Below are 72089 nucleotides of genomic sequence, written 5' to 3' on the forward strand. Positions count from 1 at the left end.
CACCTCCAGAAATCAGTAGCTACTAAGGGTATTCAAACTTCTAATGTGTTTAAGTACCTAAACTCCAGCCATATAACAATTTTAGTCAACATTCCCCCCAGCAAGATCCTGTAAAGCACCTACCTTCAGCCAGACCTTCTCCAAAGGGCACCTTCTTCCCTCAGAGTCTCATAGGAAAATGGAGTCATTCCTTCACAACCAAAACTTAGCTTCTTCCTTCAGATTTTATCTTCTTCTGTATACTGGCTTATTAAGCCAGGAACTCAGCTTCACCTGGAGTGGGTGGGGGAAGTCTCATTTTGCAGGTGAGAGCAATGAGGTAATCTGTGAGACCAAGCCACACGAACAATGGGAAGTACATAATGTAACATTGATAAAATATGAGTCTTTTTACAGAACTAAGGACAAAAGTGCATTGGAAGGTGACCTTAGGAGAAAAGGACTGGGTCAGTCAGTGTTAATACTTGTAGCACTTAAGGTGTATGAGTTAGATATAAATATGCCCTTCCCAAGAGATATAGGATTAACTGAAGGATGGGATTGGACTAAAGGGAAAGAAGTTCTCAGACCAGCTGATCTCTCAAAAACAGACACAAGAAAGCTTTGTATTTTCTTTCCCTGCAGTAAAGATGTTCCTTGGACGAAGTTAGCAGCTAGATCAGAGCAATGTGACAATATTGGCTGATCAGCTGGAATTTATGGGCTCAATAAGGATAGCTGGATGACAGAGGTCAGGTTCGGTGATCTGATGATACTTTTGTCCTTAAGGCCCAGGCATGAGAGAGAGAGGAGACAAGCAGTGGGTGGACTGTGATTCACCTGTGTAAATTCTTATTCTCCAGGTTTACTTCCAAGAGTTAGCTATTCATAGTCAGCTGCATGCTTTCTTTTTAGGTGCCATGAACACATTTTGTAGAAGAAATATTTTGGGTGTCCTACTGAGTCCACTACAGATGACACAAGTATTTCCACAGACCTTCCTGGGCCTTAGTCCTAAATAAACCATGAGGATTTCTGAGCTGTCTTTTACTTTACCTCTCCTGGGAACCCAAACCCCTTTGAAGATGATTCAGCTTTTCTAGGACTCTGTGACCTCCTGAACTCATGCCCCATCTGCTGCCAGTGGGATCTCAGATTAAGGCTCAAGTTCTCCACCTGTGAGAGCAACAGCAGGTCTTTTTCTTAGTATCCACCAAGATGTTTTCTTTCTTACTTATGAGTTTGTCTATAAGGTAAAGAACAGCTCAAGCATTTTCATATCAGACTGAACTTGGTTTTGGTTAGGACTGATCTCCATGTATTACGCACAGAGGATCTCACCACAGCAATAGAACCCTAAAGCTCCCCCAAAATATCATTACCAATCTTTTCTCCTCTATGCTCAATCCCCCCAACTCTCTTTTTCATTTAACTTCCCCTTTAAATTTTCCCTGTGCTTACAGAGAAGCTTTCCCCTATCTCTTTCTCTCAGCTTCATGTGCCTTTTCGTTGTGATTATCTAACAGAGTAGTTAAATGTTTCATCTTTGTCTCTTAGCCAGAATGAATTGTTTTATGTTCCACACAGAGTATTTTCTTTGATTAATTAAAACACACACACAGGAAGCTATAAAGTAATTTTATTGCTGTTTTCTACTAAATAGCATTTTCTGTTCTGGATATTATCTGGCAAATGTGCAGTTCACTTAAGAACTACAAAACAGAATTGAAAATTCATATAAACTAGTTAATGTTGTAGCAAAACCAACACGAGGGATATCAGTTATAAGGAAAGTCATGACACACCGTGTATTACTCAAGGAATTTGGCTTTTTTTGTCTGTTATTACTGCTGCAGAATTTAAATACAGTGCATTGTTTTGATGACATAACAGAAATGCACCAAGTTGCCTGAGTTGATGTAGATGATTTAACATTCAATGGCTAAATTTACATCCTGTGTGCATCGTTATTCCAGGTGCAGCGGGTCAAACCATAAATAACAGACCTCAGCGTACCTGAGCCTTGCAGCATTTGAAATACAGCTGAAGACTCAAATCTTTCAGGCTGAGTCTGCTTCTAGGAAAGACTTATCATAGAGCATAGGACATCATATTTCACACATTGGGGATTATGATCACTTTGCCCCATGCGGGCAAATGAATCTCTTTTTCCTGTTGGACATAGATAGGCCCCACACTCATCACCTTTAAACTTGACTTCTGCAATGCCATCAGCTGTAAATGCTGCAGCTTGCAGCAGGTGTTTTAGGCATGCCAGTGCAATGAAAACAAACCTCTGTGCTCCAATAGCAGCTTGTGCTTCCTTTCCCGTGCTTCCGTGCCTTGGGAAGGGACTAGTTTCAACAAGTGTATTATTCATCCTCTGCCTAGTCTTGATAACCCAAGGTCTGCATGGAGTCACCATGGCTTCACAGACCAGCTTTCCGGAACCCACCTTCCTCCAGAGCTCTTTGTTCTGATCACTGCCAGCCTTCTATGCCTTGAAACGCACCTCTGGATAAGGAAAACTGAAGAATTTATACAACAAAACCAGTCACAAGAGCCTGATTTTGTCTGTAAGGTCCATGCATCTTTCAAACTCCAAGTCTGGCCCCCACCAAGGAAGCAAAAGCAACTCTTCAGGCAAGATCAGCGTGAGCCAGAGGCCCAGATACCAAAGGATGGCTGTGCAAACTCAGACTGCATGCACAGATACAGAGCTAATTTATTCTGAAAGTACTAAGTAGGCATATGTTAAATTCATTGCACTTGGAGTTTCAGATCTAAATCATGAAAGTTAAGGTCTTTTTTGCTTGTTTAATCTTTCAGTGGCACTCGCCACTGCTGCTGTTAAAACAACACTAGGATTGATTTGACGCTTTAAATATCATGGACAATTCTTCAGTCACCACTCCTGTCCACACTATTTTCTAAATGGTATATAAAACAATTTCCTTTTTATTTTCCCGGTAAAGTGTGAAATTGTTTTCAAAAGTAATTAGCACATTGTGCGGCAAGTAGGAATTAGTATAGCAATTGACATCACAAAAACCCTAGCAGTCCACAAGAGAATGGATTTTGAAACAAATTGTCTAAATCTTCATAAGGTCTTGAGCCCAAAGAGGCAGAGAAAATTACCACAGAGATTTAGTGTGAGCTCCTATTAACGTATTAAGTCATATGCAGGAATCTACTGTAATTAAATTAAAAGTAAAAATTATCTTCCTTGGCTATGAAATGATAATAAATAGCCTGTGGTGACAAAAATACACAGTCTAACTCTCCTGCACCTGTGATTTTCCCCTTCTTGGAAAATAGGAGAAAGCTCAGAGACGCTTCCAACAGCTACAGGCAGACAACAAGCAAACTTGTGTTTCTCCACCCTGCTATCACAGGGGCCATCAGCTGGGTTTGGGTTGCAGAGAAGCTCTCCAACATTTCAGGAAAGCCGTGTAAGCGACTGCCTGGTGCTGGGCAAGCAGATGTTGTCAGATGTGTTTCAGTATTAATTATACCATGGAAGAAAAAGCTGCATTTTTGATGTGCGGTATTTCACTACCAATTAAATGAAGTTTTAGTATGAAAAAAAAAAAACCAAATACATTTCCCTTCCTCTCCCTCTTCTTAAAGTTATTTCATTTTGTCCCAGCTTCTAGAAACATTGCCTTTTTTTTGTGGAAGTGTCACTTTCTAATTAACTTGCTGCTCTTCTGAAGTTCCTGAGTAAAATGCTTATTTGGCTATTTCCTTCTCTTTCCTTTAAACTTAAGATATTTTTAAAACTTCCTATTCTTTCCAGATACTACAGATGTCTTCAATAAGGAAGCATATGCTTGGCCTTCCAGTCACTGTAACTGAGGAGAGCTCTACTGACACAAATTAGCTCCCCAGAGCCCAGCTGAAAATTCAAATACTACCAAACATTTGCAGAAGTGGCTTCATCAAAGCACCCACCGTTCATCTCGAAGGGAGAACGTGAACGACCTGGTCTGGGCAGTTTCTTGCTGCAGGGTGTCAGGATCCTCCCCGAGGGGTGCCAGAGGTGGCCAGGTGGGCAGAAGCTCCTCTCCACCCAACCCCTGTGCAGCTGCGGCTGCAGCTGTGCCTCACACACCCCTGCTTCACGGGTCTTTTCCATCACCTGAGCCTCTGCTGCGAACTGGCTAGAACTGTTCAGCAACAGATTTATTTCCCCAGAGCTCGGAAACTTTGAGAATATCTCTTTCTAGCCCCTGCTTAAACCTGGTCCGCACCTGAGCCACTGTTTCCCACCCCAAGTAATCTCACTGTCTGTCCATAACGAACCCACACTGAGCTCCGAGTGTTGGCCGTGGCCTTTCCTTCCACAGCACTTAGGAGCATCTGCTCCACAGCATTTTAGCCCAAAAAGACAAAACCAGACAGAAGCAAGCAACCATCTGAGAAAGCACTGGAAGTACAGTTTAATGGACGACTTCTACATCTAGGATACAGCAGCAGTGGCCATTTCAGAAAGACAGGACTGGAGACAAGGCTACGAGATGTTCCCAAGGGGTCCTGCAGCGCAGGGCCAGGTCCATCCAGGAGGCAGGGTTACAGGCAGGCACATCTACACACCGGGACTGTCGGCCCCCGGCTGAGCTGAAATGGGTCCCTGGGGCCATGGGCAGGGGTGGGGGAGGCCCCAGGGGAGGCTGGGCAGGGACACTGACGGGCCATTAGTGGCCTCAGGGGCCTGACAGTGTGACCCATCCCTTCATTTGAAAGATGACATTTGTAAATGTCATTGTCAATGTAAAAGTCAACAACAAACTACCTTCAATTTTATGATCTCAGCAGCTGAGATCCCCCTCAACTTGCTGGGATTAAATTTTCATAAATGTTCATGAAAATGAACACTTGCTGGGATGAAATTTTTTTCGCATATATTGTTTTTTCATATATATTGGTAGACAATTATCTTCAGTACCAGACTAGATGATCCCGCTAATAGCTTACAAATGTAGGGAGTCTTCCTCACTCATCATTAGCACTCAGTTAGTTCACCAGCTGACTGAATTATTGCTTGTAAGTACTTTTGGATTGATTAGCTCTTGCAGGGTATTTTAAGCTGTTTGAATCAATGTACATTAATTTCTGGATCTTAAATTGTAAGACATGAGACTATTGGGCTCACAGAAATGCTTTATTCTATCATATTTTATACTCTTTGCATAATTTACATGGCTACTTCTGATCCCTAGCTGGAGTGAAACACATATTCCAAAGTATCCGTGTCCCATTATACAGGTAATTAAGGCACAATTAGATCACTGACACCTCCAAAGTTTTCTCTCAGAACTGGAAGGTCAATCCAAACTATGCCAATTTTCTTTTTCCCTGTTCTACATCAGTTTTTTTTACCAAAAATTTATTTCTTTAAGATTTACAAAGCTGGGAGAAGTTCCATTTGATTTGTGTGAGACAACATATGCTTGAGAATGCAGTCTCTTTAGTGAATTAACATGCAAAACATCGAATCTGCATTTTCCAGACTTTGTGAACAGGGTAACATCCACTATGGTTTCTGTCCAGTATCAGGTATATACAAAGATTTCCTCAGAGCTGGCAGACTGTATGGGACAGGGGTTAGAGGCTACAGTAGCTGGTTTCCATCCTCTGCCGCTGACTTTCCAGGCATCCTCAGGCCTCTCTCGTGCTTCTGAATTCATTGACTTCATTTACCATTGCCCATCACATGGAAATAAAAACATTTAACAACATATTGCAAGGACATGACAATCTCATAGAACATTTTGCAAACCTAGCATAAAAGATATAAAAGAAATAACAAATATTATTATTCAATTCTAATTCTCCTATTCTTCTGCAGAATGCAAAGTTATCAGCTATTGGGCTGATTTTTTACACCTCATCACAGTGTGCTTGCTCCTTTCAAATTGTTCATGAGTGTTTTGATGGAGAAAAATCATGTCTAACATTGTGGGATTAACACTGTAAGATTTCCCAACAGAGAGCTGCACTAAGGAATGTTCTCTCTGGTATGAGGACAGATTTGCATGGATCAAACAATTCACTGTTTTAAAAAGTCTTATTTAGAGCCTGCCATTGGTAGCATGATCCATTCTAGGGCTGCTGTATTTTAATGCTCCTGGGTTTTCTGGAAGTAGCAAATTTGGATTTTCTAAAAGTAGCAAAAAGAAACAATCCTACTTTTAAAACCTCAAATGACAGAAGATCAATATGAAATCTGCAGGAATACAATCTTTCATAGTCGTAACACAAGCCTTTTTTAAGAATGAGTTCAAAATACACCTCTACATCTTCCTTCTTGCCAGCTGCTGGTATTCTCAACTCCCGGGAGGTCCTGCCAGTCCCCACTCTGGGGAGTTTGCGATCAACTTCAGCAGTTTAAATATTAGTCAAGGGGGATGTTCAAAGCCACATAAGGGATTTGCAAGCCCAAATTCCATTAATTTTAGAAGGAACTGAATGCTCCAAAACCTTAGGGACCATCAAGCATTTTACCCTCATTTCCATGCCTAAGATTTCCGTTCAAGGAGAGCTTTTGGTAAGAAATGCCATGGGGGAAAGCACTGATTTGCAGCTATTGCTGGAGAGAACTGATTACTACAAGCAATGAGTTTTCTTTGTGCTTTCTTGTTAGTCCTGTGTCCTGTTTGTAGAGTGATTTTTGTATCACCTCTGGGCCCTGTGTTGCATTTGACAGCTGTAAGGTGGGGTGAAGAAGGATGAGATGTAAAAAATGTGCTGGCAGAAGCTAAGGGATAAAAGTTTTAAATCACTTGCATATAACAAGCAGAAGGACTCTATTGCTAAGTTTTACTGACTCTCCAACACAGCAATTTATCACTTTTGGCCATTCTCTCTGCTTGCTTCCACCAGGTAAAGTGCTACTAGAAATGAAGCAAATGACAGCACAAGCTCACACACATATTTTATTACTGATGGACCCAAGGCACCACCACAACCTTCAGATGTTTATCCTAATGATTCAAGGAGCATGGGTGTTCAAACCTCAGATTTTACTTCAGTGTGTGCTAAAGATGGGGATTAGCCAGGTCAGCAACGCTTGCCATTGAGCTGCCAGGTCAGCCATAAGAGATTTTACAGGAATTTACTCGGACCGTGGTACTTTTGTCAGTCCTATTGCAGATGCAGAGAGATGACTCCTACATAGTGCGGGTCTTTCTGAAGTGCTGTAAAGTCTGGCCCACTAAAGAGACTCGCCGGGGGCTCCTGCATTCCAGCTCTGCACAAATAAGTCTGAAACCCATCGCTCTGCCCAGCAGTGCCGTGCCTCCCCTCCAGCCCTGTGGTCCCTCTCCGGGGTAATCTTACCCCTGCACTCAGGGATGGAGCACCTTCTTGGTGCCAGCAATCACAAGAGCCTCGCTAGAGGACACAGCTTTCACATGATTCAATTAGGTGGTTTTTAATATTCTACAGAAGAGCAAACTTGAGATGTGGTTTGAAGCATTCATTAATCTTAGCAGGCAGGTATTGTAAAGTCCCGGTGGCGGTAACCTCACCTCCTGCCCTCTTCCTTGTCCAGGTGACAAGAAATCTGCTCCAACGTCTTTCCTCTCTCAGGATCATTTCAGTCGGTGCTTTCAGATGATTCCCTACATGAGCAATACTAAAAGAAAAAAATATAATCCCCCTTTCCTCATAAAACACATAAACAGGGATTTATTATGGAACAGATAGTGATAGTTTTCTTGCATTTCTTTCTGCCACACAAGCTCTTTCGCAGGAAAAAGAGTTCGAGGTGCCTCCAATGTCCTGGATGGTTTGCAGAGTTCTCTGCATGGACAATTACAGTCATGGAGCATGTCAGTTCAGTGGCCAAGCCAGGAAGGTAACCCAAGTGCTTAACTCCCGAACAGGTGGGGAGAAAAAACCTTTTAGGCATTTAGGACAGTATTAGGGTCAGTAGGAGGGATGCTCTCACAGCGTGCCGTCTGACAGCGCTGCAGCCTGACACGGGGCAGAGATCTGACCCTGCGGTTCTTGCTCGTGGTCTGCTGTTGGGAAGCAGTGCAGGGACCTCTGCAGCCTGTTAGACCGATGAAACACTCATCGGGTGTTTCTGAAGAACAGAGGGGAATAAAATGATGAGAGAACAACATATTTCTGAATTCAAACTTTGATTTTTGAAAGAAGGCCTAACTCCTTCCTAAATCTGGCAGCAGATAATAATGTTGCTTTATGAAGGCAGAAGTTTAACATCATCCAGGTTTACGGGGTCACGGCACAGCCTGCCGAAGGGGGGTTAGGAGGGACTCTGCTCCTGCACACACAAAGCTATCACACACACGCTGCCCAAATCTCATCACTGAGTGGGAGTTGATTCCTATTATGCTTCCTTTGGCTGGCTGAGTCTTACTTCCAACATTACTTAAATCCTTTCTGTTGCAGAAGTAAAGGATAATATTGGCATTTGCTTAAAAATATTCCTGCAGCAATCTGGGACAGTGTGTGATCCTGGCCCCCCTGCCGCTCAGGGGCAGCCTGTGAGAAGATTTGACTATCAGAAACAATAAACTTCACCTGATCTATACAGACTACCAAAAAGCCTATTCCATGCTAAATATCTCTTTCATGTACACTGACGGGCACCCCGGCAAAGCATCAGCTGCAGAGCAGGAATAGCAGTTAAAAGAGAAGAGGGGGAGATACAGTAGTACAATAGGTAAAATACCAAGTGGCACACGGAAAGGGAAATAGAGCTCTCCTGCATACACCCTTATGGAAGGAAGGAGGTAATCTAGTTAATGTGAATTGAGAACCCATTGCAAGCTGGTCGGAGGAAATGCATGTCAGTTTGTCCGGGGGAGAAGCGATTCATGCAAACGCTAATGAGCCTTTGAAACTCATTGCATGGTTTGATGCCAGAGCGCTGAGGGATACAGAAGATCACACAATAAAAGCCATCCTGTGTTTCAGCCTGTGTTCTCAGCCATGAACTTGGAGATCTGGGAATAAACTTCCCCTTTGGGCAAGTTATTTAACCGTGGGGTTTCTTGGACTTGTGTCTTAGCCCATGCCCCTGGCAGCTGTCAGAGGCAGGATGACACAGACCAGGTTTTCTTCCAGCAGGACTAATCCCGCATTTCTATACTCCACAAAAACTAAACAGTCGTGTTAAGAGTTGTGTTTATTAACTCTACAACACCTCGGATAATTTGCTTTGTTTCAGCTCATCTGAGCAAATGAAAATGCTGGGTTCTTGCCCTTCTTCTGGAAACCTGATTCCCTCAACCACTTCGGAGACGCACTCTGCAGAATTAAAATCCTCCCCGGGGAGACTTTGTAGGTACAGTAGCACTGTTTAAAGATCCCTGCTAGCTACCTCATGTCATTCAAAATCCTCCCGGAAATATTTAAAACAAGCAGGCTGGAGCGGTTGAAGTAAGGGAAATGTGAGAGTTGTGCAAGTGTACAAGTATGCAAAACCTTTCTGAGAATCCTAAGAAGGTATTGATTATCCGAGTCAAGAATCAATTTCTAAAGCAGCAGAAACAGCAAGCTGTCCTTTTAATTTGTGATAAGCAGAAATAAAGCTATAAAGAAACTCTGATAAATTTATAATATGCTCTATAAGAAATTCACTAATAAAAGTGTGTTAAAAGCATATTTAGTAAAGTTTTGCAGTGAAGATTCAATGGACTGAATCCAAGAACTGGAGCAGAGCCTAACATAGTTTTATGAATTCATAAAACGTTTTACAGGATCTCATGAGCAAGAGCCCAGAAACAAAATTTGAAGCCTGAAGCAAATTTTTTTACAGTTCATATATAAAAACAAAACCAGAGGTTTTTAATGACAATGATGACACATTGTTAACTACAAGGGGAGCTGGTAATGCTAAAAACAAAAAGGGGAAAAAAATGAAGAGAAAAAATTTGCTGGGTACTGTGAGTACGTGTATGTTTTCTGTTATTTTACCTGGAAGCAAAACCAGTAATTGAAACAAAGACAAATGGTGAAATCACTGCTGAAATCCTCTTTCATGTCACTAGAAACTAATAGTCCTCCTCAAAAACTGCTTTGGATGAGGACAAAGGTATAACCTAACTGAGCCGCTCCCAGCACTGTGTTTTACCGCATTTGTTTCTTTGCAATGTACTGCCGATCCCCTTTTTTTTCCTGGCTGGAAAGGCAAGAGATTGGTGTTTATTTGATGCTAATTATGTAGTATTGCTATACACACGGAAAAGCAACAAAAAACCTTCCCAAGATATACAGATCCTACAGAGGATGAACACAGAGAAATCTACCTAATAATTAAATTCATTTACACTTAGCCAAGTACTGTTAGTTTTCCTGTACAAATATTGTGTGTAGGAAAACAACTGCTGTAAAACGAAATGCATTAAAACAGTGTCAATCCTCTTATTTCACAGAGCCAATCATTGATTGGGTTATCGTGCCAAGAATGCAGAGAATTCATTGAACTGAGACCATTTAAATAAAAATAAATTCACTTTCACCTCCTTCCTCCTCCATCAATCTTCATGTAGTGTGCCTTGCATGAGCTAATGACTGATTCATTGCAGCCATGCTGTAACTGATTGCTATAACTTTGCATATTTTACTGATGTATATTGAGAGGTAGTACTGAGACTCTCAGGATTAGCAGATCTATGCTTTGAATTACCTTTTATTTCCATTCAAAGTCCATGCAATTCTTTACCATGGCTCTTCAAAAGAAGTTCTGCAGGAAACAAAGCCAGAAAATTCACAGTAGATTAAAACTCAGCAGGGGTGAATTCGTATGTGGTGAAGAAAGGAATTAAAATAAGAAAACAAGTTCCACTTTTACATTTTCAAAAAAGCAGAACAATCATGACCTTACAATGATCATAATTCTTACGGCAACACAAACCTTAGTGTCTCAAAGAGAGACGCTGCTCCAGAAAATAATGGAATAATTTAGGTTGGGAGGGGCCTCTGGACGTCAGGTGGTCCACCACCACCCCACCCTGCCTCGAAGCAGGGCCAGCTTAGGGCGGGTTGCTCAGCACCATTTCCAGTCTGGTGTTTGACACCTTCAAGGACAGAGGTTCAACAGCCTCTCTGAGCTCTTGCTCCAGGGTTTCACTGCCCTCACTGTGGATTTTTTTCCTGGTATCTGGTAGGAATTTCCCTTGTTGTAGCTTGTGTCTGTTGCCTCTTGAGAGCAGGATAGAGCAAGACTTTGTTTTGGGGATGGGGGGGTGAAATTTGGCACATTATTCCAGATGTGGCCTCTTAAGTGCTCAGTAGAGGGGAAGAGTCACCTAGGCTCTAGCTAACACAACTTAAGGGTGTAGTTGGCCTTTATGGCCTGGGCAAGCATTGCTGGTGCATGAGCAGCTCGATGCCCACCAGGCCATGCAGGTCCTTTTCCGCAAGTAATTTCTATATGAAAAGTCAGTTAGTGGAACTAAGAAATAAACAACATCTCTAGCATGTCTTCTGTACTCACTGAAATTTTAGAATATTCCAAGGTTGCCTTGGCATATCTGGTATACCATAAAAAAAAATCCCTGAATTTTCCAACACAGAAAATTTTTTGCACTGTACTTTAATTTTATCCTGGTCTGCAGTTGTCTTATTAGAAACCATTGACCCAGAGTGGCTTTAGAAGACACATCTGGGGAAGTCCAGCTGGAGAAAGAATGCCTTCCTCTGGCATGTGAAAGACAAAAGGAGAATAATTTCGGTAGGAGATGAGAAATTTGAGTAAATAACTGATGCCTCTCTGCATTTATTAAGTGCCAGTCTCTACTTTGAGTTAAACTTTTTAATGAACTGGAGTCCAAACCCAAATTCTTCAGCTGGGTGGGGTATTTAATTTATCTAGCACCTGATATGCAATTGGCAGGCAGTTTGCTCTTATGTCACCTCTTTGGGTGAGCCTCTGTGATCCTAATGACTGGAAATAATCTTGAAATTCCTTCCCAAACAAGCAGCATCCCCTGTGCACTGATGCTACTTTGACAGCCCTTTGAATCACTCTGTTCTGCTGTCTAATGAGGTTTCCGCATCGTGCCTGGCTCCACCGACCCGCTCCCCGCCCCACGCTGCTCCATGGAGCTCCCTTAACCGCTGCCCTGCCCCGGCACCTCCAGCCTTCTGGTCCAGCCCTCTCTTCCAGCAGGTCCTGGTGTCAGCATCTGCCAGCCATCAATAACGTCTTAGGACCGGGAGAGAGGGTGAGGATTTTATAAGCATTTTCCCTTTAGGTTGCTTCCTTCCTGAAACCCTAATCTTGGATAAAGTTTACCCAGGGAGACAAGATTTTCCCACAAAGCAAAAGGAGAGACAGAAGGAGGGTATAGCAAAAGAGGTCCTCGTGTAGCCCTTCATGATCCAACGCTACTTTTTTGCAAGCATGGAAAGATATAGTCCAGTCGCTCAAATTTTTCTCCTGCCCAGAAGTTTCAAGTGGGTGTTATGTTCTTATTCGCTGAGCTGATGTCATTTTATGCTGTCTCAAATTGTTAAGCAGCTTCTGGATCCTCTCTTCTGATGGATAAGGCAATGCTGTCTTTACGTAATTCAGAGGAGCCACATGAGACTTAATTAATATTTATAAAGCATTCAGGATGCTCAGTTGAAAAGGGTGATGATATAAAAGCTCTACAAAAACACTCACAATTTTTCAAATTCTCTGATGTTGCAGGTCAAGTTAAAGACTCATTTTTCCCCTTCATTTTGCTACAGCAATTCTGTCCCCTATGGGCTGTGTGGAACCAGTCAATGCCCAGAAGCCAGTAACACAGCGAATTTAAAAAGAGAGGATAACCTATTTATACTTGTAAAGGATGGCATCCCATCAACAGCAAAACCAATGAATCATTATTTCCTGTGAATTTGTGTCCTGTCTCCTCTAACCACCACCTCGTTGTACATCTTCCCGCAGCTCCTACATCTCCCGTGGGGCACACGACGGTACAAGCAGTAGCTGATACGAAACTGCCGAGGGGCCGGTCAGCTGGTGCACGCTGTTCAGCCATACCACTGCTGCTTCTTGGACAGCGAACGAGTTGAACAGCGAACGAGTTGAACTGCATAGTGATGATATTATAGCTTGTTATTACATCTGCAATTACTCTGACTTGTGCAAGTTGATTGAAATTGTCTGGAAAACACGACAGTCATCCCAGCTGTCTGAAGAACCTCATTTCTTAAAATTGCCGAGCAGAGCAGATCGGACTGAGGCTCTCGAGGCCTCTCGATGATATCTAGTTTCTACCTATGCCTCACTCTTGCAAACAGCTATTGGTGCCAGCAAAGAAATAAAAAACTGCTTAGCTGAGGCTAGAGCAGAGTGGAAACCGTCCCACCCTGCTGCAGGGCAGTACCAAAGAGATGCAATAGGGATCACAGTGACAACAGCAAAGGCACCGGACTGAAAGGGATGTGTTACAGCTGGCAAACAAAAGCACCAGTTAGAGGAACATCATAGCCCATAGGGAAACATGCGTGTTTATTTTTTCAGGTCTCATCTACCACGCAGAGGAAAATTATAAAGAAAGAGAGCGTTTGTGTCTGTTTGTATCTCCACTCAACCGTGCCGGAAAAGGGAAATCATCCAGAGCAGAGATTTGTCTAATGTGGAATGATTTAATGGCATATGGCATAATTCAGCGAGTACCCCGAGGCAATCTCCCCCGCAGCAGCGCTGTCCCCCCCCCCGGCAGGGCTCCTCCGGGCTGCGTCCGCCTCTCCCCAGCGGCCCCCTCCTGTTGCTTGATCCAAACGCGGCTCCCACCACTCCTGGGGGCTGGGGGGCAGGGAAGCAGCTGCTCCTAAGACAGAAGGTTAGAAGTTGTTTTATTTCTTAACGTGCGATGCCTACAACTGCTTCCCAGAGACATTCAAATGATTGCGTCTCTGCTCTGAATCAAGTCAAGGGATCGCCGGGACCGAGCTCCCGAACTGCGGTGCCTCGGCACCACGCTCCGATCGAAGCGCTGGTGCTCGTGGGCCCATCTTGCCTTCCCTTTCCTCCCCTGGTGCCAGCTCCAATGTGTTTCTGGTCCAGTGCTGGGCTATTTCAGCACTTGGAGCTGGCAGAGAAGTCTCTGAGTTTTCTTTTGCTGGGTTTGTTTTTACACACCATCAAGTCCATCCTCTTGTCCTCTTCTGTGTGCCTCCCCACAACTCCTTTCCTGCCGTGCCTACAAGAGCAGGCTGACTGTCGTGTGAGAGCCCTGCCTGCCCCACCACCAGTATCGCCCTGCTGTGGGTAACCGGTCTCACCAGCCAGCCCTCTCTGCTGCTGGTGGCTCTGCCACTGTTCAGCATCTCCTGCCAGGCTGCAAGGAGCTGCAGCTGATCTTCTCCATGGCACGCATGATATCTGTGTTCCCCTTTTCACTCTTGGGATGCATTCAGCCCCCTGAGAAGAAGCTTCAGAGCTGTAAAAAGCTGGATACCCAAATTGCCTGCCGTGCTCCATGCCCTGTCGGGTTACAGAGCAAGCACCTCTAGCAGGAGCCGCAGGGACTCGGTGCACAGACCGAGCGGGCAGATGCCTGCAGACGGGGGAAGAGCGGTCGTTTCTCCGAGCCGGTGTCAGCGGTGGCGTGGGCCGCACCGTGGGCAGGCAGGTGGGCAGGGGGAGCTGCCGTCCCGGATGCGCAAAAAGCTGCTGGATCTGAGAGTAATTGAGCGAGAGGAAAAGGAATGTAGGAAAGCGAAAGGGGAATGTTTGCTGCAACAAGATAAGCCTGAAGTGAATCATTCGGGGACAGATGGGCTGCTAGGAGGGCAGTTGGGAGTTTCACAGCTGCCCTCCAGTGGCTGTGTTAGTACCTGTAAATCTTCCCCGGGCTGGATTCGCTAATATTTCAGATGTGGAAGAAATCCTCTCAGAGTTTTACTTGTGCCAGAGTGACCACTTCTCTCACAAGCAGTTTAAGACAGAGGAATTGATACTTTGGCGTTTTGACTAAAGGAATCAAATTCTGATCCCAAACAGTTCAGTGGCAGAATAATAAAAATAGTATTGCTACTAGAACCGTCCGCAGGCCAGGCTGCGGAGGACAGGCACGGGGAGTTAAATGCAGTCTCTTCCAGTTCAGAGCATGCCTTTGGCTTTGTGATTTCTGGGTTTCACCACCACGCTCCTCCTCACTTTTAAACCGTCTCTAAGGCAATTGCTCTTTTCTCAGAAGAAAAGGGGATGGAGGGGGGAAAGCTGCAGAATTTCATTCAGCTGCGCTCCCAGCAAAGCCTCAAACCAGCTGCCCAGGAAGAGGGGACACGGGCATCGGGGAGGAACTGAGCAGGGACAGGGAAGGGGAAAGGGCAGGATTTGTCCGCATCAATGCTGTTGTCAAGAAATGCACATGAACCACATCTCCTGGGCTCCACAAAGCCATCCGGACACCGGGACAGGGGTGCTCAGCAGGGCACTGGCCATCTCCCTGTCCAGACCCCACACCTACGTAAGAGTGAACTGCACTGACTCCCCTACCCTGAAGGATTTCTTAAACTCAGGGGACTCCTCAGTTTTTATTTAAGGCAGGTTCAAATCTGCTTTGCACTGGTGCATCAGGAGGTTTTTGAGTAAAAAACACCGTGGACTGATGAATTAGGCTGTTCCCCGGTGTTTTAATGACTCTTCTTCCTGGGACACTTGAGTTCAGAAGGTTATCTTCACAAGGAAAAGCCTGCAGAATATTTTAAAATTAAATTAATGCTTGTAATGCTTTGCAGAATATTTAGGAGATGTAGTGATGCTGTGAGAACACCTTGTACCCACATTCAGCCAAAGTCTTCGAGTTGCCCTCCAGCATCAGCGGAAGGTTTACATCTAAAGAGGGATAAGCTGAGCTGGCAGCCCTGCCAGGCTCTCTGAAACACCCCAAGGACACAGCCTCTCCTTTCCACCTACCTTCCCAAAGACGCAGCTCTCTGCCTTCCACAGCTGTAGAGGGGCATCGGTTTGCATAGAGTGGGGGGGTGGGGGGATCTGATGTGGGTCTGCATCCCAGAAGTCTGGTCTTGCGTCTGGGACACTTCCAAACTTGAGGCATGCTCAGGTCTGGACTTGGAGTGATGGTCTCATTTCTTTAAAATGCCTGTCTAGACCAGAGGTTGCAGGAGGAAGGTGAGATGAAGAGCTTCTCTCCCAATGCAAATTTTCTCTTGAAGCAGTGTAAACACCACTCCGTGCCCACAGGCATTAAAGATGGTCTTTCAAGGTAGTGGTGTTTGTGTCAGGTGCCAAACACAGCCGGACTCCTGCAACTATAAAAATCAATCACAGCAACAGATAAAATCAGCTCCAAACCAAGTGCTTTCCATGTTAAGCAAATATTGCATCTGGCTGCCAAGGAAATGATGTTTTGTTTCTAATGGATAGCCTGGGGGCTGAGGTGTGGGAATGGTGGTGTCCAGGCCCTCCCCGGGAATCGCAGCTATAGATGAAACTCCACCACCATCTGCTGGACACGCTGGAGATGGAGCTGGGCTCATCCGAGCTCGTTTGCTAGTGAAATGGCAAAATCCCTCTAAAGAAAAAGGTTAACAATGTCAGGGCCAAAGTCCTTACCCCTCTGTTTTCCAGCCACCGGGAATTTTTCTACAGATGGACATAAGTGGCAACTAGACATCTCCTTTGGAAAGTCTGTTTTTATTTCATTTTACTGTAGCCCTGAGAGATCTGAGAGGCAATTCTTATGTCACAAGGTACAGTCTGAATGCAAAAGCAGGCAAACAGTGGGGAAAGAGTTTTCTTAGACAATTTAAACAAAAACCCTTATGTGGTTTACACAGTAGGGAGCAGTCAGGCTCAAGGTTAACGTCCTATCTGAGAATGAGTTGGGAGAAAGAAATCACTGTACCAGAGCCCATGCGGATGGTGGGAATTGCTATAGTCACATAGCAATAACAGGGAGAACTAAATTTTTTGTATTAAAGAAGAAAATCACCCTGAGGTAGTTGGACCGGGAGTCTCGCTGTGCCTCCCCTCCCCTCATTTATTCCTACCTGCCGTGATGCTGCTGGGTGGCCAGGACCTGCCCAGGTTGGCAGCCCTCCGTGCGTGCCACACGCTCCATCGCTGCCGTGGAGCGGCTGAGCCGGTGCCACTCGTCCCGCCCAGGGGCAGGATGGGGCAGAGGTGCCCAGCGCAAGGACGCACCTCGGGATTGCCAGCACAGTCCGGCATAGCACCCTGCACATCGATACCTGTGGCACTACGGAGGCATCGGTCCATCCTCCAGCCCTGCTCCCAGGACCTCAGGGCACCACGCTGTCACCTCCCGGGCACTGAAAGACTTTGTAACAAACATAGAGCATTAAGTGGTCTTCCCAGGGTCACATCTGGAGACCATTTCAGAGCCAGGAGCTGAGTTTCTTTTCTCCATGTATCACAGCGACGTCCCTCCAATCCTCCAGTGCACAGCCCTCCCGATGCTCCCTACCCTCCAGCTCCTCTCCTCTTCACGTGACCTACAATAACAATCCCCGAGGAAGTGACCAGGCTGTCTCCAGGAGGTCCCACAACCCTAAAATGTCCTGCACTGAACCCACCTTCCAGCTCATGGCGAGTCTGCAGCAGGGCACGACACAGCAGGCTATTGCAACAGCAATGTCCAAGGCTGCTGCATCATTTAGATCTGATTCTATAATAAATGAAGAAGTGAGGCTTCAATAAGAGATAAGGGAGCCTCAGACTGCCTTGCTCAGACTAATCTTTTAATGGTTGAAAATGATAGACAAGCTGCTCCAATTTCTTATCTAGCATTTTGCTTTGAATTATTAATAACCAATTTGTACTTAATTTACTTAGTTCAGAAAATTAACTACATGTGTCGCTGGTTCCAACATTTTTCATTTTTACTGCCTTCTACATCAGCAAAAGGATAACTTCATATAAACCAATTAAAAGACAAAACCACACACACAACCTCCTGCCCTGGTTCGCTCTCCTAACTCTCCGGAGTATATCCAGGAATACCAGCTTCTAATATTTCTACGCTTCTTTGCTTCAGACTTCCTTAAACTACAACTTGGGTTAATGATTACAGCTAGTAAAGGGATAAGATTCTCCTAATATCTAAAACAGTTTTCCCAGACTCTTGGACAAAAAGAAACATTTTGGGGTAAGAGGGACAGAATCTGCAGTTTTGAGGGAAGAATGGAGGAGCTCTAAAATTTAGCACTAGAATTAATTCACATTATATCTAAGTATTACTGAAATGTTTACACAGACATGTGTTCCCCATCTCCTAGAGACAGGGAACATTCACTTTATTGCATGTAAGGATTTCTTTTGGGGGTTTAAAAAATATTTTTCACGGAATGTGCCCTGTGGTATGGCTTCCTCGAAACAATTTCTTTGCATAGAACATATTATTCTGCAGCACAGCGTTAAAGTTCATCTCATTGAATCAGGCTGATCATTTTCAAAAATAAAAATTAACGTTTATTCAGGAAAACAAATATTACTGGATTAATCAAGCTAGTCTCCAAAAAGAAGAGGAGATGAATGACATTTCAGTGACAGCTGAATGAAGCATCACAAATATTTCAAATCCAATTGTTTTGTTGAAAGTTTTTATGGAAAACTTTTCTAAGCAGCTTGTTCTACCATCACTTTCAAAAGCCCAAACTGAATGAAGCCACTACTTCAATGCAAAGTCTTCCTTCAGATTTAATTCTTTCACAAACACCTTGCCAAAATAAGGAAGCACAGGCAGAAATACACCTGCTTTTTAACACATCAATTTTTAAGGAAACAGGATTTTCTGATAGAAAAAAAAAATTCATTAATTTTAATTACCATGTCTGGATTTTAAAGGAGCTTATTTTTACATTTTGGAGGCTCTGTTTGAATGAGAAAGCTGAGTCACCCAACCAAAGAGTTGCTGTTAAGAAGGAAGAATGATGAGAAGCACCTTGGAACAGGAATGGTCGCGAGGATGACGAGTGTCTAAACCTGTAGCACACAGGAAGAAGAAACCATCTTCTGAAGGTGGAGGCTATAAATGGCCAGCCAGCCAGAGAGACAAAGGGAGAGATTTGTAGGCAAAGGTGCTGAATTATGATAATTAAGTTTAATGAAGGGGAAGTATCAACACTGAAAAAGGGCTTTTACAGTTTTCTGATAGGTAATAGTTTAATTGGCTTCTCCATCCTGCAGAGACAAGAGGAAGGCTGCTACAAAAAGATGCCTAACACCACCGCTAAAATTAGGCTTCAGTTAAATTTAGAGAACACATATATTAAGGTAGCCATAAGGTGAGCCTGTAAAACTTTCCACAGATATGCAAAATGCTTAACTGGGGAACAAAACCAATCTATCAGCCCCTCCTTAGCCTCATCTGAAGGAGGACAACAAATCAAAGGTGAGAAATTCATTGGCTCCAACTAGCTGTTAACAAACCAGCTTGGGTACCAATTACACGGCAGCCATCACACAGTACAGAGCTCACTTAAAGAGGTCGTTCAAGTATTTTTTGGGGATCCTGGAAAGTCTTCCACAGAAAACGCCTTATGCTAAAATAGTGCCACTGTCAATCCTGTGGCATTTATAAATGTTGTTTTCTTTGGGTAGATACAATCACTGGAGCCTGAACTCCTGAGATAACGCAATAGTCAAGGCAGCAATAAACCCAAAACTCAGGAAATACCATTTGGCTTTCAGCACTTCCAAAGCAGGGTCAGAGTTAAACTGTAATCTGTTAACAGATTACAGGGTTCATTTGTAATCTGCTATTGTAATCTGTCAGGAACAGTCTGGAAGGTGAAAATGCCAGGGGCAGGATTCCTCACCCATTTTCCAGTCACCGGGGATTTTACTGCTGGTAGGAGGCTCCTACACATCTCGGTGAAAACGCTCACACAACGCTCAGGACGCAGTGCAGAGGCACGGTGACGTTACCCGGTTTCTTCTCTATTCCTTTCCTGATCACTGCTGGCACTCCATGTGCTTTTTGACCAGCAGAGACACTAAGCAAACATTTTTACAGAACCACCTTAATAAAGACTTCACATATTTTATTCCTGAACGATTATAGGAACAAGAAGTATAATCTATGTTAGAGCTGCTCCTGATGGCGGGTCTCAGGGGTAAGGAGCCAGCCAGACCACCAGTCAAAGCAGCCTGACCAAGCTGCTTCTGCACAAATCCAGTTCTATTTCACCTAGGAAAGGTGCCCAGACCTGGAAGGCAGAGCTTCACCTCCCGTCCATTCTGCTCACCACCATGCAGCATGGCAGGGACAGGGACCCAATACCCAGAAACATCAGCCCGCTCAGGCCACCTATTTCAGTGCTTCTCTATGCTTACAGGAGGAAGATTCTACAGTACCTAACCTGATTCTTTTCACTGCAACTGAAGACTAAATTCACTACTTCCATCCAACCCGGGTATTCCCATATCCAGGAAATAATCCAGATTCTTCTCTTCTTCTCCACAAGGGGGAAAATAAAAGCCATTTTTCTCCCTTCCATCTTGCCCGTATCATCCTTCAAACAGAGCTCCTCAAACAGAACATGGTATCCCAGCTGAGACCTTATCAATCTGAATGGACTGGAAAGTTTTGCCCTGTGTTTGTCATTCAAGTGCAGGCGTAAGGTATCTTTGCATGACGTCTGCCCTTTTCACAACAACATGCTATTTTGACTCACATTCTTGCTTATGATCTGCCAGCAAATTGGAGTTTTCTCCAACGAATTGCTACACAGCCAATTTATTTCCTCTCCTGTGCCTGTGCATTTAGTTTTTCTTCTCTCAGTTCTAATACCTTGAATTTCCCCTGCCGAACTGCATTCTTCTTTTTGCCTTCAGATCTTTCCAAAAATGTATCATCATTACCATTGGGATCATGACAACCGCCAGTGTACTACCTGGCTCTCCCAGACCTTGTTATCTACAAATGTAAAGAGCAAACTCTCTCTTCCATTCCCCAAGTCTCTAATGAAGATACTGAATAGACAAGACTCAGAACAGATGCTAGTAGAATCATGTCCACTACTAATAGTAATTCTTCCACTCCATAATTCTTCCATTCTGACTGTGAATTGTGCTTTAAGGAGAGAAAAAAAATCCACTTAGTACCTGTACACATGCAGCCTTCCTCAAACTACCATCACTTGCTAATTAAAATACAGGACAGCATCAGAAGTGACATGTAAATTAGGTGTCACTGAGCCCATGCATGGCCTTAGGCATGTTATCTGATCTCCATGTCCAGGTTTCCTCATCTGTCAGAGATTGTCGCTCTGTGAAACATCTAAGACCAAGAGACTGCAAACACTACCAGTTTAAGAACCAATATTATTACTATGCTGGAGAACACCATTTTTATGCAAATTACTCCTAGCAATTATGCCATGCATCTTTTATTGAAATTTTGCATTGCATAATTACATACACATGTATTTGTATAACTAAGAGTTGTACGATAATTAATTAAATAGCTTTTGTTTCTATAACTGTCAATGCTTTATGACAGATGAAATCTAAAAGTCTCTTTGGGGTTTATGGTCTCTCAGGTCTGAACTCCAGCATAAGAAGCAGCAATGAACATTTCATACATGTTTCTTCCTAAAAGCCAGAAAGTTCCTTATTCTAATGACAGCACCAACTATGATACTTCTTGGACAACTACATTAACAGGTGGGCCAACTTACAGAAGAATTAATAAGGACGATACTTCTCACCCAGTAAATGCAAAGTGCAATGAACATCTATAAAAGACTGAAAAGAAAATGTTTCAAGCAGCGAATCAGATCAATGTGGATCTTACCTGAAAATACAGAGCTGCTGAAAACTTGGTGTACCATAAGAGAGAACAAAGCAGAGAGCTCAAATCAAGTGATCCTTCTAAATAAGCCTGACAAGCTTTTATTACAAGAAAACCGAATTAAGCAAAAAACCAAAGATAACTGCTTTATCTGACATTTGGTATTTTAAAAGACTGAGAAATAGGAAGACATTTACAGAAAGAATAACATGTAAGGTCATCACCAATAAGAATTGGGTTTTATTCAAGCTATTGACAATAATTGAATTTTAGTTTCCTGCCTCAGCCTAGAGTTGTCAATTAATCGAGCCTTGCTTGCATGTGAACATTGCTAGAGGCCTCTTAAAGAATCACTTGATTACAACTTTTTTTTTTTCTGAAGGGTGAAACAGCATCCCTCCTTCTCAATTTAAGTAATGATCATCTATGCAGGTTTTATTATATTAAAGCCCCACTCCAATTGATTCCCATTTGCCAGACGCTGTCAGAATTGCTGACAGGTGCTTATTGCACTCCAGGTCAGCACGAAATCGCCACGAGAAGGGACAGTCTGCAGCATCAGAGCCGTCCCAGACTTCTGAATGACCCCCCCTCCCTGTAAGGCAAGAGAACTTTAGAAGAGGAAGCCACGTACAAAAGCCTTGCGGGGATGGGGAAACGGAGAAGCAGAATGGCACCTCCGCTTCGCAACAAAACAGACAGTGCCTCAGGAATCAGGATGTCACCTCAATCTGCCTTTTAAATGGTTCTGCTCCAGTACATTCACTGGTAGAGATACTTCTACAGCAAAAGCTTTTCGTGGTTTAATTTCAGAAACTACCTGGAATGGGACAAAGTTATTGAATGAGTTATCTTAGCAGGTTATTTAAAAAAACCCAAACAAACAAACGAACAAAAAAACACTAGAAGAGCTTGTTAAATGTCATATTAGCAAACAGTTTAATTTATTAAAATGACTCCAGTACACCTCTGTGCTTCTACAACAGACACAGCATTACACGTAACAGGTAAAACGTGGGTAACATTCTCAAGGAAGCAGTATCAGGCTCATTAGGACAGAAACACAAGAGCGACAGTATCTTGCATCACCTCCCAGCCCAACCTTCTTCTACATGGTGATTCTGATACTTCTCTGTGCAGCAGGCAGGCAGTTGAATGCAAGTGTGTGTATATGCTTCCTAATCAAAGATAGGTGAGTAAAGCCCTATACTGTCAAGGAGAAGGCAGGTATGCCTCTGATGTCAGTGGGAGTAGAAAGTAAATTTATTAACAAGTTTATGATCCCGTGGGGCCTGGGTAGCTGTGGCGGCACGGGAAGCGGAATTCTACATTTTCATCACTCTAAAAAAAGTGAAATCTACGGGATGCATATGGAAAGATTAAGTTTCTCATATCATGGAAGATCCTGGCCCAGAAAGACTTGCACACCTGAGTAATATGCTCATAAGAATGACAAGACTCATGTAAGTCTTTATAGGAGGAGAGTCCTAAAATACATTTGTGGTACTTCAGGGCCAGTCCTTTCTTCTTTACTGGTTAACTTTACCAAAATTAACTCAACCTGGCATTCTATCAGCAAAGGAAACGTGAGAGGGTAATAAAATCAGAAGACACTGAAGGTGTAAGTAGAGTGCAAAAGTGTTGGGTTTAGTTTTTGACTGTTACAGCCTGATAATTTTACATTCTGTGCTTTATTTTCAAGGAAAAGCATAGTTGCCGTGTGTCATAATATACATGCTTGCATATATATGTATACATACACACTTGCTGCAGAATGCAAAGGCTTCCAGTGGCATATGATTCATAGTACTGACTTCTCACATGCATGTTTTTTTGATACAAAACCAAACCAGTTTTAGAGATGCCCCTCCCTCTGCATACCAAATGTATTCATTAATGTGTATTCACATGCATTATTACCCTACCCACTCACTGATTTATATTAACCAGATTTTTTTTTTTAAATGTAAGCCATAAGTTATCTTAGTTGCAACACCTAGCCAGAACACTCCAGTGACCACAGTACTCCTGGGTTTTATGGTAAATAATATATCAGTTGGCAGAACATTCTTAATAAAACGACTAAAGTTTTGTTTGCTTCATATTGCTTCATTTTTTAAAAGGTTTTTGATGTACAATCTTCGCTGTTAGTACACTTCAGATTTACTGAAATGCAGTAAACTATGAGAGCTCATTATTCAGAAGCACCCAGTCTTTTTTTGACATTAAATGGAAGCCATCAGCAACAACCGTCGTATGGAGCATTCATTGAGTTAACAAAGTGCACATTAGCTAGTATGAGATGAAACTGTTTTCTAAATAGTTAGTAGACTTCACAAAACAAATTATGTGCGATGTAGTCACTAACCTGCTGAGACAGCAGAGGGACATAAGAACAAAAGCGACTCTAGGGTCAGTTCCTATCCGTATTAATGTAGCTTTGGTTCAGAAATTCTTTAAGTGTTGTAGAGCACCTGGTTTAGTGACAAAACACACGTGTCTCACAGTGCTAACAGTATAATGCTAATAAACTATAAACTGTAGGTTTCAAATATTAATAGCATTTAATAAAAAAATTTACAGAAATATTCTTGTTGACAAATGTGCAGTACAAATGCAAGCTCCTTGGCCACAAACTCAAATTGTGTGCATCAGTTTTGTGCTGGCTTAAGAGTGCAAGTGCTGGGATTCAAGTATGCTTTTCCATATTTATGTTAAGCAACAGAGACTACATGATGAAGTTTGGGAGATTTTCTGCTCACAAGGCCAGGACGCAAGAATCGGGCGAAACATTGCAGTAATTGAAATGTTTGATTTCCCTCATATAGAAGGCAATCTAAATGAGGAAAAACACATTTCACAAGCCAACCAGCTTCACATACCAGTTATTGCTTCAGCTAGATCAGCTGCACTAAAACACAGGACTACAGGTTGCAATGTAATCTCCACTCCCACGAAGAGAAGATGAAATCTACAGTGCAAGCCCTCCATGCAAAAAGATCAAATCACAAGACCAGAGTCCTGTTTCACAGGACAGAATTTATTCATCATTCAGTTTTGTCTGTGAATTTTTTTTTGTCAGTCAGTTAGATCAGAGTCAAAAGTACATTGTTAATTATATTTCTGTGTTTCTAGAGTTTACTACTTCGTGCCAATTTAGATCGGCTCAGCAACAGAATACAATACGAACACTCATTTCCAAAGAATTGCAAAAGTTATTGCTGAAATTTTTAGGGCGAAAATTAAAAATTATTTCACCAAATCAAGTCTTTACTCCACTTTAAAAAAAAAAAATCTGACATCCTATTAATTAACAAACAAACAAACAAACAAGCTTTTTTCAATTAAATAATAATCTAAGGTTTTACAAGATATTCACATTCAGGCAACTGTCTCCTGACTTTCATCTGGCTGAATGACAGACGCCATAATAAAAACAAGAACGCTACTCTCACATTCTTCATGACAGCAGTGATTAGTGCAATTTACCACTGCACTACACAGCTCTAATAGTGCAAGGTGTGCCTGCTAACAGCATTTCTCACAATCATCTGCTACATGATCATTATTCTCAGATGTCTCTAACTGTTATTCTCATTAGACTTTTGGCATTTATGTTAACATTTACGAAAAACTATGGCTTTATCCATGCAATATATATCCTGCCTAAGCAAAATTTTGAAACCATTTATTTAAAACATTAAAACTGAATTGGAATGAAAGTTACCTGTTTATGCCATAAGCTGTGTTGCCACTAAACTCAAGATCTCAGGGTTAGCTACAGATCACAAATGTGTGTATTTGTGCATCTGTTACAGTCTTTAAAAGTATATTTAAAACATAACACTGATAAAACTTCACTCATTTTAAATCTCATTCTAATAATTTATATTATTTTTTGCAACGTTTAATTACTTGTATCCAAAGTGTCATCTGAGTATCGCTGTATTACAACAGGATTGGGACTGTAAGAAACCCATAAATGCATACATAAGAAGGCACTTGTCTTCCAGTAGTTCAAGTCAGAGAAGGCCTTACCCAGACAGTGGCACCTTACACTCTGAAGGATTAGCAAACGTCCCCAGGCTTTGATACAGTCTCAAAACCTGTCTTCATGTCCCTGGACAAAGGTGCTATACGTGGTCTATAATACCATGAAGCTCATGATGAATTCCAGTAGTTTTTGCCTGTTGCGCTGAGGTAGGAACGTAGTGCTTAGTTCCAAAATGGTGTCTCTTCTTTGTTTCGTCTGATTGAAAACCTAAAGCACAGCATGAATATATATAAGTATCACCATGTTCAAGGAATCTCCTTTCTTTTGTGATTAGAAGTTTATGGTCTATACCAAATTTGCCCTCATTTCCAAGACTTTTTTTTTTTTTTTTCCTTTCCTGAAGGCTTAGATGGCAATGCCTTTAGATATCACTAGAATTCACTCAATGTTGAAGCCCTTCAAGTGGTACGGAAGAAGAAAAAATGAGAAATAAGCACAGTGTATGATAAACAGCCAGCTTCTAACAGTGAGGGATAAAACACGCGCTCAAAAGGCATCTGACTTGAAAGTGTAAGCACTTCGAAAACAAGAATTCAGATGTTATGCTCTGAATAGATGCTCAGCACATGCTATCTAGTTCCACTTTTCCAACAGCGGAATAAACTAGAATTAAATGATGGATTTGATATGTGCTTTCTTCATAGGTCTTACAGTCTACAGGAAGATACCTTTACTATAGGCCTTACTACAGGCTAACTAGGTGTTAGATTATTTAATACAGCAGAATTCAAGGGCAAAGACTTCAGAACCCTCATCTAGCAATACTTTGCCTCAATGCTGATGCTTTCAAAATTATAATGCTAAATCCCATCTGGCATTCAGGAAGCCATGTCATTCTGATGAAAGAAACACTTCATTTGCAAAATCTAGATAGGCGATTTAAAATTCAAAATGATAGGGGTAAAGTGCAAAACTGATCTGGTATTTTAAGGAACATCTGTATCCTCATGGTGGACACTGGAGGTCTCTTAGGATGGTTCTGCTGGAGCATCAATCACTGCTAAGCCACAATTATTCAGTAACTAATACTTTTTGAAGATTTAAGTGGTCCTTCAAACTTAGATTTAGCTGTCACTAAGCACAGAGCATACTCTCAGCCTTCCAACATTGTCATTGATGTCCAATAAGGACATGGAGTAGAGCAGAGAAACTTCATTTGCTGTGAATAAAAATGCCTAGTCACCTAGCCCTCACCTAGACAGGTTTTCTCAGGGGCAAGAAGTGCCCTGTTCTGCAATGTGTGCTCTTCTCCTACAGCCCTGAGCTTTAAGGAGAGTGAAATGCTCAAAGCCTGCAATACGTTTGCAGAGATACATTCACATATTTTAAACTGACACTGCACAGATTCCATGAATTGTCAAAATTGTGCTCATTATTAAAATGAAACTTAACAGTCTCCAAATTTGATGACCGAACACTTACCCCAATTTCCTTAAAGACTTTCACTGCGTTTTTCACATGACTGTAGGTAGCACTCTCAGCTGCAAGGAAAAAAACCCAGATAAACAACTGCAATTGAATTTGGACTACCTTGTGCTAGGAGGAACAGAATGAATCAAATCCAGTTCCAAAAGCAGTTTAACATACCATATACAGCAACATTCTTCTCCGTCCTGCTTATTAAGTGCCTGTGTAACTTTTGAAGGTATTCAGACTCTGAAACAGGACCACTAAAATTGTGCACGAAGATAACAGCAGAGCTATATGCCTCCAGTAAAGGTCCCAACAATCTCTGCAGGAAAGTGATGTACTGCTGGTGCTCTTGAGACTGGCTCACCTAAGAAAGGGCAACAAGAGCTTACGTGACGGAGACCAGCGGAAAAAAGAAATGACATGCAACACAGTACACAGCAAAACGGCAGCCCAAATAATTTTTAGTACGAAAAGGAGTACGGGGGCACAATACAGCACATTATGAAAGCATAGCAAAAAAGCAGTTTACCACGAGGGACAAAACAGGCACTGCACATCACAGATCAATGCTACTTTTTTGTCCTCCAAGATATTAATAACTATTTTCCTAAGATAAAATTAAAGACATCATACTGCTCTGCAGCCAGCAGAACGGTTGCCATACATTCACAGAGATGGACATAAGTTTCCAAGTGTTAACAAGATATCCTAAAGAGTTTTTGTGTCAGCTCTGTGAGAAAACTGGTAATATGTCTAAAATCAACATGATCAATCTATGAAGTGAAATTTAGGCTGAAAATAAATACCAGCACGACGTGCCACTTTTAGAGTGCGTGCTGTCAGTAAAGAATTAAACATTTAGACACTAAGATACTTGAGCCTTTATCAGTTTTCATGACACTAACCACTGCCCTTCCCCATCCCTATAAGATTATTTGATGTTTCTTCAGCTGTTTTCCCCATGGGAAGGAGAGAAAGGTGTTTTACTGACAGTAGCAAAATACAACAGACTAATACTATGAACCAGCAAAAAAAAAATTATCACTACCCCTCCTGAACTAGTGAAGTAGTTTGTATATCTTTCAACAGGCTTCAATGTTATTAGCTTTAGGATAATATTACCTTCAGGTAGCAATCTCTCTGCTCTTCTCCAAAATCACTGTCCTCATCTTCCTCGTCACTTCTCCAAGACAATGGCTCAGGGAGTTTTTTATCCCACTGCTGCTCTGTAAGACTAGGGCTAACATCCTCCTGATCATCCTGCTTAAATTTGAAAGACAAGGTGGTAAATAGGTAAAAAACCCAAATCTGGGCAAACAATAGGTTTATTTTATAATCTCATCTGACTTAATCAGTCCATTCATTAACCAATATTTAATGAAAGCAGGTGAGACCCAATTATAGACAGGCTTGAGATAAGCAGAGAAGAGACATTTGGTGAAAAAGACTGTTTTTCTTTAGTTTGCTTGTCACGTAAAAGTGAAAACCTTTGCAAGTGTTGCTGAATCTTTCTACCAGAGGCCATGCAGTAGCAGTTGCCAAGGAAGTTTTTTCAGTCGTGTTAAGATAAAAAGTTGAGATGCTATCTGGATGTGAATGTTGCTAACCTCCATACTACGGTTGCCTTAAAGATTGAGTAGTAAACTCTGTGTTATTATATTACAATAGCTAAAATCTCAATTAATGCAGAATGCCACAAGTTGCTATTTGGAAGTGGTAACTTACTGCCTTTAATGATGCTGTTCTTGTATTTGTCCCATGTGAGATATTGGTTGGAACAGAATGAGCCAGTTTTAATCACAAAGGCCCCAAATTGTTTAAACCTTGCTTACGTTGTGACATTAAGACCTCTCCACCTGTTGCATCACAGCAATTCCCTTCTGCTAATCACCCTGACAAGCACCATCCAAGTTTAGCCTACAAATGCCCCACAGTAATCCACCCTCGGAGCAAGACACAGATTTACACTTAAACTTATTAGCAGGTCGGTGTCTTAGGTAAGTATACATTTCTTCAGGCTTTTGAGATGAGTGCGTGACAGCAAGAATACCATTGGTGCAATTTCTTAACTTGAATATTGTGAGGGAAAAAGAGTTCGTTGTTTGCTTTTCATCTATTTAGTAAAACCATCTATTTTAGTAAAACCATTAATTAGTAAAGTGCTTTGTAAAGTTGCAAAGTATTGTAAAGTTCCCTTGCAAGGGCATAGTGAGGTAACCTGCCAGATCTTTAAGCACAAGTGACAAATATACACATACTAAATGTACTTGAATAGTGATTTCATTCTGTTGTGCAATAATGCAGGTATGTCAGAAGTTCAGGTGTACAGTAACTGAGGTGCAACAGAAATATTCCACCTGACTGATCAATGTTTGATGCAACATTCGATTTCAACAATGTGTCTTCAGAAACGAGTTTCAGAGATAGTAAACACACGCTCAAAAGAATAAGGGAAGCCTTAGTGTCAATCATTCGCCATTATTTGTTTTGCTCAAAGTAATAGAACAGAAAGATTTTTCATAGGTCAGGAGTGCTAAGTAACTGGGGAAAGACCCCCAATACAGTTATTCCATTTAGAAATGAGAATCACGCAAGACTAAAACCAAATGGATAACAGACACCTCGTAGATGTGATTAATGTCATAATATTCATGACAAAGAAAAGGCCCCTGCAGCAAATGAAGAACGACATCCTTTCAATCTTACACTCTGATCAAATGTTTTATTCTGTATGAAGCAAAGGCCACAAAATAAGTTTAAAAAAATACCAAAGAGATCACTATGTGTTAGGAATATTTCTTAGTTTTTGAAGTAGACACTAGAATCATAGGAAAAGAATTTTAAAAAAAGCATGGATCAATCAAGCTCAATTTAATGGGAAATTTATCAATGAGTTAATGTCAGCAGTAAACTGAAATCATTAGAAGGGGCAGAAGCTAGCTACCTTTCTTAGAGAAGAGGTAAAAACCCCACAAACATTTCAACCTGTCCGAAGTCATGAAACAACTATTGCTTATAGTGTTTGCACTGATTATGCAAATTCTTAATATTTTAAAAGAAGTAAGCAGGTACAGAGGTTTTCTAAGTTTAAAGAAATGTACTGATGGAATATATCTCCTTTTTAAGCATTCAAATGTTGCACTGGTGGTGTATATCAGACAACACACACAAATATTTATATACTGCCTAATAGCTATCTATATCCCAGCTATAAACAGCAAAGTACCAGACTCAGCAACCAAAACTTATAGAAGAACCCTCAAGACAGGTTTCATGCTTGAGTAGACAGAGGTGCATATCTACTGCTGTCCACACCTATTTTCCTCATCTGTCCCCAGGCACGGAACGTACAGGTTTCTTCCTAATCCTCTGATTAGCATTCATTTTTGGATTTATCTAATAATGATTACAATCTAATGCATGACAACATGTCAGTACTTCAGATAAAAAGCAAGCAGTAGTAACTCCAAAGGAGGAGAATGTTTAATATCCAGGTATATCAAGTAAATACTACTTATGGTTACATATATTAAAAATGGAAGTGTGTATCAAAAGGTACGCAGCAAGATCAGAGTGAAACAGTGCCCATTAACAAATACACCAGAGGCAGCTCTAGCCTCCTTTGAAACTAGAGAGCTGCAAGAAGAAAGCAGCCAAATATGTAACTCTTTTCCATGAGCTCTTTGAATTTTGTTGCTTCCTCCTGGGCACCGAGATTTGTTTGCTGTGCACAAGAACAGTTTGGGAAGCAAAGGTATGCCGAGTCAGCTGCTCCCTGGACCCCAGGTTTTCTTTACGCTGCACGCCTCTGCCGGACTGCACCACGCAGCGACTCCAGTACATCCCTGAAACTGCAAACTCTGCTGGCAGAGGAGGTTTACAATAATTTCGAGATTGATGCAAAGGAATCAAAGAATGACAAAGGGTCTGGACTACTGACTCCTGTAGAGTAGAAAGTGAACATCCACGTAGCTATGCTACAATTTGAAAGGGCTCCAATAATAAAATAAATCCCCATTTTACAAGACAGTGTAAAATATGTGTCGTCCTTGGGTTTAACGGTACGCTGAAATTACACAGAGAGTCATTCATAGCATCACAGGATGACTATACCCAAATGTCCGACGCTTATAAATGTAAGAATTGAAGTCGTATCAGTCCTGGACTTGTTAAGTTGTTACAAGCTTTCAGTAACAGCATATATTTAGAACAAGACTCACAACTAAGATGCATAAACTACCTATGGTTGAAGTCAAGTACAAGAAACAAAGCTCATTTAGTATCTCTATCACCTTACCTCGGCCACCAGAAGAATACCATATTGTATCAGTCTTTCCACAGATTCATGGCAAACTTGATATATCACCTGGCAAGGCTGCACAACAAAAGAAACGCACTGAAAAAGTCACATCCATTATACCCATTATAGCAACACCAGTTCCCTGTTCAGTATGAATGTTTTAGATACAGCAGTATTATTCCTTTTAAGCAAGTTATTAAACTTTTACCAGCATAATCCCAATGCACCACTCTTATGTTTATCCTGGCAGACAGGCAGACATTAAAAAAATTACAGTGAGATCGGATATTTAAAATTTGTCCAAGTTTTCTGAAGAAATGCGTTACTACACTGGTAGAAAACCACATTAAATAGTCTCCCCTTTAATTGCCTCTAACCAAATTTTAGTTTGTTAACAATTCTGGAATAAAATCATCATAAAACTAAAATCATTGAGACTCATACCAGTGATTTATTTGGAATTTAAAGGAAAGTACACTTTCAAGAAATTCCCTTATGTGTTTTGAAACTGAATAAAAAACCAACCTCTTTTACATTGTTCATAACCATGTAGGAAATATTTTCTAATTTAAAAAAAAAAAAAAATTATTAATTGTGAAAGCAGAAGGATAAGATTACTAAAGATCCCCACCATCTGAGCTACATTACTGCCCAGACAAAAATACTAAATTTGGCTTAACCTTCATTTAAAAAGGCACGAGACAGAAATATGTGTGCAAATTTAAGAACTAATTCAAGAATCTCTAGAATTCTAAGTAACTTCTACACATAAGAAAAAAAAATATCTAGCACTTAAAATTGCAAGTATACAGAGTGTAAGTATACAGAGTGTCTGAAAACTGAGATAACATCAGCTCTCTTCAGTGTTTTGTAACAAAACAAAAACCAAAGTCAGGCCATGTTTAAAATTGCCACTAAGTACTAGGTGTGGCACACTGTGACTCCTATGCAAATTAAGAATATCTTTAGAGTCTGGAGCCTTAGTTCCCAGTGTAGTTTCAATCATCTATGCAAACCTACAAGAGTTGGGTACTCTCAAAGACTTGTATTTGTTTAAGTAAAAATATATTTAAATAGTTTGAGCAGAATGCAGATATCGCTGTGATGGTCTAATGACATAAGCGACATAAAATCTGTTAGAAGGCATTAAGAAGCCCAACCTCAAGTTGTGGGAAGCTGACAGGGATGAGTGAGCAGCTTTTCTTTCTCAGGAAAGGCTAAAGCCAGCACAGCAGAAACGCTGCAGGCTTGCCCCAGCATCGCCCACCTTAGCACTTGCATGAGCAGCAGGCGTGCTCTCAGCATGTATCCCCGAAACCGGATCGACTGACTTTGTCACACCTTGCCAGGGAAACAAGGTAGTGACAGGAGTGTGGCAAGTTAATTCACGTGTTATCTTAGGCCAAACATCTTTTGGATGAAGTGTTCTGATGGAACTACATTCATTCAAATGTTCACATATTTCCTTGAAGCAAATGGGAACAACACTATCTTCCTTTTCCAAACAATGTTCAACCTCTTGATACCCACTATCATTTGACTGTACTTACACTGAGCGTATCAGAACTGTGACGCCTGAAGAAAGCACGAATTCTCTTTAAAGTTACAAAGGCAATTACAAGAAGAAAAAAAAAATTGACATGTGGACAATTAATGCAACTACTTACTTACCAAAGATACAGTAAATTCATTAGAAAGCAAGTAACACAAGCTGGCAGCTTTTCGGACCAGGTGTTCTTGACTAATCAAACTGGGAGAAGCACCATTGGTACCATTTCTGTACCTCCTACTCTGAACCGCATGAAGACTGCAGGCTAGAGCAGAAACAAACATAAGCTAAGTTTATTTTTCCAAAGAGCTTTATAGCAAAGGAAACTTAAAACTTTTGCTTTGTCTATTTCTAGGTCTAAAAGCAGTCAAACATTACACATGCAATTGAAGAATAAAGACAGAATTCACCACTATTCCATTTGCGTCCAATTAATGTCCGACTGAAACAAAATCTCATTAAAGTTTTAGTGACCAAAGCACAAGTTTTGCCATGTTGGCTCAAAACTCTGATAGTGCCTTGCCTAAGGCAGTGACCAATACATGAATATGTCCAAGAAAGATGAAGGATGATGAGAAAAATGAGTAAAACATTCTACAAACCAAAACCAAGTTTACTTTAAAATTGTTTTTGTTAGAGTAAACATGGGCTGAAGCAGGGGGTGGAGAAATATATATAAGTAAATTACATGAAAAATGGGGGTGGAGGAGGTTGTGCAGATATTTTGACTTCATGGGTCACAACAAAGTCTTTCCTTGGTAAATCCCTACACATACCAATAATGGCCTCTTTAATAAATACATGAAGTACTCCATTGCTGTAGAAGTTGAGTTCAAAGACAGCAGGTATCGTTGTGCTGGGAGTGATGAAGAACTCATTGTTTCGGCTAGTGTTTGTGATATTTACACAGTTCCCCAACAAGTGGATGGCATGCATGACAACATCATCTGAATTCCCTGAAAATCCCAAGTCAAAGTCACGGGCTAAGACCTCCTCCTTCATGGAAAAGAAATCTTCTACCAACCTGGAAAGATCAGTTCCCTAGAAATAAAATCAGAATCACAAAGTGAAACAATTTTTTTTGCACAGGAGTTTATCTGTAAACCACATAACCATGTATATAGCAAACACATAAATAAGCCATTAATTTTCAAAAATCCAAAGCACAACAGTAGTATTAGAAAACCTTGTTTTCACAGAGATATTGCTAAAATAGCCCACAGGTTTTAAATTATATGCAATTATATTTTAAAGCCATGCAGCTATTTGAGAATCCAAGTTTTTTGTTTGCTTCTTGGTTTATTTCACAACCTGCAGAGACCTGAGTTGTTCTTTAAGAACATGTTACAGATATCATATTTCCATTACCTATGCTATAAAATGAATGATCAATTAGCTGGGAATACTGTAATTAGCAGAACTTTTCTTCAATTGTTTGGGAACATGAGAAAAAGCTTTTCCTCAAGTACTTCCTTTCCTTGTTTTTTGTCAAGATGGCTTCAGACCACATTGTAAAATGCTTCGATTCCATTATTTTAGGAAATTCGAAAAACTGGACAGACAGGAATAGTGATACTGTCCTCGACTAGGAAGATTACATATCTGACTGATATTTTTCAGTTTGTTCTCAATTTACATGCAATAGAAGTTTCAGATTAGAGGCAGAAGGCATTTCAGAAAAAATGCTAAACACACTTGTAGGAGAAAAAGAATTTCTTCCATGCCCCATGCACAAGATTTCAGTTAAACATTAGTACCGTTTTGCCATCATGGTATAATATTCTAGTACCAAGCTACAGCAAAACTCATTTGAAAATTAACAGAAGAGTTGCTAGCATATTCAATAGCAAATGTGTTTAAGATCTGAAAAACAATCTTAATACAATGAATCAAAATAATGTCTTTTTTTAGAAAAGCATAACTACATCTTGAATTACAAAAATCTATTTCCACGTGAGTATTTATTATCATCCCATCAATAATGGCTTATCTTCAAGCATCGCTACTAACTAAAATATCAGCGCTCAGACTAACCGAAATCCACTTTAATTTAAATGCGTCTTTCTTCTTTTATTAGTATCATACAATAGTAAAATGCAAGCTATTTTTTAATTAACAAGGCCAAAGTAATGTTTGGCTATTTAAGCAGCATAGAAGCCTTACCTGCCTGTGTCTGTACAGCAGCAAACAGGCAACAATGTGGGTAGACATCACAGCACAGGACTTGTTAGCAGCTAGATGTAAACAAGATAGACTCGTTAAGCACCTGAGAAGTTCAGATCATCATTACAAGTGAAAGAGTACCCATTATTTTTAAAAAAAAAAAAAGTGATACTGGCACAGAACTGCACCTTCTGAATGAAATACAAAGTGTATTATGTCTATATAGTAACAATATTAAAGTAATCAAATTAAAATAACTTAGGAACTAAGAAGCCTGAGTAAAGCTTAAATGTCTACTAAGCTAAGTACCATTTTGTATGTATCTCTTATACCACAAATCACAGATCTACTGAATGAAGCATACACCACATAACCTATAAAACCTGGCAACACTGGTCCAGGCAGCTAGATGATACTATCTTAAATAATGCCATTAAGGCACTGCAATAACGTCTTACATGAAGTGGTAAGAAATCAGTGTATCAATATGACAATCAAACACTTCAGAGTACAGCAAGTTCAGTACTAGTCCAAGGAATACAAAAGTTACCAAAACAAACAGAATAAAAAGCTTGTACTTAAGCAGAAAAAGTGTTTATTAAACTTTGAAGAGGAGGGAGGGAGGGAGGCAGGCAGGCAAAGGATGGAGAATTGTCAAGAGAGCATTTGAAGTCATGAAATGATCACCTGAATGGAGGGAATTCGGAAGTACGACATTCCCAAACAGCAAGTTAGTTCATGCAATCAGCAAAACAAAACAGGTAGCTGATAGTGATACTGTAACACTTACTGAACAAAATATGCTCAGCCAAGTTGGATATCAGCTCTCTTCTGAAGGGTTCACTGGTGATATCCCTGGAGTTGGGCAGTGAAGCCTCTGTACCTTCATCCACAGTATCATTAGGTCTGAATACAGAATAAAAATTCACATTATGACATTTAGATTTTGATCAAAATGTAAAGTAACCTAGACCGATTTTTTTTTTTCCTTTTAACACACTAACTGAACCACAGTGCAAAAACCCACTATGCAGTCTGGTAAGGGCACAAAAATGTTATGTGTGACAAGCTCCACAAAAATTTAATATCTACCAACTTTTCCAGATTATTTCTTCACACTAAACAGCAACCCAAGATAAGATTACCAAAAGAAAAATTTACCTTGTCCTACGGCTATTCCTGACTTCGCCGTTACATCATTTGCACCCCACAGCTCTTTTCCCTTCAATGAATATGGACAACAGTAGATGAAGCGAATCTGCCTAAAAGGCAGTTTCCAGCCCAGCCTCTCTACAAACTAGAAATGGTCCTTTATATGGATCTACAACTTTCTAAAGATAAATGACTGACTCTGTCTCTACTAGGACCACACAGGTTTGTACAAGTCAAGCTAAGACCTCAACTAAAATGTGTACCTGTGTTACAAATGCAGATCTAGCCCTTGAGCACAGTTTTGCATGTCGGATGACAGTCACCTCCACGAGCAAGGAGTACTCACTCACAAGTCCTATTTGCTTTGGAATTATATCAAAATTCACCTGAAATGTTTGTGAGGTTTAAAAACGAATCCTTCATTTTTCACGAAGTGTGTCATTTTTTCCCTAAGTTATTCCATAAAATTTAAAATTAAACCAACACAGGCCACTAAAATTAAAAAAAGGAAAAAAAGCCTCCTCGAGCTTATTTAAACAGAGCTCCCCAGAAAGAACACAACTCTCATAATAAATTGCACAGTTACAATTGTGAAAGTTTTTTGGTTTTCTATACACAATTAGATTACCCTTGAGGAGGTCAAGCACTGCTTGGAATGTAATGCAGAACACTAAGAAGACCAACAAACAAACAACCAACCCCCAGCCTGTTCTCCCTCCCCCCAACACCCAAAAAATCTCTACCTTGATGGAAGTATAGCTGGTAACAAAGCTTGTTCCAAAGAAAGAGGAGCAGGCACAGGTTTTTGGCTTTGGCTGTTTACGTATTCCTGTTAAGAGAAGATTCGTTATTTTCTGTACTTTTTCCACCTTATTCTTGCATTCAACTGATAACAGTATTATACGAAAAAGGCAATTATTCAAAAATGCAACTGTGATTAAAAATAGCTCACACTAAAATAGCAGTAATAAGGTCACAGAAATTAAAAGTTTGCAACATTTTATTCACTTTTGATTTTATTTTATGAAAAGGCAAACTTTCCACAGCAAGGAATCCGTACTTCATAAAAACACTGCAACAAAACCAATACATAACCCCTGTCAGCACCCTGCTGGGAACAACTCCTTGGAGACTAGCTTCTCCATGATTAATTTAATGAGAACTGCCTTCATTAACATGAATGACAGCGAAGTCTAATACCCTTTCAGAACCAACACGGAAACTGTAATTACTGCTTGCTGCTGCTTTCCTCAAGCACCAGGATAAGGAGCTTCTCCATAGGTAAACTCCAGTGTAGAAACTCCAGTTGCAAGACCCCTCACAGCGCCATAAACTAAAGCGCCCAGGAAGCAGGCAGGGTACCGCATGCTTGGAATTCTTGAATCCCAAATTTCTCAAAAGCAGAACACCTCTCCTTACAGGTTAGCATTTACATTACTCTGTTTTCAGGACACTCTGTTCTTTCAGTTTCTATAAAGACTGATGTGGGAAACTAAAGAGCCACTTAACCTGCTGGTCAGGAAAACAGTTCCCTCCCAGGAAAGCTCCTTAAAAGACTTTCACAGCCAGCTCACTCTCTTCTGCTTCTAAGCCTGTGCTCACAGAACTGCAGATGCCCAAATTTAACCCCCAAAGCTCCTCTCCTTTAGAAAAACCTGCAGTGACATAACTACATCAATTTAAAAATACACTTACACTTCTGCAAATCTTGGTTAAGGCATACTTAAACAATTTAGGTCATTTATTACCTTTCTGGAGTACAAAAATGAATACACATACAAATGAGACCTGACAGAGGTTGCTAGGAAGGTACAGAGTGATCAGCACTTCACTAGATTACGAGGGCAGATAACCTTCTTTTCCTTATACTGATCCAAGAACAATTGTTAACTCCCTACCAAGAATAGCCTGGAAGCGACCCAAGCCTTCTTCTTTGGAAGTGAATTAATACCTTTCCCTACTACGCTAATTATAATGCCGTGCAGACGGTCACAATAATTTCATGCTGCGGTAATTGAACCCTCCAAAGCTCTCCAACCCACTACTTTTCTGAGAGAAGTAGGGCAGAAAGAAGAACACCTAATTACTTTGAATAATGTTCTAGTAGGTTGTTGTTACAGTAGTTAATCTTATTAAAGTTACACTAAAAATAAGGTATATACTGTAGCAGAACACAGATTAGTGAAATGTAGATAAACTAAGTGTAGTACTAGCAGATTCTGCAAAGAGATCAGAGAAAATTTAAGAAGTGAAGGCAGCTAGTACTGCACCACCCCATTCCCTCAGAAGCTACGCAACAGTATTAGGTGAACTAGTATAGGTAATAATTGTAAACTAATAATAAACTACGATATTCAAAGAATACGCAGATTTTTATGATATATAATCCATGATACTTTTATAGCTACTAATTTGCTTAGCAGTTTTAAAAATCCAGTGAGGTAAATGCCTTTCTTCAACAACAGTGTAAACTGTTCAATTACTCAAACCTTCAGTTTCCTTCAACTCCAAATGAGTCTAAACTTAAACATGGTACAACATTTTAAAGATTCTTTGTTAAAACAAAACAAAGAACCCCAGTGGGAATACTTACACCCCTTCAAACCTGACAAAACCCTTTATATCAACTCTGAGACTATTTCAGCTTAATACAAATGTGTCTGAAGATTTTCAGCAAAACAGGGATACTTTTGTCCCACTGGAATGGGCTTCAGCAGATAATGCTAGTGATGATAACCCACAAAGAGAAAAATCAAAATAAATGTGTCCCACTATTGAAACATCAAAAATGTCAAACCTTCAAAAGGATCTTCAAAATATCAAACTTACTTTTAAGGAAAATGGTTGTGCAAAATCTACTCTGACACACCCATAATTCTTCCGCAGCATCCTGAAGACTCCTCTAGCTATACTCCAAAGACTTTCATTCTTCTTAGGCTTGCCCTGGAAAACATGGGTGGCTGTTTTGGATTTTTTCCAATTTGCAATTAAAAGGTTATGTTTAAAATTAAAATGCATGCAACAGACAAAACAAGGCCAAGGCTTTTGACACACCTTACAACTTCAAGTAAATCTAGAGAACTATTGTTTTCCATAGATATCCACTTGAACGTATTATTTGTTATGCCATGGATTTGCATTTAGAAGTATGTCACCCGCACCTCAGCGCTCCCTATCAGAGAGGTTTTGTGATTCATGGCTCTACGTTCTTCAACACTAACACCAAATACATGTGACAGAGGACTACTAGCACATCATTTAACTATGTAACACATTTTCTTGCACATAAACAGAAAATCCCCTAGGCAAAACAAGTCGTTCAATTGCTCTTACCAGCTGTTCACTGTTATAGTGGCCTTCAATTATGCGATCATAGGAAATTCCCACAGGTATAATTAGGACGTCAGGAGTAGCATTTGAGAAGAGAGCATCCACCACCACAGATAAAAGACCTGCTCTAGCTCCAGATGTCTTGCCACTTCGAGACCGTGTGCCTTCCAGGAATATTTCTAAAAACTGCTGCTGTCTCAACAATTCTTCTATGTGCTGAATACAACAAGATTGGAAAAGAGGAGAAAATAAATATCTAATTATACTGGCAAATTCACATTTGAAATATATCGTCAGCAACCATTTCCTTTTAAAAGCATTGGAAGACCATGAGTTGGCATGAATACTTGTGAAAAAACCAAAAGCAGTAATTAATGCTTGACATAAACCCAGACCAAACTGCAACTGACTTTGCATGAATATACACGCAGTATAATGCGATTTGTTCAAGAACAGCATCTCTAGCAACAGTTGATCCAGCCGATTTGCATGCATCTCTCCTTCTGGTTCCTCAGTACGTCCCATCTTCCGAGATGCAAATACAGCTATTGTACTGAATGGCACAAAGGATTACATCAACCCATCATAAACAGAGACTTCCATTAAGTTAACAGAATCAGTGTAGATATGCCCCAGCACAAAAGAAATCAGGGAAACATTAATTCAGAGAGTATTAATTCCACTTCTTTTAATAAGGATTACTCAAGGTGAAAATCTGCCCATCCTCAAAGGTGCTGGGCATTCAAGTCTCTTATTTTATACATTCAAGACTTCATACAAAAATGCATCCTTTTTTGCCGCATGAAACCTAAGACAAATTCAAAGCAGTAAAAAACATCCCCAGACTGATGGAACTCACTTTCCCACTTGCCACCCGACTGAAATGCTACCTACAGAAACTAAGACAAGAAACACGTACCACGTAGAGCAAAGCTCTGTAGAGGAAGTCCTTACGACCATCAGGACTCTGATCTAACTTTCGACGAATGAAAAATCCTCCTAGCTTGCGGATCAATGTGCTACATAATAAAAGAAGAATTATACGCATTGCTTTTAGTTTGCAGGAAACTACTACACGTCCAGTACAAAATTCCTAGCACCAACAGGAACTGAAACTACTGAAACTCCCGAAGACTAAAATGTATTACGCTATTTGCACATGATGGGACCACACAAATATTACTCAATTTAACCTAAGAAACAGGCTTCTCTACACTGTCTTGCTCCATTTCACTCCCTTGACAGACCACTTACCCTCTGCAGTGACCCTGACCGGGAGACCGTTGTACCTTGAGATGTTGGCGATCCACATCACAGTTAACCTGAGCTGGCCCAAGCCTGTGCTGTGCTGCACATACAGCATGGGCGTCGTGCCCGCGCTGTGCTGCACATACCCCATGGCTGCAGGATCAGCTCAGCCAGCTGATTTTAACCGAGCAGCCTGCAGGCAGCTCCCACTTGGCACCTGCGTGGCCTTGCTTTTATCTAACAGTGCTGCAGGAAGTTCTCATGAGAACATCCTTTCTGCTTGACAGAAGAAGTGATGAATAGAGTTGTTTTCTTGTAAGAAAATCCTATACTAGCTCGAATGACCCAAACGGGGTAACCCTTTCTGTGGGCAGGGTCCGCATGGCGTGCTGTGCGTGCATTGGAGGCCAGCTGGACGCCGCACAACTTGGGGTTCCCAGCAACAAAAGGGATGTTAGATTATCTGTGCTAGTCTCTCTTTCTTTATACTGCTAGCCCTAATAAATAGCATTTTAACTGATTTTTATAGAGTCTGAATGCCTTTCTTACTGGGATCACCACAGACCAGCACCTACTGGGGCAAAACGCCCTCTAAGTCAAGGTATCCCCCTTCTTTCCTCATAATTTCCTGCAATATCCGGTGGCTTTTCAGAAATCAGTTATCCCCAAATTCTGTCTCATTGGCAAAATACTACCTAAAAGACCTTCTTATGTTCTTCAGCCATCAGAAATATAATTTAAACACAGACCAAATCGGAGTACTTTCCCAGAAAGTATTATTCACTCAGTACTGTTGCTGCCTGTCAGCCAGCTCATTAACCTTCATGAAGAAGAGCTGACCATTCACAACGCTTTTTTATATACTTATCTTTCCTTAATCACCTACCCACTTTGAGACTCCTAGAAGAAGGGAATATCCTTCCTTACCCTACTTAGCATATGCCAGAATTTCTCAGAAGGATTGTGTTATACTCTCTCTCTGAGCCTATAACAGGAACCAAAGAAGTTCTACATGATGGCCCGATAATACTCAGATTATCTTACACTTGGACATAAGATATATTGTGCAACAAATCACCTGAGGGATCTTCACCTCAGTCTTTTTCAAATAAGAAGAGGTTATTACCTGAAGATGGGCATGTTGAGATTGTTCCCTGCAGCAATGTAGGGTGCTTTGATGTTATGGCAGAAAAGAATGAATGTAAGGAGCAGGTAGTCAATGTGGGATTTGTGAACAGGCAAGAAGATAAGCGGCAAATTCATCTACGGTGGAGAGAGAAGGAAAAAGAGAGAGACGACAGTTTGTAAGAACTGTGGAATATTACTCCTTTTCTAAAATCCATCATTGAGATGGCTAGCATCATATTACCAGAACCGATGGTATCTTCCGTTAACCATCATTCAGTTTGTTTACTTCTGGTTTTCACTCAGCTGTGACAATGAGAACATTTTAATCAATTGTACTGCTTAATCTTCATGGACTGTAGTTTCTAGTTGTATGCATTAAAAGAAACAATGATTAATATTCCCAGTTTCTTCAGACTCACAGAATTGAGACAACAATCAAACAATTAAAGGGATGTGGCCAAATCATCAGTGTCACCCAAGTACTGCTATTTCTTTCTATTAGATATCAGCAAGGATCTATGAATAGTGGGGTTCCCAAACACTGTAATCAAAAGATAACAGAAAGTATCAGGAACCTTTTTTTTGTTTATTTATCTAATCTATCTTTCCAAGGTAAACCCTGCAAAAAGAATCGACTCCTTTGCATGTAAAGAACATGGTAGAATTTAGGAGTTATTTTGATCAATTTCAATAAATACTGAAGGACTGGGAACAGATTGCTAGTAAGAAATAGGAAAAGTTTACTTCTTAAAGATTTTTATTCCAAATTAAGGTAAGAGTGAAAAATCCTAAATAGACCTACTAACTTATGACTGTCTGCCTCAGCACAAAAAAAAGAAGTACTGCTGGATGCAGGTTATCTGAGATAATCATTCAGCCCGACAGTTAAAATTTGATCCTGAAACAAAGGTAAAACCAGAGTTCACACAGTATTTTAGGTTACACAACTCAAAGGGCATTATATTTAATTAAAAACACTATTTCACAGATATGAGACAGATCTATCTACAATCTGATATCATACAGACTTAGCAGAACTCTCCTAAAAAGAGAAAGTGCTGTAAATATTAATAGAAATTACATCAGACGTCTGCCTTACTAGATTCTTTCCCACCCTCCCTTACCTCTGTTGCTGCTTTGACCATTTCTATTTGACCTCTGTGGATCTGAATATTCCAGAAAAAGCTGTTAAACAACTTTAGTAACACCCAGCCAGTCAACCTGAAGGAAGAACAAACAGAACTCAAAAAGTTTCACTCATTGCTGCCTCCATTTTATATTGATTCTATATGACTAAAGGCAAAGCCAGAAAATCTGATTACTTTACATTCAAACAAAATTACTATAAAATCCAATTGCTTAGCAAGTTTTTGCCTATCAGCTAAGCCATGGTTAGTAACCACATTTCAGCCTCCTGCAATTAGGTCAGAAAACTTGTTATTGTCAACCTCAGTGAAGGCTGTTCAAAGGGCAGAGACCACTTTACATATGGGGCATGTTAATGGAAGTCCTATGATCAATTATAGTAACTAAGCTAGTTAGATGACATGTTAGGTGACAGCGTGTATCTGGTCTTGTGGGAGAATTTCGTATAGTTACAAAAAATATAGGGTTTGCATCACAGAAGTCAGCGAAGGGGACTAGGAACATGACAGAGACAAATTCATCCTTAGCAGTAAAGGTAGACACCACAGTAGGAGATTTTATCTAAGACAAGACTCTCTCTGAGATATTTATAACTAGAAGTTATGATATTCAGTGGGCTACTGGAAAAAAGATCTTTCACAGTCTAAGACGCTGCAGCTAGCTGCTCTTGCTTCTATCAGCCTGAAACAACAAAGGATACCAATATCGGTCCAAGCATTAGCACCAAGTCTAGTTTCAGGAGAAGAAAAAAAAAAAACCTCTGTATTTAATCTTATCATAAGATTTATCCCTTGAAAAGGCAGAGGGTTTCTGCTGCAACTGAAAATGAAGAATAACTACCATTTCATTAGTTAACATTAGAAAAGGGATTTTTATGAATAATGTATTATTTTTTAGAATAATTATTCATTATTTATGAATAATGTATTATAAGCTCTGCTGATGTAATACAGAGAGAGCTTGGCTGTCCTTCTACCCATTGACAATACCAATGAGCCATTTTTCTTACCTGATTAAAGCAGGTGACACATTTGCTACCATTTCCTGGAGAATTTTCCTAGCTTTTTTCTTCACTTTGTTGATAGCTTTCGGATCCGTCTGAGCAAAACTACCTGGAGCACTTGGTTCAGAAGCTTCATCTACAATGGCCTTCTGGACTCTAACATTAAAAAGTAAAACTTATGAGACAATCCCGCAACAGAAGAGTTCAAGACACAGACAACAACTGCTGGGAATGAGCTACATATTACTACAGGAGTAACTTGCAGGCATAAAAGAACACGCACACTGAAGTACTGTGTAGTCCAAATGCATTAAATTTAATTCAGTAGTCTTCTCAGCTCTGATTAAATGGATGATGGATGGATGCGCTCAAAGTTGACCATATAAAACAGTACGTACGCAGTTCACAGGTACTGATATTAAGTGATCGCCAATTTTCAGAAATGGTTAGTAAGGTTAAAAAATGCAGAAAGAAGAGTTGAAATCTCCTCTTTGTTCATATTTTCTTTTTCCTGCCATAGCAATTTCACTTACCTCATTAGACAGATTCATGCAGTTGCTATTTTGCACTTCTACAGTATCTTCTCCCTTGAACTCTCAGTTTTACAAAGTGTAACTAAATTTTATAAGGCTATTTTCCCCCTTTAAAACATATGTAAGACAGATTAAGTGGTTTAATACACCACAACTGTGGCACAACGCAGTCTACTTTACTTTTCAAAAGCCACATTATCATCTTCAGATGGGACTCGAACATTAAAAATTCAGGAGACTTAGGAATATTAATATAGGCAGCGTGTGGCCTCTGACAAAAGCAGACTCAAGGAGTGGGCAGGCGGTTGAATTTCTTTGTGTCCAGGGAAAACTGATACCTTAAGAGCTAATCAGGGGCTTAACGTGCCATGTAAAATGCAGTATATGAAACAGGAAACAAGCTCCACAAAATAAAGGGTGGGTATTTCATTCTATAGCCTTTTTCCAGTTTTGCCTCACGCTCTTGGTGTACACTCGGGGTACTCTGAAATGCTGCTTTCCCATTATTTCTGAAACACTGACAATTTCTGATGACTTTAGGATGACTTTAGTGGTAGCGATTTACATGAATTAGATAAACAAACGTTTGAAGAGTTCCCATGTAGCAATTTATTTTTCTGTGTACTGTCTGCTGTCCACCCACTATGAATCATTCATTTGGAGATTTATAATTCTTAATCTCCCTTCTTTTATTATTCAAACAGAAATTGCAAGCTACAGACCTGAAGGGCTGTGCTGAAGATACTGTATCTTCTAATATTTTAAATAGTCTGATTTTCAAAACTTGCCGTTTCCAAATTCTTCAATCATACTATAATATATCAGTCATACAAAAAATAGTTTATTTTGCATTATCTTACCTGCTGTTATTCAGCACATTCTCTGTCAGATTCTTGGCAAACATACCCTTATGAACATCTCTCTCTTGCACAAAAAGGACATAACACAGGCGTCTTGCCAGCCACCCTCTGTACCTACAAAAATATGAAGGGTATTTGAGTGTGACCCTCAAAATATTTCACTGCCAAAACATGAATTTTAAAAATACCTAAAAATACGATTAAGAAGCAAAAGTACGTAAAGGTTTATGAAGGGCTGCCTAAAAGCTTCTGTATCTTCTAGTAAATTATCAATATGTTAATGTTACAGATGAAACAACTGATGCGTAGCACAAAATATCTGAGACGACCCAGGTCTGCATTACTTCAATTCGGGGCGATACTGGCCTTAACACATCCCTAGTACCACAGGAAGGTAGCTACAAACCAGCACATACTCTTTGTCTGTCCGCTGGAGCCGACTCCCCAGCTCAGCGAGGACAAAAGAAGATGAAGTGCCCATTTCCAATTCTGTGACTTTCCACCGAGGAATGTAAATGCCCAGCTAAGAGGTTTGTCAACTTCTTCAAGAAACACTGAGCCCTCTTGGGAAAGTTCCATTTGTATGCACAGGGTAAACTCTCAGAGGTACTTTTGAAAATATGTCTGCATTAGCCACCGACACTCAAAACACTTCTTTGGTAATCTTTTCTTCCTTTCCAGTGTTTTTAAACACCCAGTCCTATGTGCCTCCTACGTACCTTCTCCTTGCAAAGTTTTAATGGAAGTGAAACCACTAAATAATCAGTAAATCTCTCTACCGTTCAAGCATTTAAGTAAGGCAACTTAGCTTATGTGGCCAGTCTTGCCTTTTAAATTAACTCTGTCCTCTGCTCTAGGGATCATATAAGCATGTTATTTTGAACAGTTTTCCTAACATCACAGAAGATGCATGTGACACGGGAAAGGATAAAATCCAGTCCCCAGCAGTGAATATTCGCTACTATTCTCTCCCCTCACAGTTCACTACCTCATTCACCAGGCCACGACTGGATAAGCCACCACTCATGCAGGTCACTGCAGAGCCGGGACCCCCGAACAGCAGAGCTGATGTGATGGGGCAGAACTAACAGATGGAAAAAGAAATTAAACTCTGGCCATTCCTAAGACCGGAGCACTCAGTATGATGCAAAAACCCTGTCCTGAGGACTGCCGGTGCAATGCATCGCTGGTGCTCCGGCGAGTGTCCCAAACCAAACCGTGGGTGGCAATACTCAGGCTGGTTCCCATGCTGGAGTGCTGCCAAGGTCTCCCTCCTTGTCGTCACCTGAGTTACTGATCTTGGCTGTTAAACCTCCCTACCACATTTCAGTACATTTATACATGGGTTAAAACTAGCTAGGAAAGAGGAGAAGGAACTTTTACACGGTAGAAGACCAAACCACCTGTGGGCACAGGCCACTGGCACTATAATTAAGATGAGTGCACATGCACGAGCCATCGGCACCATCTGACACCTAATGGTTATACAAATATTCAGACCGTCTCAAAGGACAAAGAATTTTGCTATTCATGCTGTCAGGGAAGTAGACTGGTGACTCTGTTTTAATTGCTTTTCCATTTTCCCCTTCCCAACGGAGTTTGAGAGCCTTATTGATTTTTCTAAACAGCAAAGTTAAGGATACGCTTCTTTCTGACAACAGTTTTGGTAACTATGAACACATCACAACAGCATTCAGCTATTGCAGGGATCTGTCAAGGTATAAAGGCTTCTACATTCCTTTTACAGCTTAGATACGACGCAGTATAATTAGAAAAATCTGCTTTCTAATCATGTAGCAATGATAGAAGACAAAAACCACACAGAATAGACGCAGTCAAGATATATTATAAAACTGACATACTCACACCTCAGAAAAAGGCTGTGGTAATGTCTCAATACAGGTACAGCACGCTAGCAGTTAGAGAGAACCCCTCTTGCTTTCTAAGGCCAAAAAACTGTGACTATGTAAGCCCGTGGGACCTCAGAACTTCATTAAAATTGTCAATTTTCAGACTACAATGACATTCTGAGCTAAGGGCACTTTATTTCAGAATAATTCATTAACCCATATTTTGTTGCCCTTTTATTTCTAATTTAAGTAACTCTGACCATTCAAAACCATTCAAGCATTAGACTTTTGAAACTAATTTAAAAAAAAACATTAAAATTAAACAGTATTTCTGTTATTTTTCTGTATTTTAAACTACAAGCTCAACTCTTAAAAACCATAATTAATTCAAATTGAAGAAAGAACAGCCTCTAACATTAGCTTCCTCCCTCTCAAGCACAGCACAATGCTGCCTTTCTTCTACTCAGACACTTTGGCTCATTTCTTTCAGGCTGCTGGCCTCTCTTTGTTTGCTCTGACTCTATGACAAATGCTGCAGGATCTGCTTATGCTAATGATTACTGTAAAAACCTCAGCAAGCATTATTAACTTTCCAAAGAACAGAATAAAGATTTTTGTGTACTTCCAGTGTCTCCATCCAGAACACAAGATATATTTCCAACAGCGCAGAGATACATCATCATTTTTAGATCATATATACCATCCTTCAGGAGCTGCACTCTGCCACTGAGGCAGAGGAGAGACAGTCTAGCAAGACATGTTCAGATTTAATTGTCATTAGCGATAATAGTCAACACCTAAATTGCGAGCCAGATCTGCTCAGTAAATTAAAATGCAACCTGAAGTCATTCTTAACATGGGAATAAAACAGCTCCTCTCAGCATTATGCTACGGATGCTGCCATTTGCGCTAAAGGAGAAAGGATTTAAACATGCTCTGTTTTTCTTGAAACAGGTTTGACCCTTGCACTTCTTGCCTATAACCCCAAAGGACTTTGCCCAGCTCCCAAATACACACAGCTGGATTTAACAAGTACATCACTTTCCTGAAGACAGCATCAATTCCTGCATTTTAGGACAGCAATATATATTCACTCCAGACTATCCTAGAGATTTCCCTGCCATAAAATCAGAACACATTGAATTTTAAAAGGAAAAGAAAGACTTGTGCTACATTACCTTGTGTGTGTTTCATTGATATATATGACATTACGTAGACCCAAAGAAGGAATACTAGCATTGAAGAAGTTATCCTGTAAAACCAAGAAAAAAAAGATGGGTGGACTATTTCATTACATAAGAATAGTTATGTCTTTACATTCATCACAACATTTAAGATAACGCAATGTTTTTCACCTCTATTATAAACAAAAGCTAAAGCAGAGAAGTGCTGAACTTGCTTATAAAGTACACACAAACTGTTCTGAAATGAAAATGAAATTCAGAAAGTCACTATTCCCAACTCCAATATTTTCAAAGTATACTCTAGGCTTTTCTGCATACAGGAATGGTCGTATTGGTTGTATTCCTCAAGCCAGAATATTTTATCATATTCTGATGTAATATAAACGAGGACTTATCATAATACAGAACTCATCTTTGAGACAGAACTTTATTAAGCCACATTCAACATTAGTATAATCATTAGCCTTTTAACGCTCAGCCTGTGACATCCAGTTTGCCAGCAGATCAGGCATCACGTAGCGGCAGCCCAAGGGTCAGGATACCCATCCATGGTTAGCTGGCAAATCTCCACACCCCTGCTCTGCCTGAACAACAAACTCAATCCAGCATTCTGCATCCCTGGTACAGACTCTACATTCCAGGCTATTAACTGTTTTGGGATGAGCTTGGGAGCAGTTCCACTTTGGATAAACAAATATTCCCTGGCAAGAAGACCTAAACTTTAATCTTCCACATTCCAAGAACGTACCTTGACCGAGAGGCTAGTTTCTTTCTGCCCAAATAATATTTAATTATAAAACTGGTACCATGCCAACAGTGAATTACAGCTAAAACCACTGGGACTGTGCATGTCAAGGAAGGCAAAAACAGGAGAGTGAAGGAGAAAGATGGTTACCAGCAACAGCGTAGCTGCAGAACAGCCTCACTACCAATTCTGCAATGGGAGTCAGATAAGAGTCTCATTTGTTTGTACTTTGTTTAGGACACACCATTTGCCACAAATTAAAATATATGAGTGTCCTATGTCATTTGCAAATCAGGTAGAAATTACGTGCTACAGTGGGAGCACACAGTCTTTTGCCGTATATTAAAGCATAACTGCATAGTACATACAATCAACAAATTGTTGCTCTAGGCTTTTAAGAGGAAACAAGGTAGTATTAATTTCTTTGACTATTCACTGGTAATCTTTTGTGGATCTTAAAGCTAGATGAAATGTTCTGGCAAAGAGAAGGGAAATGACTTGTTCTTGGTCTCCTAAAAAATCAGCAACAAAGTTAAGTACCACTGAACGCCCAAGTCCACTCCAGTGCTCTAACTGTTAGGTTATAACCTCGCTCTGTGAAATTCATCCTCCAGCTGCAATGTCACACGTCAGCTTTTCCTTATTTAACTTCTCCCCGATGCTATGTCAAGATGTGGTTCTGTGAGACCAACTGAGCCGATACAGCATCTCCCTGTCGCCGCAAGAGAGAAGCCCAGCTCCCACATTCTACCCTTTCCCACTAAACACTATCCCCCACCTCCTAACTTACACCACCTCTCGCATTCATCACACCCCTTAATGAGACAACTTCATTCAGGCAAGGTAGAAAACTAAGATGGCCAGACTAAACGAATATATAAAGCAGGTAGTTTTCTGCTTGTTCAGTGAACTTGCTCGGCCCCCAGGAGAGCAGGGAGGAACAGAAGAGGGAGAAGCAAGACCTCCCACTCCCTGCACCAGCAAGGTGTTAGTTTGGCCAACACACTTAAGGAATTCTGTCTCACTCATCCATCCCTTTTCCTCAAGAGAATTAAGGCAGCTCAAAAAAAGTGAAATATCTAGAATCTAATGAGAGGCTCTGGTTTGTTATCATCTGCTGCAAGGATGGTATTCTCTCCTTGTGGCAGAAGGCAATAAAGGACGTAGTCAGGTCATGTCCCTTTCCTAAGTGGGATCTCAGGACAGGTAGTTAGTTCCTGATTAAATGGACAAAATACAGAACAAAATTTTTCTTCCTAAAGCGTAATTCCCAACTTGAGAGGAACAGACTAATTATTAAATGTATAAAGGATTAAGTTGATGATTCCTACACATCTTTTTACAAGTTGAAACACTTAAGTGTCTGTTAGAAGTAGTCTCAGTTTATCTAATTACTTGTCTTGTTGCCCATAGCACACGTAGTCTTCACAGCACATTTGGATTTCTATCCCACGTTTGTATGTCTACCTGTAGCTACAATTTTCTATTCTGGCATAGGAATAGAGTGAAATAACAACTTTTCCTTGGTCAAAGGAACAAATTTTCACTCTACTCCAGCCAATCATGGAGCTCAGTGCAGGTGTAACCGAGTGCAGTTTAAAGCCCGTGGTGTACACATAGTCAAATTACATGACGAACTGGTTGCAAACTACACTATACCGTTTATCAGCATTTTGCATCTTCAGCTTACAGAAAGCCTGCCCAATGCAGTTCAATAAAGTTCACATTTTAAATCAGCTTGCGCGACCCCTCTAGAGCCACCATCTTGACACTGTTCCCAGCAGACAAATACCCTCACTATCCCAACTGGCACTCCTTGTTTCCAGGCCGGGCTGAGAAGCCAGGAACCGGCCAAGTGTAGAAAACGAACTGGTGTTCTCAAGCACAGGATTGATCTCTTCAAGTTTGAATGGAAGCATATTGCTTACTTTCAAAACTGTACTTATTCTGTGGATAGAGAATTAAGTGTCCTACAAGTAAACCTTAACACTTTCATATGCACCAAATTCTCATTATTAATGTAGCAGAGCAGATAATTTTTCCCATACAATTTCCTAGTGCTAATTCTGAAGAGCTGGAGAGTTTTGTGCAAGGAATAAGTCTGCACTGAAAAGCGGGAGACAAAGCATCACAACAGATCTGTAAAAAAGAAAGTATCACCACAAACAAAGGTGAAAAGCTATATTCCTTTATGAAGTGAGAACATTGTGACCTTAATTCTGAAAGTAAGAAAACTACTGAAACTTCATTACGCTGCAACTATGCGTTATTGTCAAACATAATCCAGTCCGTAATCTTCTTACCCGGCTCTGGGGAGTGCATACGTAGCAGCATCGTCCCACAAACGGCCTTTTTCTGCTCAACAGAGTCTCTTTCCATTTTAAAGTGGCCGATCGGAAGAGAGTGGGCCTAGAGTTACACTCTCCCTGCAGAACAAAAGACCACTGTGTAAATATCCAGAAATATATGTTTTACTGGTTAAGTGAAAACTTTGAGTAAGAGGAGTTGCCAGACAAAAAAAAAAAAACAATTACCTCCCAAAAATTACGTAAAACTAACACAAATTTTTCCAATTTTTCTAAAATAAATTATATTCTCTCCAGATGATGTGATTTTAAAAAATAAAAGCAAAATCACAGTGTTGTACTTACGTATCTTAAGCACTGCAGCATTTGCTGACACACAAAATTTTAAAATAAATAATAACTCTAATAAGAAACAGCAAGGAAACTGACAGCCGAGAAAAGTGGAAGAAATTATCAGTAAATTACACTCTCAATAATGTAAGGGTGCTTGTAATATGAGCAATGTATTTTAAGGTTTAACTGGACATCGCCCTGTAAAATTGCAAGACTGAATATATGTAAAATATTAACTCTGTACGCTCTTTTTCAGCAGTTTCATGCAAAGTGATATGAAAAAGGAACCACTGTGCCTTCTCCAATATTAGACTGTCTTTCTGAAGATTACAGAACCAAAAAATCCAAAGTAACTGCACTCACAGAACACATTCTCTATGTCAGGACATAATGAAAATATACTTAACTACAATTTTTACAAAGACATTGATTGTTCCCATTAAAATCTACTGAATTATTGCTTGCCTGAGAATGAGCACTGGATTGCCATTTTCTGAACCATATATTCTAAGTTTTTAATAAAAGGGAAATCACAGAAACAAACCAAAACAAAACCAAAACGTTTAAAATAGCACATTTAAGTGGAAGAGAAGCAGGGTAGAACCAATACCTTTAACCAGCATAAGGGTTGGAAAACAAAAATACAGATCATCACATACTCAGCTAGAAAGCCAGCCTGGTAAGAAACAACCAGAAAGTCAAAAGCAACGCTGAAGATGCCTAAAAACTAAAATGTGCATATATCACATTTGGCAAGTGTTACGAATTGGCAATTATTCCAAGCCTAAGTCTTCCATCTGAAATAAACTAGCATCAAGATGCTAAGCCTGGCCCAATCCCTTCTCTATCACCTTCCGTAATGCTAACTCCCAAATTAACCAACTTTGCAACAATGTTGCCTTCCTTCTGCTTGCCTCCAAGCCCTGACTGAACGCACCGCCACTTTCTTACAAAATCTCTTTCCTATTTCTTTTGTCTCGCCTGCCTTTATCCCACTCTCTCACAGATCTCTTGGTTACCGCAGCTTGCTGTCCGATGTAACTTACATCTAGCTACATAGAAAAGCCAGCTGCCAGGACATCTGGCCTTTCCCTCAACTCTGACCATGGCTCCAACTCTTCTTCTGTATCAGGCTCAAACTCCTCCTCTCCAGAGCCGTGTCTAATTCTTCCTGACCTATGCTTCTAAACCAAACAGTCCCCATGTGGCTCTTTTTGCTCCACCCAGCCCTTTCTGCGCACTGCCCCCTTTGTCTCCTCCAAATCCCAAGACTCACTCAAGAGAGGACACAGACTTTTAATAGGCTCCTTATTTATATCCACCAAATTTTCTCTGCCTCTTGTATTGCATGAACAGCTCCAGCTACAATGGCTACACGACCATGCATCTTTAGCTTCACGTTCCTTTTCACTTGTGCATTTCAAACTACATCCTTCGGAACAGCAACGAGCTTTCTATTTGACTTTGATTGACCTCAGCCTACTCCAGAATGGGATTCTGCACAGTTACTGCTATATAAAACGATTAGTAACATCACACCAGAAGACTGTAAGACTATCAGTAGAGTTTGATAGGGTTTTTCTTTTCTAGCAACATTAGTCTTTGGCACAGCACTGAACTGTTGGTTCCTCCTTATATTTCAAGTTAAATTAAAACCAAACCATATCACGCATGAGAGAGGTGATGCCTTATCTTCATTCTTCATAATAATAAAAAAAAGTCCACCTTTGACTTGAAAAAAAAAGATAAATATGGCCAGTAACATTCACAATTTTTACTTACCCATTCTTCACTGGAATGCTTACATCTACTGATACTGCACTCTGCTGAGGTGGACAAATAGGAAACATCTATTGTTCCAAGGGACAAAGCAGTTTCATCCATGACACAGGAGTTGAACTGAAGATCAGAAGCTGCAAAATAATAACACACATACATACATATATATACACACACACATACACAGAAACACATATACACACGCATAATTTCAGTGATGAGTACCTAGCAATAAATTAGTAAACTGGTATTTTTGCACCCTTCAGCAAAAGTTAGGTTCTGAAAAGTTTCACTGCAGTCAGAAATCAGCATGATTTTAATATGATAAAAAACCCAGCACATTTGATTTCCATAAACACAACTCACCAATCAGCTACCTGCATGTTTTTCTCTCCCTGCTCTTCTTCCCATTACAGGTAAGCACAGTCCCTTTATGCTTTTCCACTGCTCTCCACTGCATGGTTTAAACTATTCAGCCACAAGGATACACATTTCAAAAGTTTACTATTCTCTTGCACTCCATGACCTCACTCTTTCATCATTTACTTCTCAAGGACACCTATTATCTACAAAAAATTTCATTAATGTTTTCTCCCAATCCTATCTCACAGTATATTTTATGTGTCTGATCTAGCTGTAGTCAAACCAGTTTGCAAACTCCTCAGAGGAAGGAGTGCTCTACACAAAAGCACACCCCTAAATCTGAACGTGCTGCTGACATAAGTGACATTACAGGCTTGTGAGATTAAAAAGCAGTAAAGAAGTCTAAACTTGCACTATTATTTTAAAATAGAAGTTATATAGTTCATAATAAGCACAGTGAATAATTCTTCCTCAGCCAAAGAAAAAATAAAGTAGGCCAAACACAGCAAAACAACTTAGTGTTGTATTGCATATCTGCAAAAGACTACAAATTAAACTGCTTTGTTACGGAGAGCCATCAGAATAGGAATCCTGGCATTTTCCTCTAGAGAAGCTGTACAGTGGCAATAGCACCTCTTCCACCTGCCACTGCAAAACTTACACTACAGCCAAGCTACGAGCCACCAGGAACGAGACTGTTCCCACCCTGCGTGCTAACATTTGCAAGAGCAAGGCCTAAAACTTTAGTCCAACATTTCATCTTTCTTACCGTCCTCCCCAAGCAGGCACAAACCTCTCCTGCAACACCTCCATGCCCAGTTCCCAGTGCAAACTGGAGTTTGAGCTAGTGTATCCACGCACATACTTATCTTTACACAGCCTAAGTACATTTTTTCTTTGCTGGCTCGTACGCTCAATTTGCCTTTTTTTTTTTTATTAGTGGTCAGGCAAATTAGTATCTAAACCACCCAATAAATAAAAAAAAAGGCTCGCGAACATCTAAACAGTGAAAGCCAGATGCGTCCTCCAATTGTGCTCAAGGTGACCTTGGCTGCACCGGCATACATAAAAAACGAACTTTAAAAACCACGTAGTTAAAAGCCTGTTTGAGCAACAGCAACTTTATACGTACCTCTAACAAAATCCGCCCTCCCGAGTGCCCGCTCTCCGCCGCGGCGCTTACGCTGCTAACCCGCCGAGGCGCGCCATCCGCGGGCTCGACAGGGCTCCAGGACCCCGCACGCTCACCAGATCTGCTATAAATAAAAGCACGACGGCTGAGCGCGGGTACCGGGAGCCGCCGACACCGGCCCCCGGCAGGGCCCAGCGCCCCCAGCCCCGGAGCCCCCGCGGGGACGGCCGGGGCTCCCCGCGCCCACCCGCCCCCCGCTCGGCGCCGCGGAGGCCGGCAGCGCCGGCGCTTCCCCCCGTTGCCCCGTCAGAGGGCACGGCCACACGCGCACCTCCGCACCCGGGCCGGCCGCTCCGCCGCGGCGCCGCGCAGCCCACGCGCCCCGGCTCCGCGCTCCGCCGCCGGCTGCTGGCGGCGGCCCGCCCCCTCCCGCCACGCGGCAGCCCCTCGCCCCGCCCCGCCCCGCCGCCGGGGGCAGCGCCGCCGCACCCGCACCCGGTTCCGGCTCCCGCGCCGGCCCGTACCCGCGCCGCGGGCTCCGCAGCGGCCGCTGCCCCTCCGCCCGCCGAGCCGCGCGGCGGCGCCGGGCCTGACGCGACTTCCTGAGCGCCCGTCGCCATGGTGCGGGCCCGCCGCCGCCCGCCCAGCCCCGGGGCCGCCTGCCCCTCGCCGAGTGCCGCCGGCCGCAGGCCCGGGGTCCCGCCGCTGCCCCCCGTTCCTCGGCGACGCCTTTAGGCCCCCGCGCACCGGCTGTGGTGCCGGTCCCCACGCCGGCACCAGCGCCGCCCTGAGCAGCCCCAGCGCTGAACCGCAGCCCAGCGCGGCCTCTCCCGCTCGGTGCGGGGTGTCCCCGTCCGCAGCCACCGCAGATGCAGGGACATCGTTAAAACAGCCGTTTCCACCACCAAACCGCCTCCCCCGCCCTCCCCTTCTGGCGATAGAAGTGACTAACAGCGATTTTGCTCTCAGATCAGAGCTGCGAAAAAGAAAAACACTGGAAAAGTTATGTAAAATCGTGTTTATGTGGGTTTACAGCAACTCTGAGCTGCAACTGAGTTGCTGTTGAAATGAGAACAATTGCAGAAAATTCGGGACAGGTATCGATCTGCCCCCCTGGCCTTGCAGCAGTGCCCTGAGTGCAAAAGTAAATGTTGATCGAGATTGCCGCATATAAACAAACATGGGCTGAGAGTATTTTTTGGCTTTGGCAGTCTTGGGCTATTTAAAGATCATTTTTCTGAGGCCTGAGTTACAGACCTATGGAAAGGCTAGCACCGACATTTCTTCTTTGAATGTCCAAGTCTTCACGGTTATTCAAAACAGTGCAACACAAGAATAAAGTGACAAAATACAAGACATAATTTTATGCTAATGCAAATATTCTGCTTACAAATTTAAGTAACCCAAGGAGGTATTCTTCTTCTAGAGGTCTCACTTCTATATGTCATTTTAAATTGATTACAAATGAGAATTGTTAAGTAAGAATTACAAATGCTTTTTGCACATAAAAGAAGATGGGTAAGATGTGATAGATAAAAGCCAAACTGCTCCATGCATATGTGAGTTGCCCTGCTTCCCACAACTGGGTGCCTCCCGGGGAATAGCACTGGGGTATTAGAGCTGATACCTTATGAAGAGCATTCTGCAGTTTATGGGTCAGAAGAGATTTTGATTCTTAATTTTCCTCCTTTAGCAAGAAAAGATACTCTATTTTGTTGCAAGGCGGACTTTGGAATGTAAGACATCTACTTTTCAAATCAAAAAAATACAGTAAGATGTGATCTAGTGAAATATACAACTCAAAAAGTTTGTATTTCTGCATAATATACAGTGGAGCATTTGTGTGTAGCAAAGCACCATTTTTTAGGGCATCACATTTTGTATGGAGAAAGGACAATCTCTAATTGTATTTCTTACAGCACATTCACATACTAAAGTTTTCTCCCAGTTTTCTCATAATCTGGGCCAAGAATTTCAAATTTGATTAGTGGTTCTGTGTGTCAGTTCTGGTGAAGGAGAGTTGGTTGAAATAGTGCCAAACACCCACTTTCAAGTTCTGGTCTTGAAAAGCAACATAGCTATAATCTCTGGCCGCTTCTGAAATACAAGCCCATAATTGTCCAGCTTTATAACAAAGCTTTTGACTTTATATCAACTTTTTCTTGATTTGCTGAAGGTCAGCCAGGAAAGAGGGGGCAGATTCTGCTTTCATCTGGGTCTATTGCAGCTAAGTGGATTTGTAACTGCTTCACTAATCGGAGCTTAGCCCAGGAGGCCATCTATATGGAAAGAAAATGTGTGAGGGTTTCACCAACAGAGTCACAGTGCTACTGTCAGATGTGTGTGATCTCAGTAATTACATCCTCCTCTCAGCTTTGCTTGCATAATGAGCATCTTACTGACTTGGCGGAGTTGTGGAGGCCAGAGAAGGAGACGTCTGTCTCCGATCCTGTGGCCCAGCTGGTCAGCAGGATTGCGTGGAGTTTGTCCTAGGTGCATCGGAAGCATCAGAAGGGCAAACTCCGAACTCCACTCAGAAAAGTGAAATCCAGTGTTACATCATGTATTTTTGTAACTCTCTTTGCATAAAGAGCAGGTCACAGAAGTAGTCAAAGTCCCAATCTAACGCTGCAGCCCACATCCTGATCATTGCTTCCAGGATGGGTCTGTCTATATAAGACTGCGTGCAATGGGGGAAGCCAGAGCTGTGACTAAAGTGGCAGAATTATCTCAGAAAGCACATTGGAGGGGATGATTCAACAACTGGATTACATGAAAACTGAATATAACAGAGATGGCAATGAATGGTTACATCTAGAGTCTAAGAAAATGCATGAAACGTAAGGCAGTTAAAATTCTTATTAGTGTTGTCTAATAATTTCATTGCTCCACTGGATTTGTATTGTTACTTGGGAACTTCTTAGTAGGTACTTTACATTATAAAGGACCATCGATATTGCTTACACACAAATTTACTTTCTCTAGGTATGGAATCACTGTGATCTTTTTTCCCCTTCCACACATAAAATTAGGGGATCAAACAGTGCACTTGGTTTCAGCGTGCTATAACATAACCCAGAGCAAACTCCTAGCCACTGAGTGTAAAACAAGCTTGTCTGCTTTGCTTCCCTCTATAAAAGATGAACTATAGTACATTCAGAATCTAATATGGATCTTTTGGCATGTTTTTTCCTTCCACGCTTTTAAACTGGTATATTTTTCAGGCTGCAAAATAGTTATTTCTGCGATAGAAGTAATACAGAAATCAGAATAAAAGCCTCAGTGGCTTTATCATCATTTTATAGAGTCTCTAGAGTCTGATTTTAGTATCAGTTGTGAGAAAACTGCTTAGGTTATTCTCTAGACTGTTTTGAAAAGAATAATAAATAGATACAGTGTTTTACTCAAACACAGTGATTCTGTGTAATAAAAAAAAAAGTTGTTTCTGGTATGGTTGTAAAGCAGTTTTCTTGTTTTTCTAACACTAGAAAATTCTTGGCTTATTACAAAATAAATCCAGACATAATGTTGTCACTCATCGGAAAAGGATGCAGAATTAGTCCAATGGCAATTGCAGCTCAGCAAGATCTTTTTACACTTGTATAAATCCTCAGACTTAGTAGTAAAATCTCATTTCAGTATTGCGAGCTTGGTGGTGATGTTGTGTTGCCATGGAATCAGGCAAATAGGAAAAAATTTGGAATGCCCTAAAGGAACAGACTTTCAGAGCTGCATGTGCTCCAAAAAGCTCAAATACCGCTGGGTCTCACTTCCAGAAAAGAGGGACTCTATCCTGCTTCCATTGAAGTCAATGGGAGGTTTGCCACTGATCTCAGTAGGAGCGGGAGCATGCCTAAGTTTTGCAATCCATCTTTTTAAACTTCTTAAACCGAGGTGTTTACCGCGCCAACGAGTCCAGGGAGGTAATTTGCATGTGATGGCAAATCAGCAGAACCCTGGCTTTTTGCGAATGTGCTGCTGACCGCATCGTGCATAGTAGCCTGCAAATGAGAAAGAGCTGGCAGGGCTCTTTTTTTTCAAATAATGATTAGTCCTTCCTATGTTTAAATTCCTCACGATGCTTCCAACGGAGTGCAACAAAGTACCTGTTTGCTAGACAATGCTGTGAGGAGGAGGAGGGAGAAAGGACGAGGGGGACTTCTTTTTATATCGCCTCTGCCCCGGGTCTGTGCTCCCAGCTCACTTCCAGCGATTCCCATGATGTCACTTTTAGTAATGGAGACAGGTTTACAAAAGAGTACACAGCATCCTCTTTTAAAAGAAACTTCCAACCAGGGAGTGCTACAAAAGTTAGGAAACCAAAAACTGCGTGAGGAGGGAGTAAAGATCCAGACAAAGGTTCGTTGTTTGCAGTGACCGAACTTGACCTCACATGACTATGAACAATAATGAATATGCAATTTGGCAGTTGCAGAACTCCATGTCAGCAGTATTGCCTTTGGTGTACAATGTATTAAGAGCATCTGAGAGTGGCAAGTGGCCACGAAATGGACTGATAGGATTGTACGTAGAAATGGTTTGGGTATACTTTATATCTCCTTTCAAGACAAATGATTTCTTCTCTTCTATTTCATCTCCCTTATCTTGAGAACAAATGCAAAATTCATTAAGAGTACAGTGATTCTCTCCTGTGTAATATAGCACATTGTGTTTCTGTAATTTTGTCTCTTTCAAATATCATATTTATTACTGTAATTTTGAAAAGATAAGGGCATCTCAGCCCAAGCTGCTCCTAGCTTTTCCCTTGAACTTGCTACTCACATTAGTACAAAAAAGGCTTTTGTTCTAACAGAAAGCACTACTGCGTTAAAACCAGTGTAACTTTTACACTTGCAAACTTGGCACCATTTATCTATCAACCAATTACACACATACTTCTATTACATACAAATCAAAAAATCTTAACTATCCAAAGGAATTTGCCAGCATTTTTAATTTAGGAACACTGAGTGAAAGAATTTGGAACAAGATTCTCCCATACTCAGACCTTAAGCAATTATCTGCCGTAACAATGCAAGCTTCCTCGTGCCTGCTGTGAATAAGGGGTACATTTTGTAAGGGTGGTTATTTCAGTGCTCTGCTTTTGTTTGTTGAGGGTATTTGCAAAGCTGACATTTTATATAAGCGTTGCTTTTATCTGAAGAATAACAGATGAAACAACTAAACTACTGTATATAGGCCCTAAATACTGTTGGATACCTCAAAAATATTATCCATCTGTAAATCATTAAAAATCAGTATGTGTGGGGGACTCTGGTTACATAAAGGGTAAATCCAGTTTTGTGTTTGCAGATATTTCAAGTTCCACTAAAGGCTTTATTTTATGTCAGGCCCAATGGACTTCTACTTGTTGCCAACTCTCCTGCAGAAGACAGACAGAAGAGGAGTTTCTTCTCATCTGGTTCCCTCTCTAGGAATCTCTCCAAAGAAACAACCAAGGAATAAAGAAATCTGAGAGCTGAAGGCAGTATGGACCATTTTGAGAAAACAGCATATCAAAAAGAAAATCACAAATTCATGAGCTTATCAAATTTGCTGTGACTCATCTTTGAAGGATTGCAAATTGTTCTAGAATAACACAACCCCTAATTATTATGAGATGCTAGGCAAGTCTTTCATCAGTATCTCAAAAGGAGGCGGTTTTCACTGCTCAGGTTTGCTCTACTGTGCAGTTATTGGCTTTAGGAGGACTTGTCATATCTTATAATTTAAAGCACTGTAGGTATTGGAAGTTGGGATCACAGGCAGCTTTCAACCACCAGTGCACACGAGTCTTTGTAACAGAGGCTATGACCCAGGTGTTTAATCACGTGATGTCCCACCCCTCCCCTCTATTATGGGTATTCGGGACCTTAATCAAGGAGTTGCCACTGGAAGAGTCTTAATGCCTTTGACATGGAAGACATAAGACCTGTTCATTGGGAAATTTTCTCAGAATTTTGGGGACATATTTTGGGAGGGTTAGGAGAGTGTCGGGGCATCTGTTCTGACCTGATGCAATGATCCTGATGCAGACTACCATACATTCCAAGGAAGGCTTTACAACCCCAATATTTTCCAATCTCCTATTCGATTATCTCTTCTGCAGATGAACAGAGAGCCATCTCCAAAGGGCAATACACCCCACCCCAGTTTACCCAGGCAAACAAAATGGATTTGCTGATTTAGGTTTTGCAAAAAGCAAACAGGAACTAAAACTTCCCATAGATACCTAGATAGATTTCGGGGTTTTTTTGTAAGTCAGTCTCACTAAAAAATACAAGGTCTCCAGGCTTTAGTTTATCATAGATATATATATAATTAACTTTATGTAACTGAAATTTTATCCATGAACACAATCAACAAAAAGTAAACTATACGTTTTGTTTCAGCACTACAAAATTAACTGAGAACCCTGACAAAAGCAATTTTTTGCCTTTGGCCTTCTCCTTGCACTAATCTGGCTACACCAGTTGTTACATTCCAATTCTGACATTCAAATCATGTTGAGCAATTTTCCCACAGTGTGTTTCCCAAACAAAAGCATTTTTTCCCACTCCCACTTATGTGTCTCCTGGATCTGGGAACTGCAGAAAAATATCCTTGTTTAAGTCCTAAGACCCGGCCAACAATTGTATTGAAGTGTTAGATTTCACAAACTATCAATGATCATTTGAGCAAAGCGATACCAATTGACCTGGCAAAAGCATACCTTTCAGTTACTAAATAACAGATATTCAACTCACAACATAAAACCCTACTTAGTGGGGTTTTTTAACTTTTTGAAGCATAACCTAATACTTTCCCAAGCACCTTATACCTTCGTGAGAGCAGAAATATTTTTATGTGTATACCCTAACCTATTCAATTGCTTAATTATTCCAGGATATTCACCTGGAATGGCTGAAAAGGATATCATCTCTTGCTAAGAGATGATGTTTTTGCAGCTCTGGCCTTTCCGCTTTCTAAAAGAACAGTGCCTATTACTAGCTTGGTATTTCACACATGACCAGCCATTGCTTCAGGAAAATTAGATGGGGCATAGCATGACGGGCTGGTTTCGTAAGGCTGTTTGTGGGCTTAGGACTGAGTCACTCCACAGCTCTTTCAGATTTAGGATAATGCAGGATCATATACGCCTTGTTTATTCTTACTGCACTTTCCCCTTTCGTTCTCCTATAACAGGGGTAAAGCAACAGCGGTTTCTGGAGGGTTCTTGTTTGTTTTACATTTACCTGCAGTGAGAGATTAGACTACACATTCCCTGCAGCAAAGTACCCCAGGCTGTAGGACAGAGGTGTTTTGAGCCAGGTCTTCTGGGGAAGAGAAATTATTGATGCCTTTCGTTAGGACCTAATCAACTTAACCTGAAGTACGAGAGAAGGTTCTATCAGCTTTTGCCTTTAAACCGCCTGTCCTTCAGAGACACAAAGTTACAAAAAACCCATTTCATCCAGCATAAAAAATTGCGCAAATTTGAGCACCTATCCATCAGCACGATTTACTAAAAGTGTCACAGTAGTTCAGGTAAAATAAAATTGGCATAACGGGTGACAGAATTCAGGTTGAAAGGCAAGATGAGGAGCCTCTTGAAGCAACAGTGTCTTATTTCTTCTGAGGAGCTGGAAAAAAACTAGTAAACTATAGATACCACTTCTGCATTTTGTGATTGAACTTTTTAATTTTCAATGTTAAGGATTGATTACACCAGTCTGATTTTATGAAATATAAAAAGTAATAAGCAGGCCAGCGCACTTTGAATGTGCATTCAGAAATCTGCTTTAGTGGTCAGAATATACTGGGCATGCATCTGCCGCAGGGTCTTCCTTGCAAAAAGTTTTCTTCTCATTTTTTATCTGTGCTACTGCAGTGTCTCCAAGATCAAACGGAGCTCCACCACTCAAGCTGACTGGTGTTTCCCCAATAGCTTTTTTCATAAAAGGACTTTCTGTGCATTTTCACCTGAGATATGTTTTTGTGGATAGTTAGTATTTAATATTTCTTATATGACACAACTTTAGAATGTGCTAATTAATTTAATGAATTAAAAAAAAAAAAAAAAAACTTGGGAAGCACTGGCCAGATTGGAAACTGGAGAAGGCTCTTATGCAGTTAAGAAGTAATTTCTGGAACAGCCTTCCAAGAGGATTATGGGGCAAATATCAGCCTCAAATCCAACCTACATCATGGGATCATCCTGACATTTTTGGCCATTCCTCATTCAGTTTCAGCTCCTCTGGTAGATCATTAGTACATGTGGGCCAGGAGGTACCATCAGTAATCCTAGTATGATGAAAGATGGAGCAAAATTTCATCGTTTGTTTACACTAGGAACACTTGTTGCTAAAAATGTCTTAGTTACTATATTTTAACTAATATTTCAAGCACTAGCATAGATATGTTATCTGTTCCTGATCAGCCCTCAAAGTGAGAGCCAGTATACTTTGAAACATGATTTATTTTCTAATCTAGGCCTTGTTAAATCTCATAAAACCTGGGTCAGGCAGAACTGGAGAAGTCATCCATATCTCTGTACTTGCAAATTTTGGCAGCAGAACAATACACGATCAAAGAGTCCGAATGCCATTTTGCAACTCTCTAGTCAGTAGCATGATCCACTCTCTCTGCTTTTCTGTTCAGTCTGTTCCTCTGGTAAATCTATATAAGATGGTTTCTGACCATAGATGTGCCACATCTCATATTCGTGTGGTCAGTTGATAGTTGAAATTGAAAAAGGCTCCATACAAAGCAAGGTGTGCATTTTCAGAGGACCACACCAGAAAATATATGCTGATGGAGTAAAGAAATGCCTTAAATCTAACTTGTGGGGTTTGCTATGGGAATTCAAATTAATCATTTAGAAAGGTGTCAAATTAGTGTTAGAGAAGGAAAGGAGGTAAGTGTTATTATAGCTAACAACATTTCAAATTGCAACTCTGTCTATAATCCTTCTGATTTAGATTTAGATTTAAATACTTGTTTCGTTTTTGCTAAACTAAGATTCCCCTCCCCATCTCAATTCTCTTCAATTTCTTCCATTCCAGGCTAAACTCTTTATTTAGTGCAATGTCCAAGACATCTTTAGACTCTCTTTCCCTAGTAAGATCCTGACTTAGCCTAATTAAAATTCGATTAAATACAAGAACTAGGGCTAACACAATAGAAGTAACTGCCACTGTTGACTAAATCATCTTCTGATGTCTTCTCTGTCTATGTGTTATTGTGTTTTAGCTGATATAGCCTGAGACCCTCAGGGTAAAATCATGGCATTGCAAAAATCAATGGTGAAACTGCCACCCAGAACAGGAAAGCTGCATCACACTGGTATATGGTGTGAATATCGCATAACTTGGATGTTGTATTACAAGACAACCACAGCTACATATTTTCTGAGCCCTATTTGAACTTAGACCATATACTTCTGCATTCATCAAGTATTTGATTTATGCAGGGAGGATTTTAATTAATGTAAAATTAATTCAACCGAGAGTAACCTTTGAAACCATGCTTACATTATCAGTTGTGATCTGTGCAGGATACCTCATGGAGCTGCAATCTATGCATCCTTACGTAACAGGCATTAAGAAGCAGTTACACAACTTATTGCAAACACCACCGACAGATGAAAATCCATGGCACAGACAGGAGCTTGAGTAATCACCAAAGCAGTGCCAGAAAGCAAATTCTACCTGCAGAAAACTTTTTTTCATGTTAAATGCATTTCAGGGGATGCTCTGCATTTCAGTTGCTGGTAGGCAGATAGTACTTTTGCAAGCCTTAATACAGAGTCTGCCACAAAGTGGCTTTTTATTGTAAACTTTTTATCCTTCCAAACCTGTTCATACACTTTGACCAACACTGCCCCAAAATGTGTGTGCAATTCAACTCATATCTTTACTGACTGCAATAATAAACTTTTGGTCTAAAACAAACAGGTCATTAGCAAACAGATACTTTTGTGCACTGTGGTTACTTGGGCCTCTCTCCTCCCGCCATCCCGTTTTTCACTTGCTGTTCACATGCTTAGGGTTTGATGTCTGAGTATGTCTTCATGATGCCAGGGTGTTGCTTTCTCAAATTTAGTACGGGTGAAGAACATACTCCATTTCTCTGTGCACAAAGTTTCTTAGTGTCCCTTAATTATAACTGTTAATTCAGGCAATAGTTTTATCTCAGGGGTTAACTTAGGTCACAGGGTATGTCTAAACTCAGGCAGCCGTACCCATAGATACATATATTGTAACTTCAAGAAATGATATCCAATTATCTTTGTACTATCTTCAGAATTTTTTTTTAAAGTTGATGTAATTTCTTGATAAATAAATTTCATTTTGTACAAAAAGAAAAAGACTCCTTTTGGATACTTTATATTGCAGAAGTTGAAGTGCTATACAAACTATTTTATGGTACAGATTCTGGTCACTTTTACATCAACAGAAAGTGGGATGACTCCAAATTTCTACTGGTATAACAAAACAGAATTTTTTCCCTCAGCCATTAAAAAAGACTCACATGCATGGCAAGACATAACTGTGTGGTCAGAAACACTTTTTGAAAGATGCGTAGTTTATCACAGTTTATCTACATTACATCTTTAGAAGAAAACACTCAAGTATTTTAAACACCATCAGGCCTGGTGTTTAGAGACTTAGAGGGCTTTTTTTTATCTGTGGCATTGCCTGCTTCCTTGACTGAGGTGTTCACAATGGTTTAAGAGGTAATGATGTGTTTGAATCAAATATATTCAAACAGCAGTAAAATACCAGTACTGGATGACTAGGGCACACTGAATTGGGCTGCGTCCAGGGGAACAGGAATACTGAAAGAAGGGAAACTTTGGTTTTACCTTTTTTCACAGCCTGATAAAAATCCACCCATCCAACTTTACTTCTAATCCGCTAGTCTAAGGATGCATTTTATTTCCCCTGTTGAGTGTCCTGTTTTTAGGCTTCCATCTCTCCAAACACAATCAGTTGGAAATACTTAAATACATTCATTCAGTCACTGAAAAGCCTACCCAACAAAGCCTAAAGACCAGGTTTAAGGATCACCTGAAAACCTGATCCCTCCTCATTCCCCTTTTCCATTGTTTTTCCCTCCTCTCTCAACAGAAGGAAAATACACTATTCCTTTGGGTTTTTTTGGTTAAAACTCGCTAATGACAAAATATATCCCTCAGCTGGGAGGTGTGCAGTGAGCTGGATGGGGGAAACAATGCACCTGAAAAATAAGTTGTCATCAAAACCATCACGCTGGTCCAACCGTAGAGGCAGCGGAAGGGTGGGAGGAATAACCGAGGGAGGGGCAGGAGCTGCGCAAAGTGGCAGGGCCATTAAAAGCCATGTACGTGGAGTTGTGCTCAAAGAGTCATATCCTACTGCTTGTGAGGAATAGCATTGTTTCCTGTTATTGAATGAGAACACAAACATGGGGGAGGGAGAGCCCCAGGAGGAAAACAGACTTCATGGAAAATGAGGTCAAATCTCGGCTTTAAAAAATACATTCTTTACATGATTATCTAGGTTAAGGCTTAGTTTTGTTTTCTGGGGGTGAAAAAAGAAAAACAACTTAAATACTCATAACATGCCTTTTCCCTCATTTAAATTCCCAGTTAAAAAAAAAAAAAAAGATAAATTAATCAATTTTACTTGTATGCCAGCAATTCAATTTACCAGAATATATATGTATTCGTTCTCTAATTAAAACTAAATTCCATTTGTCAAAGCCCTTAAGAGCACAGTGGTGTCAATCACCAAAGCATGTTTTTCTTGAACAAGGTGTTTTCCTCAATGTTTTACTACAAGTTACATCCAGTTCAGCCATGCTTGAAAACACTATAATTATGTTAGACAGGAACATAATTTTTTTCTTAATGAAATAGGTTTCCTGAGTGGTTTCTTCCACCTACAGTTTGGAAACCAGTATACTGTCATATAGGCTACTTTCTTGCCTTGCCTACTCTTGGCAAACTGCCATTTTATCTCTATATGCATGGTTAAAACCTCTGGATAGAAACAGGAACTATGAGTACAGAAGAATCTGGGAAATGTGATGAAGTGTTTATTTACTATCTTCTGAATTACTTTTACCTTCAACTCTAAATCTTCAAATGTTTCTTTGTACTGGTTATTCCAGAATTGTCTGTCATCTACAACATCCTAATTGTATTGCTTTAACTGTTACTTAACAGATAAGTACAAAACATCATTCCACAGCCTTACTTAAATCGCAGATTTCTTTTCATTGATTAAAAAATAACAATAAAGGAACACGTATTAAGATAACTGTAAAGCAGGCAGTGATTCTGAAAGAAATTAAGCTGCTCTGCCCCAAATAATTCAGTTCACTTTGCCCATTGTAAGACACCTGAGAACCATTTATTTCCCACCCTTCCCTCTGCCCGCACGTATCTTGAGCACTGTATGGGCACCTCTAACTGTATTTTCTTTTCCTTTTATACAAAAAACTAATGACAAAATAACCAGTGTCTTACCACATACAGCCAATGCTGCCAAACGTGTGGTCATGAACAAGGACATAAATAAAATCTGCCTGGATGAAGCATGATTCATATTTAGAAGGGAAGTACCCAGGAGACGTTCCAGGGATGATCTCTGTCCCCTGCTATTTTATCTGTCCTGCTAAAGCATTTACACGGCTCCCATTACCATGATGCCAGAATATATAGGAACATACGGCTATTCTTACAACACTCAAATAGCGTGGACAGATTACATGGGTTATTCCAGGTCAGAAGTTTGAAGCAGAACTGATCATTACACAAGCTTCACAAGCTCTTGATCAGTAGAAGGTGTTTATCGATCATTTCTATATAAATCAACACCTAACCCCATTCCCAAAGTATCCAAGTGTTTCTCGAGCATTTATGCTAAAATAGTCAAGAAGCCCCATCTCGGAGGTTTTATTGGACACGAATCAATGGTTGAAATGAACTGGTGTTTGACTTAGAGCAGCTTCTTTTGGTGCACATCAAATGCTCTTCAGCTATGGCTGTCAAGATAAATATATTTTGTAACAAAACTTCTAAATTTCTATTTTAGTCAATCATTTTAATCATAGAGTGCCTAGTAAGTCTATATTTCTCCCATTGCCCATGTGGTCATAAAATTGAGTTCATTTCTATTAGATGAAAATGTCAGTAACCGACTCGTGCCTTTAGGTTTTCAAAGTTATACTATCAGAACATGCTTTAAAGCAGCGTTATACCTGAAATTGATTTGGAAGCAAAATATACCTGTCTACATGCATCAAGAAGTTATCTCCAAGATATAAATATATGAATATGATCTTGTTAATTTACTAAAGCCAGCAGTGAGATTTCTGCGTGCGACGCAGACGTTAACATCTACTATGAGTGATGTAAGTTCAGGCTGATGGTTGGACGTCACCTGGTAGCTTCTCCCACAGAGGTACCCATTGCTGGCTGGCTGAGTAACACATTGTATGCCCCTTAGTCCATAAACTCTGTACACCTGCTTTGGCAGAAATGGAGGAATAATGCCCTTTATACAATCCTTTATGATTCCCATATGATACCACACAACCAGAAAGTATTAACATGTTATAATTATTGTTATCTGTAAAATGGCAAAATACTTACCAGCCTGATAAAATGTTGGGAAAGATAACTATTATTTGGACAAGCTCTTAAGATTGCTGAATGTTAAGCCCTGCAAGAGAGAGAAATATATGATCCACTGACACTTGGTTAACACACACCCATGTCATATCCCCTGCAGCCTTTATGGCTTCATGGGCCTTGGTAGCCAAAAGAAATAAGCAAGGCTGGATTGCTCAAAATTAATAATGGGTTTGGACAACGCTTGGCAATGAAAAGTAATGTGTTCAGTATGTTGACATTTTTTCCCTTAAAACACCTAGTATTCCCGTTTAATCTAAATATTTTTCATCTAGTACCATCCTTCTAACATGATGCATTACTGTATCTCTCATCATTTTACTGATGCCAATATGTTTTCATGCTCAGTAAGCTTAGTCAGCAGTAATTTGCTTCAGATTTCATTATGAAAATTTTTTTTTAACCATTTTATTTTCTCAACCAACTTCTATTTTTTATTCTTGGTTTTAAAGTCACAAGGATATGTTGTAGATACCTAGACAAATTCCTCATGACAGAGACCTGTGACCAATAAAGGTACCAAAGGAAAAGCATACAAGAAGAAAATGTAATGAAATTCGAGATGCCAAAGACACTTTCTGCAGCAGCACCATTGCAGCAATGTAAATGAAGGATGTTTTCAGCATGTATTTAATAAATTTCTACGTTTAGTGGTGACAATTTGAGTAAAAATCAGAGGGGTTGGACTGGAATGGATGGCAACTACGCTAGACAGTTTCACACAATGCACCCATTCAAATGACTTTGGGAAGTTATGGGCTCCACCTTTCATATCTTCATGCTGAAATATCATTGTGGCTATTTCAGCTGTAACAAATGCAAGCTTTAAGATTAATTTAATACATTAACCTTAATATGGTGTAGTCAGATGTAAGAACCAACCAACTCTAAAATGTTCTTAACGGGTTTTAATAATGCCTTGCACTAGAGCTGGTAGGATATTTTTGCATGAAAGAATGGATGGCAAGTATTATACAAAGTTAGTCTTTATGGGAATTTTTGTTGTTGTTCAGCTCTCATTTCATCCAAAAATACAAGTAATTTTGATCCCTTGCTGAAAAATGAAGATGTTTGTTAGCTCAGAAATACTGCAACACTGCCTCATGGAGATGGAGGATGAGGTCACAGTTTAATAGTGTGTTATCAATGATGTCACTGTGTTTCAGGAGAGATGTAGTTCGAATGCTTCCTGCCTTCATTCTCCTCTCTGTTTTGGGAATCCTTGGCTAGGTTATATGTTCTGCAACATCTGCCCTGGCATAGTGCATCTTGAGAGATTTTGTCTGAGATGGAAGGTCATGCACTGAAATGCATCTCTCCAGGTCTCTGCAGCGATACTTCTGTATAGGCAAGCATTTCCGTTTTCTCTCTCAGAAATCTTTGGACAAGTTTGTGAACACAGACTAACTTTTTTCTGTTCTCTTTACAGAGACAGCATCGCACATACACATGACAATATTTCCAGTAAGTTTAGCCATGCAGGGCAATTTGTGGCAGAAAAGCATTAATAGATAATACAGATATAAATTCGAGTCCTGACCCTTGAACATCTGTTCAGCTGAACAGATTCCTCTCAGGAGAGGAATCTCAGTGATGCTGAAGAGGCCTGTGACATATGTATTACTCACAGGAGCCATGGTGCAAGACTGGAAATTCACTTCCAACTCATTATGCATGTATGGTTTCAGTTCTCTTAATGGTAGGCTTATATACAATACATACATTTTAACTATACAGCACTGGGAGTAACAAAGATCTACAAAAGCATTCAACGTAAGTGTAACAGCACTATCCTGCAGTAGGTGTGTATCTGCAGACACCTCTCCACAGCAACTGGGATGAGCTGGGAGCTGCTGCTGTGCCATACTTCAATCCATCACTTTCCATGGAGAGGAAATAAAGCAGAATGAAGGCTACGAGGAGTTCTCACATTTTTACACCAGCACGTCTAAATGTTCGTAACAGGCCTTCAAAATTTCCATTTCAACCCCTGGATATGCATATTGGAAAGAATAAGATTCAAGATGCAAGGACCATAAAAGGCAGTAAGAAAGAAATCTGTGCATGAATAAGAGGAAGGAAAAAGTATGTTCACTATTCGGTGGAGATGGAAATCTACTGATGAATGATGCTGAGAAGGCTGAAGTGTGTTGTGTCTTTTCATTTTCCACAACTGCTGCAGAGAACTAACAATTCAGTGACTGCTTTTGCTAATTCCTCAAACATCCTAGGGCAATTTTTTCAGATTGTGGTTCTCTCTATATATATGCTTCAAAATATTCTTTGAACTGTTTTCTATGTTTTCTGACTTAAGCTCCTACCGCATAGTTAGAATTAATTTTGCTAAACTTCTCAACACAACTAACTTTCAGATTGAAAGCCTTTAATAATTTAATTTTCTTATAATCTGCTATTTGATCTCTTTCCAAGTTAAGTAGTAAACTTCTAACTTGCCTTTGTCTTTCTTTTACATTTTCATTAAAGAATCTTTACTTCTTGCTTTTTATATACCCTCCCAAATATGTCTCAATTTAGCCTTCCTGACTTTATTCCTGTATTCTTGACCTTTATTCTCATCCTCAGATACGTGTCCTTGCTTCTACTTTTTATACACATTTTATTTTGATTTTCAAGTCACAAAAGTGATCCTGATCCAGCTTTGTCAGTTATAGGGGGAGGGCGTAGACACAGCTCACCCCAAATCAGAAGATTCAGTTTTTAGTCTTTTAAAATAAATCCCTACAAAAAAATTAGATTATTAGATACCAATAACCAGGAAAATCCAGTTGCTGATAGGATAAGATATAATATGATTAGTAGATATTCAGGTGAGTGAAAACAGATTTGGTGCTAATCACGTGGGAAAGTCTGAAATAGCAACACAGGAAACCATTGTGGGTTCTTAATCTAGAGGAGTTAACCACCTGGGAAAATATTGCATATATCTTGACCATAATATTGTAACCCCAGCTCTAGCCCAAGGGGAGCTGTGATTCTGTCTCCCTGGCCATGTGCTAGACCTGCAAGGTAGCAGGTGTTTCTCTAGTACACTCAGAAGCGATGGTAATTTGGAGTTTTTTTGAAAAAGCATTAATAACACCAAACTGGAGTGGACTCACAG

At 40.6% G+C, this 72089-nt stretch overlaps 1 protein-coding gene across 10 annotated transcripts; it reads right to left on the reverse strand.

The window, feature by feature from the left end:
• Positions 1 to 22649: 22649 nt before the first annotated feature.
• On the reverse strand, positions 22650 to 55904 carry GPAM (glycerol-3-phosphate acyltransferase, mitochondrial). 10 transcript variants are annotated; one of them, XM_075155054.1, is made up of 22 exons: positions 55833 to 55904; positions 55309 to 55432; positions 53817 to 53947; positions 51699 to 51821; positions 48645 to 48718; positions 45617 to 45730; positions 44230 to 44379; positions 43199 to 43295; positions 42073 to 42209; positions 40618 to 40717; positions 39702 to 39914; positions 39198 to 39311; positions 37112 to 37197; positions 36007 to 36122; positions 35217 to 35287; positions 33830 to 34094; positions 33176 to 33318; positions 31502 to 31579; positions 28327 to 28467; positions 27379 to 27568; positions 27214 to 27272; positions 22650 to 25998 (listed from the first exon to the last, which is right to left on the reverse strand). In XM_075155054.1, exons 3-22 carry the CDS (start codon positions 53916 to 53918, stop codon positions 25882 to 25884), a joined length of 2490 nt encoding a protein of 829 aa, XP_075011155.1. In that variant the 5' UTR covers positions 53919 to 53947; positions 55309 to 55432; positions 55833 to 55904; the 3' UTR covers positions 22650 to 25881. The 10 variants fall into 10 exon arrangements, with proteins under 10 accessions (XP_075011155.1, XP_075011163.1, XP_075011160.1 ...); XM_075155062.1 differs by having other exon boundaries at positions 28327 to 28464; positions 55833 to 55895; XM_075155059.1 differs by having other exon boundaries at positions 28327 to 28464; positions 55804 to 55895.
• Positions 55905 to 72089: the final 16185 nt, after the last annotated feature.

The sequence above is a fragment of the Calonectris borealis genome, chromosome 7 (assembly GCF_964195595.1).
Source record: "Calonectris borealis chromosome 7, bCalBor7.hap1.2, whole genome shotgun sequence".
In the NCBI taxonomy this organism is placed as follows: domain Eukaryota; kingdom Metazoa; phylum Chordata; class Aves; order Procellariiformes; family Procellariidae; genus Calonectris; species Calonectris borealis.

What these genes read in the sequence shown, in the direction of transcription:
- GPAM (XM_075155052.1), bottom strand. Translation starts at nt 53,972, where the DNA reads ATGTATGTGTGTTATTATTTTGCAGCTTCTGATCTTCAGTTCAACTCC. An exon ending in AATGTGCTGAATAACAGCAG is followed by an intron (nt 44,380 to 45,616) that starts GTAAGATAATGC and finishes TTTTAATGTTAG; the next exon opens with AGTCCAGAAGGCCATTGTAG. An exon ending in CCAGCTATACTTCCATCAAG is followed by an intron (nt 36,123 to 37,111) that starts GTAGAGATTTTT and finishes TTCTGTATTCAG; the next exon opens with ACCTAATGATACTGTGGATG.